Source organism: Calliphora vicina, chromosome 2, assembly GCF_958450345.1.
Source record: "Calliphora vicina chromosome 2, idCalVici1.1, whole genome shotgun sequence".
Taxonomy (NCBI): Eukaryota; Metazoa; Arthropoda; class Insecta; order Diptera; family Calliphoridae; genus Calliphora; species Calliphora vicina.
The window spans coordinates 77,703,710-77,775,798 of record NC_088781.1 but is presented as its reverse complement, the minus strand read 5'-3'; the positions used below and the strand labels follow the sequence as shown (position 1 = coordinate 77,775,798).

General features: G+C 31.4%; 3 protein-coding genes across 3 annotated transcripts; 1 reads left to right on the top strand and 2 right to left on the bottom strand.

Moving 5' to 3' along the window:
• Positions 1–38,631: 38,631 nt before the first annotated feature.
• On the bottom strand, positions 38,632–39,669 carry LOC135950581 (uncharacterized). Its single transcript, XM_065500116.1, has one exon. The coding sequence runs from the start codon at positions 39,667–39,669 to the stop codon at positions 38,632–38,634; it is 1,038 nt and encodes a 345-aa protein (XP_065356188.1).
• Positions 39,670–51,482: 11,813 nt separating this feature from the next.
• On the bottom strand, positions 51,483–52,439 carry LOC135950580 (uncharacterized). The gene has a single exon (XM_065500115.1). The coding sequence runs from the start codon at positions 52,437–52,439 to the stop codon at positions 51,483–51,485; it is 957 nt and encodes a 318-aa protein (XP_065356187.1).
• A 13,525-nt stretch (positions 52,440–65,964) lies between these two features.
• LOC135950579 (uncharacterized) lies at positions 65,965–67,632 on the top strand. The gene is made up of 2 exons (XM_065500114.1): positions 65,965–66,430; positions 67,091–67,632. The coding sequence occupies exons 1-2, from the start codon at positions 65,965–65,967 to the stop codon at positions 67,630–67,632; spliced, it is 1,008 nt and encodes a 335-aa protein (XP_065356186.1).
• Positions 67,633–72,089: the final 4,457 nt, after the last annotated feature.

Below are 72,089 nucleotides of genomic sequence, written 5' to 3'. Positions count from 1 at the left end.
GTGCATGGGAGCGACTAGTGCGCTCTGTTAAGAATGTACTAAATAATGTCCTTGCATCGCGATCACCAACCGATAATCTTCTTCGCGCGGCCCTTATGGAAGTTGAACTTACAGTAAATTCTCGTCCACTAACATATATACCTGTCGACCATGATGTATGTGAAGCACTTACTCCTAACCATTTCCTATTGGGTAGTTCTGATGGTGTGAAACCATTAGTTGCAGGCGTATTGGATGGAGTACTTTTACGTAAATCGTGGCAAACTAACTCATTAGTTAGCTAGCTAACTTATTTTGGAAGAGATGGGTAAAAGAATACCTTCCAGTCATTACACGACGAAGTAAATGGTTCAATAATGTAAAACCATGAGCAAGATGCTAGCGAGGATATTCCTGGGGGGAGTGTTAAGTAGTGAACCAATCGTGTCCTCGCTTTCCCCATATGTAACAAGAAACAGCTGATATATGCTCCTGCATTCTGGTTGGCTAATAAATTAAAACGGGAGCAGTACAACACAAAATATTTATTTTATTGTCAATTTATGCCAATAGATATTGTTGCATTTGATTGTAAGTTGTGCAGAAGCTGCAGTATTCGAGCTGGTTGAGCAGTAAGTTTATAAATTTATATATAATTTGTAATTAATATTATTAAAAAAGCTTTTGTATTTGTAGAAATTTAAGCATCAAATAAATATTGAATTTAAATTATTTGTATTTATTGGCGCTGTTGAATTCTCAACACTTCACTTTTATCCATTATATTTATTAAAATGTTTTAATGTAAATAAAATTAAAACTCACTTATAAAAACAAAGCAGAGCAATTCATGTTGAGATGCGTTAGTGAATAATTTAACAACATTGCGTTGTCGATTCGTACCCGTTTGTGTACAAATTGTAAACGTACGGTGTCAAAAAAAAGTATGGTGTCAAAATGACACCAACCGTTGTCGATTTTCGCTCAGTGTAGTGGCATAGATTTAAAAATATTACACTTTTGGTTTGTTGAACATTTTTCTTTTTAATTATCTTATTTACGTTACTGGCTACAGCAAGACAACTAATTTATCATTTTATAAAATAAATTATTAATGAAATTTTTAATAAAAAAAAAGAATTGAATTTAAATATCTAATGTAAATATAGTTTTATACAGATGTCTTTTATGCATACGACATTGGTAGTTTTTATTAGAGTATTTATAATAAAATCTAAACCAATAGCAAAGGTTGAACCTAGCTAAATATTAAAAATAAACATTCTTGTTTAGAATTTTCGGAATACAACATTCTATTTATCCTCAATAAAGCTAAAAGAAACATCCACCAGAAATATTATACTCAAAATAATCATATGTTTACGTAGACCAGTTTAATGGTAAGAAAATGTCATATTCTATGCTGTATTACCCAAAATTTAGAGAAAAACACCATACAATAGGGTATGTAATGTGAATATAAAAACAGCGATATTTTGAAACCGCGAACTGACTGAAAAAAAAACAAGTTTAACATAGTACTGAGAGTTCATGAACACGTACAAAATGTAGTTGAAATTTCCGGCACCAAAATGTCTGTTCCGCTGGTGTTATTAAACCAATATGGGAACTCATTTACATCCCTAAATCTCAAAAATCGTAAATATCTTTTGAAAGAATTAATATTTCTCTAATCTTTTGGCTTCAATTACCAATCACGATAGACATAATGGCCCATATCTAAAGAAAGAAAGTTGTTTGTTGTGGAAAAGATAAGATTAATTAATAATAATTAGGATATTTTGGTACTAATTTTATTGATAAATGTTCAATAATTGCAAAATCTATACCAATATCTTGTAACTTAAACATTTTTTACTTTGTGACGAACTTTTTTACTCGGCGAAGAACAGCTGATGCTGTTGTTAAACGAGTTAAAAACAACTTCAGCTAGTTTTATATTTAGAGTCGACTTCAGCGTCAGAAGTATACTTTAACTTGTCTATGATAGACCTAAAGTCCACTCTTAAGTAAAGTCGAGTTTAATTCTCTTAAAATATACTTTATTTTTGACTATGATTATGGGCCAATTTGTTTAAGAAAACTCTCATGTTCAATTATAGGTGTATAATGATTAACACAAACCGATTGACACAAACCGATGTCGAAACATTTTTTAGAGTACACCACCATTAGTCTTAAATATACGTATATTTAAGTATTGAAAAATCTGTCTATAACAAAATGTTTTGAAAAAAGTAACCAAAATGAAAAATAAATAAGGGTTTAAAATTAGTTAAACGTTTTTTACATTTGACTACCGACAGCGCAATAAATATGAATCGTTTTCATATTAATGTGCACAAATACTCAAAATATACAAACTATAAACCAATGCCATATATGCACAAGCTTCATGGTAGAAATAGTTGTCGCAGTTTTTCCAAAAATATTTTGCCTTACAAAATATTTTACGTTGCAGCTAGAAGACAAAATGAAAATTTTTCATTTTTAAAACATTTGCTGCCTAAATATATGTATATTTTTGGTTAACAAAAACAAATGAAATTGCTTGTGTATAATATACAGAAAATTTACTACTTTACATTTATTAAATACACATCTACACATCAGGAAAAAAAATAACCAATTTTGGTTATAAATAACCAAAACGGCAACACTGGTTGGAATACCATTTCACGATTTGTGCGTAACTGAATGCGGAAACGTAATCGAAATTCAGAATAAGGGTGAATAACACGATGCAGATTGGAGAAAACCAAGCAAATAATAGAATATTCGGATAGTTTAAAGTACATATAATAATTTGCCAGAAAGTTTAAAAAACTTGTAAAAGATATTCACGTTACTTTTAAAAATTTATAACCGATTATAAATTTTTAAAAGTAACGTGAATATCTTTTAGAACGAATAGAAATGCATTTTGAATATTTTTTTATAAAGTATTTAAATATAATCTATGTAATATTATAAAACTTATTGTTGCTTAATTCTAAGATAAATTAATTTTGTCACTAAACCATTTGTGGCGTGAGAAAACTGTTATTATGAATTATATTATGAATTATATTGTGAAATAAAATTTTTTTACAAAAAAAAAATCAAGCCGAGTTTGGTATTTAAATACAGGCATCTAATGCGTACCAGTATGCCTCTAAAATTGTACTGTTGTGGCACTCTTACCATCAATGATGTTAGTAAACAAGAAATAAATACACTAAGCTTAACTAAAAGATACGATACGTTGGTAGCTAGTAAGTTTTTATCTGTTTATTCGAAAGGTTGACAAGCAAGTTGGACGCACGATTATCATTTCTGAAACGTAAGCGTATTATACATACATATACATATGTATATGTATGTATGCATGTAGATATTAAGAGAAATCATTTCGTGTGTTTAGATGCAGATAACACAAAAAATAAACTTGTAATTTTGTGAAAAATAAATAAAGAAAATAAGAATTAAAAATGTTTAGTTAAGTTAGAAATTATGTAATTTAAAGCGATTAAAAATTTAAAATATACATTAATAAATACATATGTATATATGGATATGTAAGTGTATATTGTGAAGTAAATTATTCATATGTATGTCACTGTTTCATGAATCCATTCATGTTTTAATACAACACCCACATACTATGTATATTTCTTGCATGACCTCGCTAGTTGCCATATACCTACCTATATATAGTATGTTTCATATTTATAGGAATATTTAATATATATTTTTTTTAAATTACTCATTAATCTTTGCTTCAGGTAGACAGACTTATTCATCATTCCATTCAATTCTCATCGGTATTGCATTTGTTGGTATTGTTATTGAAATTGTTTTATGAAGAATTTATAAGAACATTTTATTTTTTTTACAATAAAGCTGTATTTATGCCATTTTGTATTAAATGAAATATTCTAAAACACCAGCTTCCTAGTCAATTTTCAGTTACTGCATCTCTCTATCACTTCAAAGTAATTATGTGTATATTTTTAATGACAGTAACTTAATTCCAAGGCATATGCCAACAGAAAAAGCAGCCCACACAATCAACTAACAAAATTACGAGTAATTTTGAGTATATGGAAAATTTTACTATTTATATGGAATAAATAGGTGAAACACGTTAACTTTCTGCATTATTTTCTAGAAATATGTAGATTTATTTATATTAATGAATATTACATTAAAAAAACATTTTTGAAAATGAACCAAAATTTCATTAGAAATACCAAATATTGAAAAATTTGACATTTGACCTTCACCATTTAAAGGTTAACGTTTTCCGATTTTAGTAAAATTTTCAGACCATATTTAAAGTTACCAGGGCTATAATGTTATGAATAGGTTTTACTTAAAATTTGTAACAGTAAGGAAATTGGGCTCATTCGCCAAAATATGTACAAAAAATTTTTCTTGAAAATCGCAAAATTTAAATCGCAGGTACGTAAAAATTGTAAGAGGTATTGACATCATTTTTCATATTTTTATTCCCTATTATGATCTTAATAAATTCCAATGCAATGAACAAGAAATTCTGAAATTAGTTTAACAAAAATTTTAAAAATTTGAAAATGGATATTCGGTATTTGGAGGTATTGCCAAATAAATAAAATATTTTTTTGGCCATACCTGTGAATAGGTTAATGGTATCCTACGAAGATAAAATCTCATAGACAAGTAAATACGTATATATTTTAAATAAAATTTTTTTTTATTTTAATTTTTCTCGAAATATATTATTTTTTTCCCAAAATTTTTTGTTCAAGTGGCCTGAAACACTTTAATGGTCTGGCGAATTTGTAATAACTTTAAAATTTTTTAACCAAATTTTGTCATTTATATCTCATTACAACGATAATTACGTACACATTTCGATTATTTTGCATTCAATTGCAAAAGTATTTATTTAGTAGGAAAATTATTACATAAACTGAAAAATTTGCATTTTTTTCCGAATTTTGGCGATAATACAGTTTTTGGGTCATTTTGACCCAACTTTGCACGATATTTTGTGCAGGTAAGTTAAAAGTGCAGTTAACATCAGTTAACTTACCTGCTCATTGATGCTGGTAAGTGCATTTAAGTTTACTGCCCAAAAATGCAGCTAACGGCAAATAATTTACATGTAGTTTTGTGATGTTTCCCTTTAAAAATAACGACAAATTTGGTATTTTAGCTACTTTTAAAATTATTAAGAAGTTTACAACACAATTTTTTATTCAAAATCGTATTTTTCTTATTTTGTTTTGATTTAATTTTATATTAAGCAGCTAAATGAAATTTTTTTCACGAAAACGAGTTATAGCTTCCAAAAGTATTATGCACTTATCTTAAATGTGCAGGTATGAGCAATGCACTTAAATTAACGAATTTATATGGAGTTTGGTAAATAAATATACAAAACACAAATATACAAACACAAAATACTTGCATGAGTACATTATTTAAGAAGAAATAACAATAAAGTATGTACATTAGGCCGGGTCGATTTGTATGGACGATCAAAACGTAAAAAATCGTATAGCAGAAACGCGATCTACGCAAAATTCTATGAAATTATCCCCAAGAAACCATAGGTCTAAAATCAAATCCTATCTTGCACATTAAAAAAAATATATATACTGAAATATCATTGGATAAAAGACGAAATGCGATAGGATTTGATTTTAGACCTCTGGTTTCTTCTTAGAATTTTCCGTAGAATGATTTTCTACATACGATTTTTCGTGAAAAAAATCGACATACTGGTGAAAAACCGTACTTTAGTATAAAAAAGTGTTTATTTTAAATAGCTTCTTATGAATACTATTGCATCTATGGTTTCATCTGCCATTCTGGAACGAATTTTGTTTTCGACATATGCTGCTGCCAAAAAACATCTTTCACATTGGCAAACCCGTTTGCAAATAATTATAACAAATCTGCAAGTATTTTCCTCTTGTTCCTTCAGAAATAAAATGATGTATTTCTTTTGCAAGTTGAAAATCTACATTATAATTTGGTTTCGTTATTGTTATTTGGGGTTTTTACATTTATTAATAATATCTTTCAGCCTTTTAGCAATCGAAATATTTTCATTTTGTTCGAGCTCCTCATCTGAGATAAAATCAATTTCATTTGAAGAGGATTTAAATTGAGTTTTGTTAGATAACTTACAAAAAAAGTTGAAGAATTGATTTTCTAGAGCCCCACTCAAGGAAAACCAAAAATACCGTTTTCCTTTATTAACTATATTGTAGCAGGAGTTGAGCTTAACAACTTTGCTGAACATCACTTTGTGATATGCATGTAGAATGTCAAAATGAATGAAAAAGTTACACAAAAATGACAATTTCCCCTATTTATTTATGAAAAGCGGGATTTGGAAAATCCCGAAAACCTCGGGATTTAAAATTAAAAATTTTCGGGAACGGGATTCCCCGTTTAGCATCTCTAGTCACAATATTCAACCTTCCACTCTTCAAAATTTTAATAAAAATTTTTTTCCATGTAACTGATTGTCACTCTAATGTACATATGGGGCATTTCATGTCAAATGAACCAACTTTTGAAATCGATTTGCACCAAGGTTAGTTCTATTGGATAGTAACTCAGACACAATTTTTCAACAAGATCGGTCGAGAACTCTCTGAGTTAGAGGGGGCCAAAATTTGACATTTTGTCCAATCAGGTGTTTTTTCTTATCCATGTATCTTATTACCTATTGTTCTTAGCAAAATGTTTCCCAAATAGCTTCGATAGCTCTTTCCTCAATATTATTTAAAAAAAAAAAATTAATAATTTTTTCCAAAATCAAAAACTTTTTTGACTTTTTTTAATGGACCCTTTTTTTCTTAAAATAAAACTTACATATTTTCCTTGAAGACTTATTTGGTCGCTTAGTGGGATGCGAGTGGGATATCTATCAAAATCAAGGACATAAAAGTTGTAAGTTTTATGTTATATTTCTTAAAAATAACTATTAAATTTCAACTTTTATTTTTTTTCTTAACCATAACTATATGATTCCAATTAATATTTTTTCCTTGTTTAATAACAGTTATAGACAACGAAAAAAAATATTTCTTATAGATAATTATTACATTTCAATAAATAAAAAAAGTTAGGTCATAACAGTTATCATTTAAGAAATATTTTTATTTGTTATAATATAAAAATTGTATGTATAAGATTCATAAATTTAACTGAATGAAACAATAAAAGAGACAAATTTGATATGTATAAATTATTTTATTAATTCATGGTTTATTTTTAATTAATAACAACTTTAAAAGAATCAACATTTGTCCAAATATAAACATAAATTAAATGAACTTTGGTTTAACTTCACAAACATTATTGATCTTAATTTTTCAGTTGGTTATCCAAGATAAGTCGCAGAGCTGAAAATACCCACTCTATAGTTACTTGTGCAGCAGGGAAAGGGCGGATAATATACGCTTAGTGTTTTTGAAAATGCGTATTGTACTTTTGTGCATGCCAGTAATTCAGTAAATTTATATCCACATCCTCCTTTGGGGGTCTGTAATTTTCTATTTGAGCATATGCTGTCACTTTCTGTATCGTAATCCGAAGACGAATAAACTTCGAACATCGATATTGTTGTTCTTAATTTTTTATTCTGATCTTGCTCCAATTCTTCCTGGTATACATCAAAATGTGAATATATCATATGTCTTCTTAAATTAGTAATATTTGAACCCATGAATTTTACTTAAAATTAAAAAATTTTAATAATTCTTTATTAAAATTGTTCGACAACGTTTTTAAATGATATAAAAAAATATTTGTTACTACATAATTTTTATTGACAAGAAAAAAAATATTTCTCAAATATAAATTGAATAACAACAGTTATGACCTACTTTTATTTTTTATGTTGCCTATAACAGTTACTGTGACACTTTTTAAAATATTTCATAAAAAAGGTCAAATTTTTCGATTCCTAAAATTTTGATAACAGTTATTTTAGGTCCTTGATCAAAATAAATATTTTGTAACTTAAAACATAAAATTTTTGACTTTTTTTGCAAAATCAAAAACTTTGTTGACTTTTTTTCAAAATGGCCTTTTTTATTTTTTTTAGCTCAAAAGAAAGCTTGGGTCTATTCCTTTAAGATCTATTTGGTCGCTTAGTGGGATACGAGTGGGATATCTATCAAAATAAATATTTTGTAGCTCAAGACATAAAATTTTTGACTTTTTTTTTTTGCAAAATCGAACTTTTTTTCCAATATAGGCCCTTTTTTCCAAATTTTTTTTTTGCTCAAAAGAAAGCTTAGGTACATTTAAGATAATTTTGGTCCTTTAGTGGGATGCGAGTGGGATATCTATCAAAATAAATATTTTGTAACTCAAGAAATAAAATTTTTGAAATTTTTATGCAAAATCGAAATTTTTTTCCAATATGTGCCCTTTTTTTAAAAATTTTTTTGCTCAAAAGAAAGCTTAGGTCCATTTCTTTAAGATATTTTTGGTCGCTTAGTGGGAAAATTCTAAGAAATTTTCCCCAAGAAACCATAGGTCTAAAATCAAATCCTATCTTGGGCATTTCGTCTTTTATCCAATGATATTTCAGTATTAATTTTTATTTAATAGTTTTATTTTATTGGATAAAAGACGAAATGCGCAAGATAGGATTTGATTTTAGACCTATGGTTTCTTGGGGAAAATTTCTTAGAATTTTCCGTAGAATGCGTTTCTCTATACGATTTTTTACTTTTTGATCGTCCATACAATGTATATACTTTAATTAGGACAAATATAAAAAATAAAGCATTTTAAATTTGTAAACAATTTTATTAAATATATCGGTATATTGCCAAAAAAATTTTTCTTTTAATTTTGAAACACTGACAAACATTCTATTAACAAAAATTACAATAATAACGATAAAATAATCAAATAAAAAGTAGTTAACTGTAAGGACGGGGTTGTATCAAAAATAAATGAGTAATTTTAATGCATTTAACACATTGAAGACAGCAGGCTACACGAACACAAATTCTGCTGGCTGGAGTTGTAGTCGTGTGTCAGCTACTGAATTATTTTAAAGACGACAGCTACAAAGTAAACAGCTGATTTATAATTCAGTGGTGCCACTTCAATAAAAAATAACCGTACAAAATTCCAAAGTAATTAAGATTTAAACAATTATTTTGAGTAATCATATATATATGGTTATAATTAATTATGTACCTGTTATTAATTTATATCAATATGGTTATCAAAAACTTCTCTTAATTAAGTAATAAAAATATATCTTTTTTAAGCACTCATTTGATTTATATTTTTTATTATATTAGCAACACTATTTCTTCTTTGTAGTTGACAGAAATATAAATTAGTTTAATTAGGCAAAAGCAATCGTGTGGTCGTGTAGCTGTGCTGTCGTCAAAAGAATCGTCTTCATATAAACGTGTGTATTCTAATTTTGACAGATTGTAGTTGGTAGCCTGCTGTCTTCAATGTGTTCCATGCATAATGCTAATAGAGAAAAATGTACATATTTAATGCCTTTAAATAAATAATTGAAATATAGATAAAGTGGATGATGTTGACGACAAGACATCTTTTGAATGGTGTGAGAAAAGAATTCTAGTGTTATATGCTAAAATTTTTTAGAATTATTAATATTATTGTTTGCGTTCAAAAAAAATTTAGCGGTTTTACTAATAAAATATTTTAGATAATTGTTCTAATATTTTTATCAAAACAATTGTTTTTTGTTTTAGAATGGCGGATATAAAAAGGATATTAACAATCACTATCTTTATTGGAATTGCAGCAATAATAGAAGCCAAATTTGGAGATAAATTAAGCATAAAAGAAAAGGATTTAATGCAGAAGGCTATTGTTTTTGATAAGAAAACACCTGATTTGTTTTATTGTCCCACGCAAAAACCATCTGCAATGAACAAACTTATCGTTCGGTAATTATAATTTATATGAAATACTTAATACTTCTGTGAAAGTAGAAGAAAACAAATATATTTTGAAAATGCAGCTTTAAATTGACCAATATAAACCTCTCTTTAAAGTTTGATCACGCCTAAAATGTTGTTACCATTTTTTAAACAAAAATTCACTTTAAAAAATCACAATTTAAATCATTTAATTTAAATTTAATTTAATCACAGTTTAACAAAAAAACCTAAAAAACTTCTGGTACGTACATACATACAGTGGTGGCCAGTTATTTAAGACAAATACTTGAATTTTTTTTCATCAACTGAATTTTAAGTGCGATAGAGCCAAAACAAAAGGAATAAGGGTATGAAATTTATTATTAATATTTCTAGTTTCTCAAAAATGTTTAGAAAATCGGTACAATATATATGGACAAAGATATGAGGAAATACGTTGACCCACCTCAGCCAACATCTGCTGTTAATAACATGATATGACCGAAATTAATGGAACTAAAAATACGAAATTTGGTCCGTATATTTTATAATAATAAAAATATAATGATATAAATGTTAGAAAATATGTTTACTTAAAAAAAAATTTTGTTGCTCAAGTTGTAGAAAAATCTTATGTGTTCGTGGTGAATATGTATGAATTGACACTATTGAATAAAACACACTTGTGTGTTAAAACCAGGGTTTAAAATTAGTTAAACGTTTTTTACATTTGACTACCGACTGCGCAATAAATATGAATCGTTTTCATATTAATGTGCACAAATACTCAAAATATACAAACTATAAACCAATGCCATATATGCACAAGCTTCATGGTATAAATATTTGTCGCAGTTTTTCCAAAAATATTTTGCCTTACACAATATTTTACGTTGCAGCTAGAAGACAAAATGAAAATTTTTCATTTTTAAAACATTTGTTGCCTAAATATATGTATATTTTTGGTTAGCAAAAACAAATGAAATTGCTTCTGTATAATATACAAAAAAATTACTACAAAAACATCATACATGCAAACAAATTGCAGCGTGAAACCCATAAACTGCAAACGATATGCGCAGTGAAAAATTCAAACAATGAAAATATGGAAGATGCTAAAAGTACCATACGAAGTTGAAAAATGTAAAATACGAAATTGTGCGAAGATCAAAATGTTTAAAGCGAAAATGTTTATTTTTTAAATATTTCCGCCGCATATATGGTTTTGTTTTGCCGCATATAGTCATTGAGTAGAAAAATGTGAAAAAAACTATGAAGTTATTTGGGTGTACAAAATAAAAAATTGTATTGAAATGTGTGTTAATAAAGAATTTTAGTGCAATAAAATAGAAGTTTTATTTTACACAGCAATTTCAGCAGCAAATGTTTTAAAAATGAAAAATTTTCATTTTGTCTTCTAGCTGCAACGTAAAATATTGTGTAAGGCAAAATATTTTTGGAAAAACTGCGACAAATATTTATACCATGAAGCTTGTGCATATATGGAATTCGTAAATAGTATTTATATTTTTAGTATGTATACAATGAAATATTTTCTTGTTAAATATTTGTTGCAGTTTTCATGTAAAATTATGAATTTTTTTTGCAATTTTTTGACTAATATAGTAGTAATTTTAAACTCTGGTTAAAACAGTCCTCATGCATTCATATTTGTGGAAATATTTGAAAAAATAATTGAGAATCACATGGAATTTAGCAAACTATTTTTGTCTTAATTACCTGACCACCACTTAGGGTTGCCAGCCGAGCTGGACTTGGTCCAGCTTTTTTGATGCCTGCCCAGTTTCATGCTAAAATAGAATTTGTCCAGCTAAATAGAAATTTTCGACAATAATATCCATAAATGAAAATTTACTTGCTCTAATTAGTACACAGCAATAACTTATGCAAAAATGTGTATGTATTTTTTGAAGAAACCCTGCGGGAAATTTGTGTCAATTGTTCTAAGAGCACTTGTCCTGTGACCAGTTAATACAAAATTATTACCAAAAGGAACGAATTATGATATGTGAAAACAAGACATATCACTTAACTAGTGTTAAAGTGTTTGAAGTGTAGTTACTACTGAGGAAAGGTAACTGACACAAAATTAGTCCTGTGACTGGGTTTTGTGGGTGTTATGTTCAATCTCTTTATATGGCAATGATGTTGGTCTAGAAAGTGGTGAAATCACATCTTTTCGGCTCATTGTGATAGGTCACATAATGAACGCAAATGAACTGGTTCAGTTTATTATGAAACTTGTCACCAAATAGGATTAAAATAGTTTGATCTTTTTTTTACCAAATATTATTAAAATACGTTGAACCGACATTGAATAAGTTCGCTTAGGTTAGTTCAGCGACTTGTTCACTTGGGACAATATATGAGACAGGTCTTGTATTAGCCGAAATTGAATAGTCCATTTAGGTAAGTTCAGAGACCTGTCACAAAGTGTCAAAAAGGTGTCAATTAACCCCCTGTAAAGTGTTAGAACTGGAACCAGTCCCTACCACTTTGGAACTGTCACGTGATAAGTTTGGTGTTAGTTCCTTTTCCCCTAGGGAAGGAACAAAATAAATGACAAAAAGTTTTACCGTGTTCCCATATCATTTAGATAGTGAAGCAGAAATGGATTCGGCCTCGAAAGAAGAGCGTGACGAATACTCAGAATTTACAGCTTCCATCAACATCAAAAAGACTTCGAACCATATAGTTTAAATTTTAAACTTTAAAATATTTATATTGGTTCCAGTGAACAAAATGGCAACTGAGTTCGTTATAGAAAAATAAAACTTTTTAAACACACTTTTTTAATAAAACAGAAAAAAATTTTAAAAAATGTTTTTTATCAAAATATTCAGATCACATTCTGAAAATAAATTGTAGTATTCAATAGAATCAGATTCATTTGATAAAATTTTTTTAAAAAAAGACAACGAATGTCATGTAGTGTATTTTAATCCAAAATTTTTAATTTATTTATATCCGCCCACCATAAAGGAAATAAAAGAAAAAATATATTTTTCCACATTGGATTCAAGGCAACAATAAGTACGCACAATTAAAGTCCATTAAATATTTTTATATATTTATAAGTTTTTTCACTCATAGTGTAAAAATTATCAAAAATGGCCCAACTTCAAGAGGCCATAAAAATGAAATTCGAGGTAACTTTTTAAAACCCGTTGGCAGTTTTGTTAAGTTAATGGTGAACTTTCATTTCCCATTAGAGTTGTTGAGGCTGGCGGCGATGACCCGAAAATTTGTTGCATAGCGTTATCAGAAGCATATTTATATTTTATGCAAAACATAATGCAGTAGCCTTAAATGTAGAATACATAACACATTTTTTGGCATCAAAGTTAACACTATTTTGAAAAAATTATTCGCCTAATGAACATAAAACTTTTAAGACTGAATTAGAAGATTTTGTAAAAACATCGGTTAACTATTTAGAAAATCGTTACGATTTTTGTGATGACTCTTTTTTAAAAAATACCATTTTTAAATTTATAAAGTGTCCTATTTTCTTGGAGGATTTACAAAATCTTGAAATATCTGAAGAAATAGATAACGATGAACTATGTATCGATTACTGCTGTCTTCGTGAAGCTTATAAACAATACCAAGAGATTTGTCAAATGATATGGTTCTATTTTGTTTACCAAAGGTGAAAGGAATGAATTCGAGAATTTTAGAAAAGTTGTATGTTTATGTGAAAGAGTTTTTCCTATTTTAAACAACCTCTATACTAAATAAAAAACCGATTGTAATTTTAAAGCGTAATAAGTTTCTTTCTAAACACCTTAAAAATTAAAATCGGACGAAAACTACTGGTCGTTAAGTTGATGAACATCACTAAAAACGTTTTTTTGTTTACACAATTTTAATGTACTCAACAAGACCTATACCCACGCTAGGCCGTGTTCTAAGTATTTAAAAAAATATTTACACAAATTAACATTTTCTTGGTCATATTTTTAATGTCCAGTTTTTTTATGATTTGTCCAGCTTTTTAAAACCCAATGTCAAGCTTTTTGCGATTCTGAATCTGGCATCCCTGCCACCACTGTATATTATTAAGGCCTTATTCATAATCAATTTTTAAATTTATTACAGGTTTATAAAACAAATTTTGTATGGAAATTCTGTTTTATAAACCTTTTATAAAATTAAAAGTTGATTATGAATAAGGAGGTTAGTTTTTAGAAATGAGAATATCGTCGCTGCTCATACATAAACAGCTATGTGTATTTTAAGAACATTTTATGTGATCAAAAATAATTTTATTTTCATCAATTTGCTATCAATTTACAATGAACAAAATTTTAAATTTTAGTTCGTCTTAGAGTTGCAAGGACATTTGCACAAAATATACACATAACTCTTTTTTGCAAAATCATTTATTACAATGTATAGCATATAATTTCCTACATTAAGGGCCTTGTGTTCTAAATCCCGGCGAACAGTGTGCTTATTTTGAAATAGCGGCCAAAACGTCTTTTTTCGCCTCCAATTTTTAATACTCATATTAAAGTTACAACCTGAAAACCTCAGGCATAGGGTAACATAGAGACGAGACGTAATTGTCAAAAACCTAAGTCTGTTGTCAAAAACCTATCACTTGCAACAACAAAATACATGCTAGTCAATGTATTTTGTTGTTGTATAAGACATATGATTTGTTGTATTTTTGTTTGACAATTCGGAGTGTCTCGTCTCTATGTATAATTCTCTATGACTTCATGTCTCTATGTAAACACTTTCCCTATTTGACTGAAAAGTAGGATTTTGTAATAAATTTTGAAAATTAAATCGCTTATAACTTTTTACTTACAAAGGGATTTTTATGAAGTAAACTGTTTATGTTAAAATGATTTCATAGACTTTATTTGAATGCAGATACATGTTTCCACCACTTTTGAAATCGCTTCTATATTTTTTTTAAAAATGTGTTAAATTTTACATAAATTTTAGGTTTGATGCAATAGAACCTTAAGGAATTCCTAATATTTCGTAAACAGCCTAGTACCATTTTAAAGTACGTACTCTCTCCTTTATTTACACACTCATTTCGTTTTGCTCGTTTTGAGCTTGGTCAATTTTTCTGACTCAAGTTATGATCTTTATACTCTATACCACCATAAATATTGTATCGCATTCTTGTAAACAAAGTACAGGTCGCAATTTTGAAGATATTTTGATAACATAGAATTTTTTCGGCCCAAGGGCGAAGCTTATTGAAACTGGCTGAAATCGGTCCATTTTTTGACATAGCCCCCATACAAATGTCCTCCCGAAATTGGACTTTATCCGTCACAAATGTTTTTTAATAAAGGTATGTATACGGAAGTCATGTCACCTAATTTTATGATGATCGGTTCATAATTAGTCATACACGCAGAGAAAAAACATGGTTCGACATGGTTACGACAACTTACTATGTTCTTTGTAACAATATATTGTTGTCGTTAACATATAATTGTTGTTTTAATTCAATTTCAACCATATTTTAGTTACTGTAAACGTTTATATTTTCATCACAATTATAAATATTGTTACGTTTTAACCTTTTCAAAACGTTTCATGTCACCTAATTTTATGATGATCGGTTCATAATTAGTCATACACGCAGAGAAAAAACATGGTTCGACATGGTTACGACAACTTACTATGTTCTTTGTAACAATATATTGTTGTCGTTAACATATAATTGTTGTTTTAATTCAATTTCAACCATATTTTAGTTACTGTAAACGTTTATATTATCATCGCAATTATAAATATTGTTACGTTTTAACCTTTTCATTTAAATAAACCGGATACTTTTGATTGCAAATAAAAGCCGTTTAGTAGTTTAAAAATTGTAACAACTCTTTATTTATTTAAAATGTACAACAACAGAATTAAATAGTCACTCAATGTTTTTTATACACGTTTATAAATTCGCAGAAATGCAGACACACTTTATAATGAACACGAATTCACTTGAAAAACACAGCACACTTAAGCACTCATTTGATTTTTATTCGAAAAGCGTCTCTGATAAAGTCACTCACGACTGCAACCTCTGCCACTATTTATAACACTGCCATCTGCAATCTAGATTGCTCTTTAACTGTCAAAGTTCGTATTTTCTAGAGCTTTATAATACATACGCCATCTGTGGTGTACTTTCTGCAATGTTCTTAACCTGAATATTCGAATATACGGTCGCAGCAAACAGCGTTGCCAACTTACGATCAATGGTCAACTGAAAGCTTTTATTTAATGTTAATAATGCCCACAGATATGTTACAGTTTGCTATTACAGCACTGTTATTTGAAAGCATTATGTTACTTTTAAATCAGCCGTTAAAATAGTTATATTTGAATTCAAGTACAATTTCATAACACTGCACCTCGCTTAAGCCTGTTCGTCCCGAATAGGCATAGATTCACTTCTCCCATGGGCAGCTAGTCGTTCTAGATGTACGACCTTCATTTTAGATCTCGGGCTCTTTTCTTTCTGTATTCTGTACACCACGTCGTTTAATTTCTTAATCACCTTGTATGGTCCATCCCAATGGGTTTGTAGTTTGGGAGACAGTCCTTTCTTGCATTGTGGGTTATAAAGCAGTACAAGTTGGCCTTCATTAAATCCCTCAGAATTCGCTGGTCATTTTTATTCGTCTGCGTAAGAATTCGTGAAGTTCGTTAAGTCATCTTGCTCTTGGGAAGTGTTTTCATTATTTTATGAGGGCTTAATACCGAATTCTAAATCACCAGGCAACTTGAGTTCTGTCCCGAAGACAATTTTTGCAGGTGTTCGAGAGGTCGAGTCATGAACAGCTGACCTGTATGCCAATAGAAATTTTGGTATGTGTTCATCCCAGTCCTTCTGGTGTGCACTGACCACTTTTCTTAAATATTCCTCCAGGGACCATGCCATCAGATTGAGGATGCAGTGGCGTTGTTCTGGTTTTTTTATTCCGTATAAAGCGCACATTTCCTTGAATACGGCGGGTTCAAAATTTCTACCCTGATCCGAGTGCAACTCCAGTGGAACACCATTATCAATAATATTTTAATTGGGAATTTAGTACCTTAAAACTAAAAGCTATTAAAATAAAATTTTGTATTTTTAAAAATAAATTTTAATAATAATATAATACTTTGGATCATAATATGATTTCATTGGATCATAATATGATTTAATTGGGTCATAAATATGATTACTTTGTGTCAAATTATGAATGATTTATATCATGATATGATTATTTCAGAACATGTTATGATTATTTGGTATCATAATTTTATTATTTTAGAACATATGATATTTAATGACACTAATAATAATCATATATTTTGGACTACAAGCATAAATTTGATCATAATATGTTGCTCTTAGTTTATGGTTACCACAACCATGTTTTTTCTCTGCGTGTAGCTTCCATATAAAACTCGATTCCGAAAATCACTTTAACGAGCATAATAGTGCATTTACACTTGTAATTTTCAAACCAGTTTATGATTATAAGCTACTTTCATAAACAATACCGTTTACATCAGCATTTTATACAGTTAAGTGGTTAATTTTTGACAAGTCATAAAACAGCTGACTTCAATATAAAAAAATTTAATAAAAATATGGACGTTGTTAAGAAAAAAACGTTGCTGCACATACTTATATATGTACATTAGAGTGACAATCAGTTGTATGGAAAAAAATTTTTGTTAAAATTTTAAAGAGTGCCAGGTGGAATATTGTGACACTAGGCCTAAATGTTAAGTGCTGAAAATTTGAGCCAAATCGGGCAACAATTTCTGGACGCGCATCGAGGTCAAAGTTCAGATATATGCAAAATTTTACTGTTAATATGGAATAAATAGGTGAAACTCGTTAACTTTCTGCATTGTTTTCTAGAAATGTGTAGATTTATTTATATTAATGAATATTACATTAAAAAAAATGTTTGGAAATTAACCCTGTATCTCCTTTGGTTCAAAATGACCCAAAAACTGTATTATCGCCAAAATTAGAGAAAAATGCAAATTTTTCAGTTTTTGAAAAAATTTTGCTACTAAATAAATACTTTTGCAATTGAATGCAAAATAATCGAAATATGTACGTAAATATCGTTGTAATGAGATATAAATGACAAAATTTGATTAAAAAATTTTAAAGTTATTACAAATTCGCCAGACCATTAACGTGTTTCAGGCCACATGAACAAAAAATTTAGGAAAAAAATTAAGATATTTCGAGGAAAATTAAAATAAAAGCTAATTTTTACTTAAAATATGTCCATATTTACTTGTATATGAGTTTTTGTCTTCGTAGGGTACCGTTAACCTATTCGGAGGGATTGCCAAAAAAAATAATGTTTATTAACGGCTGTTTCAAAACTCCATTTTCAAATTTTTAAAAATTTTGTTAAACAAATTTCAGATTTTTTCGATCATCACATTGGGGTTTATTGAGATCAAAATAGGGAATAAAAATATGAAAAAATTATGTCAATACCTCTTACAGTTTTTCCGTACCTGCGATTTAAATTTTGCGTTTTTCAAGAAAAACTAATTTTTTGTCCATATTTAGGCGAATGAGTCCAATTTCCTTACTGTAATAAATTTTAAGTAAAACCTATTCATAATATTATAGTCCTTGTAATTTTAAATATCTTCTGAAAGTTTTACTAAAATCAGAAAACAATAACCTTTGAATCGTGAAGGTCAAAGGTCAAATTTTTCAATATTTGGAATTTCTAATGAAAATATAGCGAAATGTTATAAATTTTTGGGCCGATTTTCATGAAACTTGAGGAAAATATAACATAAAGTCCAGAATTTAAAATCACAGCACAAAAATGGAAATTAACCCTTAGCAGCACTTGGGGTCCAAATTACCCTCAACTTTTAAAATCACGAAAAACACAACAATTTTGACCCCAAGTACTCTTAAAGGTTAAAATCCATTTTTGTACTGTTGTTGTAAATGCTAGACACCATTATATATTTTCCTCAAGTTTCATGAAAATCAGCCCAAAAATATATAACATTTCGCTATATTTTCATTAGAAATTCCAAATATTGAAAAATTTGACCTTTGACCTTCACGATTCAAAGGTTATCGTTTTCCGATTTTAGTAAAACTTTCAGAAGATATTTAAAATAACAAGGACTATAATATTATGAATAGGTTTTACTTAAAATTTATAACAGTAAGGAAATTGGACTCATTCGCCTAAATATGGACAAAAAATTAGTTTTTCTTGAAAAACGCAAAATTTAAATCGCAGGTACGGAAAAACTGTAAGAGGTATTGACATAATTTTTTCATATTTTTATTCCCTATTTTGATCTCAATAAACCCCAATGTGATGATCGAAAAAATCTGAAATTTGTTTAACAAAATTTTTAAAAATTTGAAAATGGAGTTTTGAAACAGCCGTTAATAAAAATTATTTTTTTTGGCCATCCCTCCGAATAGGTTAACGGTACCCTACGAAGACAAAAACTCATATACAAGTAAATATGGACATATTTTAAGTAAAAATGAGCTTTTATTTTAATTTTCCTCGAAATATCTTAATTTTTTTCCAAAATTTTTTGTTCATGTGGCCTGAAACACGTTAATGGTCTGACGAATTTGTAATAACTTTAAAATTTTTTAATCAAATTTTGTCATTTATATCTCATTACAACGATAATTACGTACATATTTCGATTCTTTTGCATTCAATTGCAAAAGTATTTATTTAGTAGCAAAATTTTTTCAAAAACTGAAAAATTTGCATTTTTCTCTAATTTTGGCGATAATACAGTTTTTGGGTCATTTTGAACCAAAGGAGATACAGGGTTAATTTCCAAAAATTTTTTTTAATGTAATATTCATTAATATAAATAAATCTACACATTTCTAGAAAACAATGCAGAAAGTTAACGAGTTTCACAATTATAGTGTTGCTGTTTTGAGAGTAAGTATAATACTAAACTTTATTTAATTTTCTTGAATCTTAAATCTAAAAAAGTGCTTATTTGATAATTACATTATTTTGAAATCAATGTTTAAAATAAATGCTTATTTGGTAATTTCATTGTTTTGAAATCGATCTTAGGTTTATTGTTCTACTTTTTAAAACAAAGCTTGACCACCCGCAATTGTTGATAACAATATTGTGTTTTGGTTTGTATGTATGCATGTTTGTACACAATGCTGTGGACAAACATGCAAGTTTTTATTTTAATGGATACGTATGTTTGTTTTAGTTTTTGCGAGCAAGCGTTTTTATTATGTTGCAACATTGTTTTCATTTTAATGGAAAGCAATTGATTTTATGTTGAACTTAAGTTTTTGTGGGCAAGCGTTTTTATTGATCGATTTCATGTGAATTATAATATGATTAATATACTTAAATTATTATTCTATTAGGGGTGATTATAACTCCCCCATCGTTAGAGTGAGGCTCCGACGAAGTTACAATAAAGGTTCTTGTCTTTAAAGTTTTTATATAAATTACAATTACAATAGCAACAAGAATAGTGAAAATAGTCAAACTACTGCCCGTATTAATTAAAGTATTCTTAAATAATTTATGTTTAACAATTTTCATAGTCTCGTTAAAGTGTATATCTTTTATAGTTAGATCAGGAAATGACATATTATCCTTCCCGATTTTTAAAATAAATTTTTCCAAAACAAACATTTCTTTTACATTCATTTTATAATTTTCATAAGTTTTTGATTTTGTTTTAATAACACAATTTTCAAATTTTACGAGATATGTTCTAAAATCCTCCAATTTGTGTGGACTTTTACAGTTCGTAATGATTTCGTCCCGATAGTGCTTAAATATTAGTAATCCAGGGTAAATTTCCTTTTCCTCTTGGTCCCTTGTCACATTCATATTACACCTAGGTTCCAGGTTTTTTACAATGTTCGTCAGGCAGTCATCCTTTATTTGTTCTAACCTTCCGTACTCCAAGGTATTTGATCTGTATACGTTATCCCGATGGACGAAAACAGTATCTTCCCTAACAATCAGGGTTCTATTCTCGTCATCAGGCAGGGGTTCAAAAGCAACCTCCGAAAATGATTCGTTAAGAAACCTTGGAATACTTAATGTCAAAATTATAATGTCTTCTCTATAAGTCACAGAAACCTTAGTTTGAAGATAAGATTCCATTCTGTCCATAAACTCATATTCGTCCTTTGTCAGTATGTCTGATGGGACATACTGACATGTAATCTTCAATCTAGAATTGAAGATTACATGTCCGATCTCGTTCACATGGTCCATTAACAAATTCACGTCGTTATTAACTCGAAAAACGTTTTGCAAAAACAAAGTTTCGTCCTCTAAGTCAAGGATCCTGTTCTGAACTTCCGTCCTGAATTTATTTACGTAAGTTTCAACGACTTTCTGCTGGTTATTTATATGATTGGTGATGTTCGAAATCTTGTTTGACATTGCAGTGTTCAAATAGTAAATATTATCTAAAGTCATCATTGTGTCTTCCTTATCCTTCTCAAGTCCCCTAATCTTGTCAAATATTTCCCTTTCGTCATCGCTATCCATTGTCCCCGTAACGTATTTTAGTCCTTTTCCTAACGCATTTATCAGTCCACGTTTTTGTCTGAATTTGGGAGTGAGATTTTCAATTTTTTTCCTACATATGTCCATACTCTTATTCACACTGTCTAGCAGTGGACTTATGTTCGTGTATGTGTTTGTGAGTTTATGAATATTAGTTTGCAATATACTAACCGTTTCCAAATATTGCGTTGTATTAATAACGTGAATTATTTTTATGTATTTGTCGATAATATCCACATCCCTTATTTTGATTGGTATATACCCATGATTATTCGATAAATCCTGAATGTCAAGGAACTGTGCATTGGCAATTGCAAAAATGATTGTCAGAAACACCCAAAACGTCATCTAAAAAAGAAATGACATCAGATACATGCATTTAAAAATTATTGTCCAGCTTTTATCTTGGGGTTATTTTTGTCTTGATATTTTTTATTTTGTCTTACATGTGTCTTATAATACTTGTGTCCTGTCCTAGCGGTTACAACGTGTTCCTCGTCAATTTTCCTACTATCTATTTTTCTGTACCTTCTATGATTTTTGCCTCCTCTAACTTCCCTAATATAGTTTACACCTTCTTCTAATGTTACATCGGATCTATCCCTATTTAATCTATTTATATACTCTTCTTTCTTTTTAATCATCAAATTGCGTATCTCGTCATATTTCTCCTCATTAATTTTTCCACTCAAAAAATCTATCGGTTTGATCCTGGTTGTACTGTGTATTGTATTATTGTAAAATCCCATTATTCTCAAAATTTTCTCTTCTGTAGTTTCATTCTCATTTCTATCATCGTGCCTCAGAAGTCTTAAGTGTTCATTTATAGTGTTGTGTAGTCTTTCAATGTCCGAATTAGAAGTGTGGTTACTATTGGACGTAAAATGTATATTTATTTTCTCTTCTTTAAGAAATTCCTGCATCGGAATGGCCTTAAAACCCAACTCGTTATCCACAACTATTCTGTCTATTCTACCATATGTATTAATGTACTGCAGGAGTTTAGCTTTAAATTCTGTCCAACTTCTACTGTTTATCTTATATGCGACTGCATGTTTCGTAAACTTGTCAATTATAGTCATGAAAAGTTCTTTTTTCAGAGTATAGAACACATCTATATGTGCAATTTCTCGAGGTTTAAAAGGGGTTTCAGTTATCTTAAATGGTATCTTCGGTGGTTTCCTATCATATTTTTCAATGGTGCAGACTTCACAATTATTGATGAATTGTGTTATTCTCAATTTTAGGTGAGGATTGTATATTTCAGTCCTCAATTCCTCGTAGACGGCCTGTATTCCGCGATGATTTTTACTCAAATGTTCCCTTTCTATAATCTCCGTTAATTCATTCTCATCCCTAACATCCCTGAGCAACCTAGTGCACCTTATTATTCTAAATTTATCATTGTTCGAAAAGAGTTCTTCGTAAGTATTCTTTATCATGTCAAAAAATATGTCTTCCACAATAACCGCGTTCAGTCCATTTGAATCGAAATGATTCTTCAACAAGGAGATTGAGGTCTCTCTATCGAGTTCTCTGACTCCTATTGTCTTCCTGGTACTCTTAAATATTCTCTCATTTTTAATTCTAGCCGCACCTGAAGTGACCTTCTTAATAATAATCTGATTCTTGAATATATTTATGGGTGATTCTGTTTCCTTTATACCAAACCCGGACTCCAGAGCATTAATATCAACGGATTCGGGTTCTATTCTTGACAATGTTTCCATTTTTTGTTCCTTTCTTATATTTGATTTCATAGTCATATTCGGAGAGTTTGAGTCTCCATCTCACCAATTTGGAACCTGGTTCTTTAACCGAAAACAGCCATGTGAGAGGTTTATGGTCGGTCTCAATTATGAACTTTCGTCCAAAAAGATATGGACGGAAATATTTAGTGGCCCAGACGATAGCCAGTAATTCTTTTTCAATGGTGCTGTAATTACACTCGTGTTCATTAAGGGTACGACTTGCATAGCAAATTGGGTGATTATCTTGTGAGAGTATTGCTCCCAAAGCGAAATTACTCGCGTCTGTTGTAAGAGTAAACTTTTTTGAAAAATCTGGGTATGTAAGAATTGGATCATGCGTAAGCAGAGTCCTGAGGGTATTAAAACTATCCAAGTATTGTGGGTCTGAAATGTTAATCTTGGCATCTTTTTTCAAGTACTTGGTCATTGGTTTAGCGATCAAGGAGTAATCCTTGATGAATTTTCTATAATATCCTGTTAATCCAAGAAATTGTTTTATTTGTTTGGGGGTCTTTGGAAGTGGGAAATTCTTTACACATTCTATTTTCCCAGGATTCGCTTTTATTCCAAAGGGAGTAACAATATGGCCAAGGAATTCAGTTTCTCTTTTGAGAAATTCTGATTTATCCAATTGCACCTTAAGGTTTGCTTCTTGTAAGCGGCGAAAAATCAGGTTGATTGAGTTAATGTGTTCTTGAAGAGAGGTAGAAAAGATGATAATATCATCCAAATAAACTAAGCAGATCTTGTTTATGTAGTCCCTAAGAACATTGTTCATAAGTCTCTGAAACGTTGCCGGGGCTGTCTTCAACCCAAACGGCATTCGTAAGAACTCATAATGACCTCCTTCCACAGTGAAGGCGGTCTTATGGACATCTTCCTCTCTAATTTCTATCTGATGAAATCCTTTTGCTAAGTCCAAAGTACTAAAATACTGGCATCTACCCAGTTTATCTAGGATTTCGTCTATGTTTGGTATTGGGTATCTGTCATCTATGGTTACCTCATTAAGTTTCCTATAATCGATGACAAGTCTCCATTTATTCTTTCCACTCGCGTCGGCCTTCTTCGCCACGATCCAAATGGGTGCCGAATATGGAGAGTTACTATGCCTAATTATATTATTGTCAAGCATTTCCCGAATTTGTGCTTGAACTTCATTTTTATGTATGTATGGATAACGGTATGATTTAGTATGTATGGGTATATTATTAGTAGTCCTAATCTCATGCTTTATAGCAGATGTGAAAGTCAATCTTGAATTCTCTTGATAGAAAATGTCCGAATACCTCCTTACCAGTTTCAAAATTTTCGATTTCTCCTCGACGTTAAGATGCTCTGTCCGAATCTGCTCCATGATTGGTTTGATTTCTTTTCCCTCAATTACATTGAAATTCTCGTGATCTACCTTCTGCGTAGTCAGACGATTGTCATCAGACAACAAATTTATTTCCAATTCTCCATTTTCCGTTTCTAATATTCCTTCCCTTAAAACTCCACCCCGGTTTTCTTCCCTAAAATAAGCCAAATCTGAATCAAGTGGAACTTTCATCATTCTTCCTTCCGGCACTTCGCTCTCAAACAACATCGGCAATGTTTTATTACCGATAGTTATCTGCTTATTCTTATAATCTATACAGGCGTTCAACGGTCGCAATATATCATTACCTATCAGACCATCATAAAAATCATGGAACTTCACTATATAAAACTCAAGTGTTTTCCTCACATCACCACCATCAAACTCCTCAAAAATGGGCACTATGGCCTTTTCGCTAACATAAACCCGATGTTGTAGTGTCTTTATCAAAAGAGGATTCGTCGAATGAATCCTTTCCGGGTTACAAATACCTGGATTCAAAATTGAATTTGTCGCGCCCGTGTCTATAATTAATCTTACAAATCCTAACCTTTGCGATTGTGATTGATGCACATTATCACCATGAAATCTCTGCAATTGTGGTTGCCGTGCACCACCATCATAGAGTCTTCGCGATTGTGGTTGATCTTGACCACCACTTCTATAATAACTCTGATTCCGTGCAGTTTGGTTAGAGCCGTTATTCTGTCCTTGGTATTGGTAATTATTTCGTCTATCAGTTTGGTAGTCACGTTGACTACTGAAATGTCTTTGTCGATAGTCATTGTTCGGTCCGTGATAGTTATTTGTTCTATTATCATTATATCGATAATCCTGTTTCCTATTCACACCACTATATTCTTTAACCTTGTCTTTATTTTGATTCTTCGTAAACTGTCCATCTTTGCCTATTTTATCGTAACCACCTTCAAACAATATATCCATAGCTTCCTCCAAGGAAGCAGGATTTCTACACGACAATACCGTCCTCATTGGTTCTGGCATTTTATTCTTAAAAATATGTAACGCAGATCTCTGGTTATTAATACTCACTTGATTAAGACCTTCGCCCTCGCCCATTATCATCGATGCCTTATTATTCAAACGTCTTAAATGAAATTTTATGTCATTATAAAAGTCAATCGTTGTCGTATCAAAGGTAACTGCCCTTAAGTCATCGTAAAGTTCTTCACACGACTTTTTCTCCCCAAAATTATTTTTCAATACGGTCTTTATGCCCTGCCAGGATTGGGCTTGTGTATTAATTTCAATGCATTCCTTTGCCTTACCGATGATTTTGCTCCTAACAATGTCCAAAAATAGTAGCTGTGAGTTCTCATCATAATTTGTAAGTAATGGATAGATTCTATCCACTAATCTAGTGAAAGTGTTCAAATCGTCCTTATTTCCGTCATAGAGTGGCAAGGTATTTAAATATTTGATTGGGTCTATCTGAGGGTTCGCCATTTTCTTACTTTGTGTCTTTCAATTGTCAATTTATTAGTCCACACAAACAAAAAACTTCACAATAAAATTCCCTTATGTATATTAAACTTTCTATGTATATTAAACTTTTAGTCTTACGATTATATATATAATATTAAACTCAAGACTTATGATTATATATGATATTAAACTTAAGGCTTACGATTACTGCTTGATTACTAGTTGGTTGTGATTTCAGTTCTTCCTTCAGTAGTTTCTTGGCTGTGATTTTGATTCTTCCTTCAGTGAATTCTTGGCTATGATTATGATTCTTCTTTCTGTGCTTTCTTGGCTGTGATTTTGATTCTTCATTAAGTGCTTCCTTGGTTGTGATTTTGATTCTTCCTTCACATAATTTTAGTAATTTATTTTATTTATTATTATTATATATTTTTCTCACAGTTCAATTATTCTTTCATAGTTCAGCAGTGTAGTTGTTTTTTTTTTCTCTTTTTTTTATTTGATGTTTAGTATATTTTCATAGTTTAATACAGTTTAAGTTATTTAAAACATCACAGTCTAATTATATATTCGTAGTTTAATATAGCTTTAGTTATTATATTGTCACTTTATTTAAAATATTTTTTCTTTTTTTCGTGTTTTTTTTTTTTTTTGTTAACTGGATCTTTAAAATACGATCTTTCGTATTATTATTTTATTCTTTGTATACATATTTTTGGGATTAACTGTATATAAAAAAAAAAATTTTTTTTTTTTTTTTTCACTGAAATTAATCCTTAATAAGATCTTTCTTATTAGTATTTTTTTTCACTTTAATTAATAAGATCTTTCTTATTAGTATTTTTTCACTGAACAATTAATAAGATCTTTCTTATTATTATTCGTTTCACTGAATCCTTAATACGATCTTTCGTATTATTTTTAGGATCCTTTCACCGACTGCGCCAATTATAGTGTTGCTGTTTTGAGAGTAAGTATAATACTAAACTTTATTTAATTTTCTTGAATCTTAAATCTAAAAAAGTGCTTATTTGATAATTACATTATTTTGAAATCAATGTTTAAAATAAATGCTTATTTGGTAATTTCATTGTTTTGAAATCGATCTTAGGTTTATTGTTCTACTTTTTAAAACAAAGCTTGACCACCCGCAATTGTTGATAACAATATTGTGTTTTGGTTTGTATGTATGCATGTTTGTACACAATGCTGTGGACAAACATGCAAGTTTTTATTTTAATGGATACGTATGTTTGTTTTAGTTTTTGCGAGCAAGCGTTTTTATTATGTTGCAACATTGTTTTCATTTTAATGGAAAGCAATTGATTTTATGTTGAACTTAAGTTTTTGTGGGCAAGCGTTTTTATTGATCGATTTCATGTGAATTATAATATGATTAATATACTTAAATTATTATTCTATTAGGGGTGATTATAACTTTTCACCTATTTATTCCATATTAACAGTAAAATTTTGCATATATCTGAACTTTGACCTCGATGCGCGTCCAGAAATCGTTGCCCGATTTGGCTCAAATTTTCAGCACTTAACATTTAGGCCTAGTGTCACAATATTCCACCCGGCACTCTTTGAAATCTAAAAAAAAAATCGGCTGTCACTCTAATGTACATATCAAGGCGAATTTACTACAGGTGACGTTAATAAGCCAGCTGACTATTTTTTGCTCGATATGTTTTTTGACTTCTCTCTGTCAAAGTTTGTTTACATTTCGTTATTAATTTAAATTAACGTTTTTGTTTCTTTTAATAAAAAATATAAAATAGTAGAAAAGTGAATAATTGATAATAAAAAAGTGAATGAAGTACTTATTGAAAGTAAATTTCACGTATTTATTTATTTTCACCCCTGTATTTGATTTTTGCAGTCTGCTGTTGTTTAGCTGTTTGACAGTTAGCAAATAATTTTACAAAAGCAAAGTACATGTTGTTTTTGGTAAAGTTGTATTTGTTGTAGAATTGGGTATACCTGTGTAGTGTTCTACTACATACTTATGTACCTTTTATATACATACTTGTGTTATTTAATGTATATTACAATTTTCAAAATCTAGTTTCATGTTTTTATGTTTTCAAACTTGTCTTCAAAAATTTTCATTATAAATAAAAATTTTATTTAAAGAAGTTCATATTATTAAATTTAAATAAATAATTAAATAAAACAACTTCATTGGCGATCCTGCCAATTAAAACAATTATATAAAATATCATTAACGAACCAATATTATTAAAAAAAATGTTCGCAAAAAGACATTAAAATCATCATATGGTTTAAAGCATCATCAAAACTCATAATCAAAACTTTAAGAGATATTTATAAATAATCCAGTCTTGCATTGTATTTGGATCAATAAATTCAAAAGAAATAAAGCGAAAAATAGAAAATCTTTAATATTGAAAACCAGCTATCATCAATAATTCCATCCAACTATATATCAATAATTCAATCAATATCTTACAAAAAAGATACATATCTCCAAAATAAAAAAGATATTGGCTATCATCAATAATTCCATCCAGCTATGTACCAATAATTCCATCAACATTGTAATAGTTGTTGACTTCTTGTAATAGTAGTTGATTTCTTGGTTTCAGATTAATAATCAATTCTTTATTTTCAAAATTCTTTTCTTAAGCCTAAAATTCTTAAGTACTACTTTTGAGTGATTCCTAAATCTACTCAATATCTTATTTTCTATTGGTTCTTTGATTCTAGTCAATGTAACAATTTGCATTATTTACATTCTACACATTGGTTTATTGACTCATGCCTGTCTGTGTTTTTGAGTGTGCTTGGAACAAAGCATATTGACAAATATGCTGACTGTTCAATAAATGTTTTGAGTGATTAAACCCTTTGTTCAATACACAATTCTATTTTAACGCCAAACAGTTGATCTAATACTTGATCAGCCGCGCTACTCTATTTCCCAACAAGCAAAATGGGACCACACACACAACACGCATGTTCAAGTGTTGCACCATGAACATTTGTATTTCAAGTACTTCATGTACACATTGCACCCTCACCCTTCAGAAAAAATTTTACAATTTTTGTTTACTGAAATTGGATAATTTTTAAGTGTTTTTTTGTTTTCATATTGTTTACAAATTATTTATTGAAATTTAATATTCTTAAAATAACATTACTGTTGCATATTTTTGGTTTTGTTTTTCTTAATCTAATTGACCAAATGTTTACTTAAAGTTAAATTGTTTATTAATTATTTTGAAATTTGGGTAAGACTTATTTATAGCTTATATAGTGATAGTTTCTTTATTAAATTTTTGTTTTCTTTCGTTTACAAATTTCATAAGTGGATTATTATTTGGTATAGGTCAGTTATAAATTAGCTGACGTTTAAATTTCATATAATGACAATATTTTATTACTCATTTGGTTCATTTTTGTATTTTTTTTAACAAATTTTTATGAAAAGTTTTTGTTTTATTACTTATCTTTATAGTTACATTTAAATCATCAATATTAATTATTTCATATGGACCTTTATATGGTGGTTCATTCTTTTTCCTATTTTCTACTTTAACTAACACTAAGTCTCCTATATCGAATTCTATTTATTTTCTTATATGAATCTAATTGTCTTTTGTTTTTGATTTTTTCTATCATTTTCTTTGCGTTTTCCAAGGAATGTCTTAGTCTTGTCTTTAGTTCATTTGCATAATTTTCAAAATTGTAAACCTTTGGATGATTCATGACTTCATCCCCTGGTAAACTTAGTAATTTTCCGAAAATCAGTTCAAATGGTGAGTACTCAGTATCCACATGAGGAGTTATATTGTATGCAAATGTATAATAAGGAATCCATTGTTCCCAATTATCATCCTCCACAAAAGATAGAAAATACTCATTAAGTACCATGTGATTTCTTTCAACAGTTCCCAATGTCTCATGGTGGTACGGAGTTGAAAATTTTTGTTTTATTTTCAATAACTTGCATATCTCTCTCATCAATTCATTTGTAAATTCCGTCCCTCTGTCCGATTTGAGTACGCTAAATAGTCCATATTTTAAAATTGCGTTTTCTACTAATGCTTTTGCTATTGATTTTGCCTCTTTTATCTCCATTGGATAGGCAACTACATACTTTGTCAACTCGCATTGCATTGTTAGTATATATCTGAAGTCATTTGTTGGACGTAATGGACCAACAGTGTCAATCACTATAGTATTAAAACTATTTGTCGGTGTATCTGTCACCTTTAGTGGTTCTTTTGTGTGTCTGATTTGTTTATTCTTTTGACACAATTCACATTTCGATACATAATTTTTTACAGTTTTGTTCATGCCTTTCCACATGTATTTTTGTTTTTATTTTAACAGAGTTTTTCTTACTCCAAAATGTCCTCCTTGGGGTGTATCATGGTATAATTTTACCAATTCTAATTTTCTCACATCGTCTAGTATATTTTGAGGTTTTCTATATAACAATATTATTACATCATCTTTATTTATTTTACAATTTCTATTGCATTTGGCCTTAAATTCATCTGCAGGAATTATATCAAATATTGCATCACTAATGTCGATTGCAAATTTCTTATTACTCATATTCTTTAAACTCTTCAAATAAGATGATAGCTTCTCCATAAGAGTACCTAAGTGTCTTGGATTATCGCTACATCTAACACGTGTATCATTTTTATCTTTATAATTTTCTATTATATATTCATATAACTTTTCTTTATTTTCTATAGGCCTTTTCTCTAATATAAATTTTAATTTAGTTGTGCGCTTTATATCATTGATCGACGTGCAGTCCCATAGAGTTGATCAGCCTCCTTTTGGGTTCCGCTTATGATATTATTTTCTGATGACTTTTTGCTCATACCTCTTGTTACTACTAGCGTTTTCTTTATTTTATCATCATTCTCTGATGGTATCATATTTTTTAACATCTCAGAATCAATTTGTATTCTGGATAATGCATCTGCATTTGTGTTATTTACCCCTTTTTTGTATATTATTTCAAAATCATACTCTGAAAGTTCTAATCTTATTCTTGTTAACTTTGAACTAGGATTTTTATGTGAAAATAACGAGACTAATGGTCTGTGGTCAGTGACAACTGTAAATTTTCTTCCATATAAATATGGTCCGAAAAATTGTATACCCCAATAAATTCCTAGTAATTCTTTTTCTATTACTGGTTTGTTACTTTCATGTTTATTTAGAGATCTACTTGCATAGGATATTGGTAAATCCTCACCTATCGTACCTTGAGAATAAATTGCACCTAGTGCAAAATCTGATGCATCTGTTGTCAGAACGAAAGTTTCGTCATAATTTGGGTATTGCAAAATTGGTGGACTAATTAATTTGTTCTTTAAAGTTTCGAATGCTATTTGGCATTCTTGTGGCCATTCGAATTTTGTGCCCTTTTTTAATAATCTGTTTAAACAATTTGCAATATCTGCAAAATTTTTGATAAATCGTCTATAATAGTTACAAAATGCTACGAATCTTCTCACATCATCAGCGTTCTTGGGAATTGGATATTTCAAAATTGCTTCATGCTTACTCGGGTCTGGTTTGATACCATTTGATGTTATCAAGTGTCCCAAATATATAACTTCTGGTTTTAAGAAACAACATTTGCTTGCATTCAGTTTTAGATTATATCTAGACAATCTGTCGAAAACACTAATCAAGTTGCTGTTGTGATGTTTTAAGCTACATCCATAAACTATTATGTCATCCACATACTCAAATGCTTCAGACTCTAGTCCCGATAATGCTATGGTTAACATTCTCTGGAAACTATTTGAAGATATCTTTAATCCAAAAGGTAACCTGGTGTATTGGTAATGACATTTGGAGTTGAAAAAGCTGTGAAAGGTCTTGATTCTTGGTCAAGCTCAATTTGATGGAATGAACTTGTCATATCCAATGTAGAAAAATATTTTGCTCTACTCAGTCTATCCAAAACATCGTCTAATCTCGTCAAAGGAAATTTATCATTTACTATTTTATCATTTAACTTCCTGAAATCAACGACTAGTCTCCATTTTTTTAGATCGTTCTGTCCCTTTATAGGAACTAACATTGGGAGCAATAGTGGAGCATTGTATGGGCTTATAGATGGTTCTATTATCTTTTGTTTTAATAGTCCTTTTACTTTGTTGTTAATTTCTTCGGTATGCGTTTGCGGTAAACGATAGTTCTTTATGTAAACTGGATTTGCGTCATTCAAGTGAATGGTTTGATTATAGAAATTTTTTGTTGTCAAATTCTCGCCGTCTAAATGAAATATTGACTGATATTTCTCAAGTATTTTTAATAATTCCCTTTTCGCCACATCATCATTGTTGTCTACGTTTAGTTTTTTCAATAATCTATTGAATCGTTCTCTGTCACACTTAGTTTTCACATCGCTAGTTCTGAATATTTCATAGTTTTTTAGTGGAGTAGTTTCCACTTTCAAATTCTCTATTATTATAGTTCTATCTGTTACATTCAATAGTTTTATATGTTTATTTCCTGTTATTGGGATTATGGCATTAACCAGAAACACACCTTCTGCAATTTCTCGATTGCATATTACTCCATCTTCTTCAATGTTTAATTTAAATGGTACTATAATTTCACTTCTTGGTGGTATCTTTAATGTTGTTATGTTGAATGTGTTATTATGTATTGGTAATGTCAAAATGTCTTTTCCAACATTAATAGTTAGTATAAATGTTTCATAGTCTATTACTACGTTTATACGTAGCCTATTCGCAAATAAAAATTATTTGCAATTAACTAACTCACTGTTTATAAGTCGGAAAATTTATGTTTTTATGTGATGCCGGATGGTAAACTTTAATAAATTGGTAGTAATGTTTTTGAACAAAATATGATAAATTTTTTATTTTTTAAATGCAAAAATGATAGAATCTAAAATTCATATTTGTCTCGCAATCCAATTAATGCAAAAACACAATGAAATATTTAAAAAAAGTCTTAGTAAACTAAAAATGTTAAAACATATGACAATGCTTAAAATCTTATTTGCAAATAGTGTCGTTAATCAGGAATTGTTTTCGTGAGTTAGCTATTCGCAAATAAAAAATTAATTCACTGTTTATGCGGCAAATTTTTCTGCATGCAATATTTTATTTGCGAATAAGCCGTGCGTATAAACGTAGTATATGTTACAATTATATTTTAACAGAAAATCTCGTCCTAGTATACCGTCAGTGTAAATGGGAAAGTCTTCTTTTACCATATGTATTTTATGCTTGAATATTGTTTCATCAATTTGTATTGATATTTCTGAGGAACCTAATGATCTTATTTCTTCCCTTGTGATTCCTGTTAAGCAGCAATAATCATCTGGATCTTCATCGTATTTTGGTAATAAATCCTCTTTGCACAAAGAGACTTCGGATCCCGTGTCAATTAGAAAAGTTAGTGTACGATGCGTGTTTAGCACATTTAATTTGACATAGCTTTTAAGATCAGATGAAATGGTAAATACATTGTTTGAATTTATTCGATCTGCTCCGGAGATCCGTGTTGTCGTATGGTCTCCGGATCTTGCGAGTTTCCCTGTTCTTGTACATGATATGCATTTCGACCTCTGTATTGGTTATTACGATAGTTATTATTGTTTCTGTTATTATTGTAGTTGTTGTTATTGTTTCTGTTATTGTTCTCATTTCTTCTATAATTATTTCTATTGATGTTATTCATTCCACCACGGTTTACTCTTTCACTGTATCCGCTTCTATTTTGATTGTTATTGTTAAATCTGTTGTTATTATTATTAGTGTTCCTATTCATGTTGTTATTATTATTATTGTAGTTACTTCCATTTCGGGAATAATTTGAGTTAAAATTGTTTCTGTTTTTATTATTGAAATTTTTAAAATTGTTCCTTGGTTGCATAGACTGGAACATTACTTGGGTCTGTCTTATATCAGTTGAAGCTTCTATTGCTATTTCGATAGCCTCGCTAAGCTTCTTCACCCTGCTTGCTTCTATGGTTCTAATAATGTCATTGTTTTTTAATCCGTTTTTGAATGTGTTAAATGCTATAACTGCATTCGTTTCACTTATTACGTTTCTGTTTTCTTCTCCCAAAGTACTTATTTGAATTTCATTCAATTCCATTGTTAATTGCTCTATTCTATCCGAGAATCTTGTCAATTCATTTAGAATTATATTTGGTGACTCTTTTGGTTTATAAGCTTCCTTTAATGTTGAAATTTAAGTGTCTATAGAGGTTGGTACCTCTGTCTGTCTGAGCCTATTTTGTACTTGAAGTGTTATCTTTGTTTTGTATACAAAGTTGAAAAATGAGTTTCTTTTACTTTGTGGGAACGTGTCTCTCAGAATCTCCAAATTTGCTATAAATGGATTTAATTCTTCCTTTGTTCCACTAAAAGTTGTTATGAGTTTAGAAATAGATGCCAATTCGGCAACGTTAAGACCCTCTTCTGACATTTTGTCTATAGTTTATTTTTTTTTCTGTCAATACTGCAGTACTACTGGATTGCATGGATTTATCTTCATGCAATTTTAAAATATTTAATGCGTCTTTCCGCAATTGACTAAACTTGTTAATATGTATTTTGTATCTATTCTATTGTTATATCTTATTTACTTCCTAACTTTTCTTCTTTCGTCCACTATGAAATGTAGGTACAATTTGTAAATTAATATTAGTTTAAATTTATATTGTTATTTCATTATTCTTAAATATATAATATAATTCATGATTTCGAATATTTATTAAAATACGTTTACATAATAATGGCTTTTCTTTTACTAATTATTTTTTTTGTTATTGTGTAATACGCCAGCTCCAACGGTTTGACGTCTAATTTTTTTTTATATACTTCTTCAGATATTTCATTATTACAATCAATGTCATTGCTGTGCTCATCAGTATGATCACTTCCATGCTAACGCTTACGGCTTTTGGTGAACTTGTAGAAGCTGCTACAACTTCATTAATCTTTTTTTTAAAAAAAAAAAAAATTATTTATAATTTTTTTTTTAAAGTTATTTTTGGAATTTCCGCATTTAAAAAAAAATAATTTTCCCTTTTTGTTTTTACTTAAATTTAGTTTATTTTCTTAATTCATCATTTGCCAGACATGCCAATACATTTTCTAGTCAAACATATATAAATTAACTATAGTTTGAATATTTTTATTATTTTAGTATTTGCCAAACATGCCAATGCATTTTCTGGTCAAATACCACAATTATTACTGGTTTTATCTTATTAAACATTTTTTGTTTTTCACTTATTTTATTATTTTCTTACATCTTGTTTTTGTTTTTATTCCGGAGGTAGTCATTTCTTCTAGCTTCCTTCCATATCTAGGGTTTTCAATTTGGCAGGATCTTTAGATTTCCCCCATCCAGGAATCGGTGTCGGCAGGATCGCCATGTAATAGCTGTTGACTTCTTGTAATAGTAGTTGACTTCTTGGTTTCAGATTAATAATCAATTCTGTTGGGGCGAGGTGACTCCTCTTCCCGTGAGGTTTGTTGGTGTTGAAATAAAAAACACTTAAGAATTTTGACTGAATTCAAATGCTTGAGTTTATTGTTCAAGCTACAAACATCAATTTAATACTAACTTAAAAAGAAAAAATAAAGAACCGTATGGGCTAATAATACAAAAAAAATGTTTCGTTAAAAAAAAAGAATATAACAAAATTTAGACTTCTTGTCTTATGTACAAAAAAAATAATAGAACAGAGATGGCAAAGCCATGGTACTATAAAACTAAAAACAAAAAATAATATATACAGTGGTGGCCACGAATTTAAGACACGACTTATAACGAACTTAGATATGATAATTTTTACAACCCTGCAATATTAAATTAGATCATGTTTATTTTTCAGTGTACCCTGTAATGTTAAGAAGAAGTACCGCTATTTTGTTTTGTTTGTTTTTACATTTTGTTGCTATTTTTATTATACTTTCGTAAAAACGTGCTTTTAAAGCTGGACACGAATTTAAAACATATAACAAATATTTGGTTTTTAAGTGACTATTTGGTGTTTTTTGAAGCTAAAGGGTAAGTAATGAATGTTTCATTCCATTTTATGTTGGAATACATCAAATTATTTAGTTAGAAATGGCCAGAGGTACTTGGAGTTCGGATGCCGAGCGAAAACTGATCCAACAAATGAATACTGATGGAAAAACAATAATGGAGATTTCCAAGCTACTTAAATGTTCCAGATCCAAGATATACAACGCACTTGAACACATCAAGCAACATGGTACCACCAAAAATGTCAAACAGCACCCTAGAGCCCGAAAAACTACACCTAGGGAGGATAGCTTAATTTATAAATTAGCTGTTAAAGATCCTTTCAAGAGCTCAGGTAAAATTAAAAGCGAGATTTCATCGGATTTTGGTATTAATATATCGTCCAGGACAATAAGAAGACGTCTGAACGAGTAAAACTTACGTGGGTGTATAGTCCAGCGTAAACCACTTGTGTCAAAAAAAAATATTAAATCCCGACTAGCGTTTTCAAGAGAACATCTCAATAAGCCGATGACATTTTGGAAAAATATACTTTGGAGCGACGAGTAGAAGTTTTGCCGCTTCGGTTCTGATGGAAAACAGTACGTATGGCGTCCTCCAAACCTGCAGCATCACCCAAAGTACACCCTTAAAACGGTTAAGCATGGTGGTGGCAATGTCATGGTGTGGGCAGCATTTTCCTGGCATGGTGTAGGTCCTATTCACAAGATTATGAGTAAAATGGACCAGCACATTTACAAAAACATACTGACAAGCGTCATGATACCATTCGCTGAAGACAGCATGCCTCTAATGTGGAAATTTATGCATGATAATGACCCTAAGCCCACTTCACGCCTAGTGAAGAGTTGCTTAGAGGATAATAATATAACAGTTCTGAAGTGGCCAGCTCAATCCCCGGACCTCAATCCAATTGAGAACTTGTGGAATGATGTTGAGGAGCATGTACGAGCAGTAAAGCCAAAAAATTTGGGCGATTTATGGGAAGAAATTCAAAAGGCTTGGTATGCCATTCCTAAGAAACGCTGTATGGCCTTAGTTGAAAGTTTACCCAGAAGATGCGCTGCTGTGATCCAAAATAAAGGATTTCCTACCAAATACTAGGATTGTTTTATGAAACTGAGTCTTAATTTAGAGAATTAACTTTTATTTTGCCTATGTCCTAAATTCATGACCAGGCTAAAACTTGTATTAATCTGTATAATATGTAAATAAATATTCGAAACAAAATATAGGTAACAAACTATTGTTAATTTTTTTTCATAGCATTACTAGGATCTTTAAAAAAATAACATAAATCTAAAATTTGTTCGATAAGATGTAAAAATTATCAGAAATATATAAGTGACATGTCGTGTCTTAAATTCGTGGCCACCACTGTATATATATATGATTTGTTGAACTCGATTCAACATATTCCGGCCTCTAAACTGTGGCAAATGCAGCCGCTCCATTTTCCAGAAATTATATAGCCAAATGTGGACTTGTGTGCAACAGCAAAACTAGTGATTGGTGGAACATAATGTGGCTTAAATATTTGTGAAGCAACGTCTTCGCCCAATACACCGTCAATTTCTTTACAGCTGGTAAAGTCAGGGTGAGCTTGGGGCTCATAGGATTTAAAATGTTTTGCAATGGTGGTAGCTTAACTCGGCTCTGGTGGAGAGAAAGGTATGTGGTCTACTAGACGCAAGTCAATTCCGATTTTGTTGTGCTCTGGATGTGAGAACGCCGGCTCGAGTTCAAATCGTCCGAATCGCTCTCCGATAGTACTAGGATTTGGTCTAAATTCTGGGAGCATTCGAGCAACATCGTGTAATAGAAAAGATTGCGACACATTACGGTCTAATATGAAGGATGTATACATCTTTTGTCCCCGATAGTTGAGGTTAACCCGGACTAGGGGGTCAATTACCACTGAATGGTGTAACGCTGTATGAGGAAGTTGGGTTATCATCTTATCCTTTTCCTCATGAGGAGGCATATTATCTTCGACTGGGATTGGAAATTCAATTAATCGGTCTTCTTCTTCCTCATGTGGAGGGGTAGTAACATCCACTGGATCAAGATTTATTGAGATTTCCTAATCCGGCGTTTCGCTTAAAGAATATGGATAGTCCTCGTTTTCATCTTCAAAGCTCGAAGAAAGTGGGTCATATATCGAACGGTGGAGAAGGGTATGATGTCTAGCTTCACATATCCGATCATCTGCCATGCGGACGGTACATCGGCCTCTAGAATAGCAAAACTCCCGGGTATGAAAGTGCGCTAAACAGTTTAGACAGTATCCCTTATTTTGTATAGACAGCCGTCTCAGCGTAACACTCCATTCCCTGAACTGCTTACAATATTTTATAGGATGGTTTTGACGGCATATGTGACATCGGGGGCGTCTCTCTTCCATCTAAATACATAGAAAAGGAGACAAAAGAAATACATACAGTGCGAAAAAATAAATAAATTGTGCGGTTACTATCTAAAAGTGTTATTAGCTGCATTTCAGTTTATTTTTTTTTGAGGGTTTGAATGGATTGGATTAATCAAATTTTCTTTGGGTTTTGAGAGGTGACTTTTGATGAATTAGGGGTTATATTTCTGCCTACATTTTTCTGGTGGTCACTCTCAGTTGGAAGTATGCAGAGTTTCACGATGGATCTTCGTATAATTCCATTCTGCGGTAAAACGACAGCGACGCGAACTTTGTTGTCCTTTCCATAAACTACGTTCGTGACGCGACCAAGCCGCCAATCGGTGGACGGTAATGAATCGTCTTTTACAATGACAATATCATTTGGCTTAAGATTATCTCTTTCTTTTTTCCATTTATAGCGACGTTGTAACTCGGTGATGTATTCATTTTTCCATCTTTGAGCAAAAATATGTTGTAGGGATTTTAAACGCTCCCAGCGTTTCAAGAAAGGCAAGTTTTTAGCATTCGGGTCAGATGGAGTTTCAGGTGGAGCCACAAGAGGTGCGCCGCGTAACAGATGTCCCGGAGTCAAAGGTAAAATCTCGTTGGGATTTTCAGTTATCGAGGATAGTGGCCTTGAATTCAATACTGCCTCGATTTTAATAAGTAATGTGGTGAATTCCTCGAACGTAAATGAGAAGGAGTTGGTTACCTTTTTTCGATGCATTTTCATGCTTTTCACGGCAGCCTCCCATATACCACCCATGTGGGGTGCATAAGGTGGGATAAATGACCAAGTAAATCCTAATATGCTGTATTTATTTATTAACGCTTGTTCTGCTGTTATTAGAAAATTGTTGTGGGCTTTGAGGAGGGCCAGATTTGCTCCAATGAAATTTCTTCCATTATCGGAAAACAACGTCTTAGGTAGACCTCTACGTCCAGTAAATCTGCTAAAACAAGCAAGGAAGGCATCAGTGGATAGGTCAGAGCAAGGCTCTAGATGAACTGCACGTGTTGAAAAACAAACGAAAACTGCGGTGTAGGCTTTCAAAATTTTTGCATTTCTTAAATTAGAGGACTTAACGCCAAAGGGGCCGGCAAAGTCGACACCCGTGTAGGTAAACGGTAGCGAAAATTTAACTCGTTCCGGGGGAAGAGCTGCCATGATCTGATGCTGCAACTTTTGTTTGTAAACTGTACACGTCTTGCAATTACGGATGCATTTTCGTACCAGAGTCTTCAGCCGGGGAATATAAACTCCTTGCCTGATTGCTCTTAGCATAGTATGATGCTCGGCATGCAGCAAGATACGATGTGTAAAATCGACAAGTAGCTTAGAGAATTGACATTTTTCAGGTATTATTATTGGATGCTGCTCCTCATAGCTTAGTTCGGAATTGTGAAGTCGCCCACCTACTCGTATAAGACCTTTATCATCCATAAATGGATTTAGAGATAAAAGTCTGCTTCCGAGACAAAGGTGTCTTTTCTTTTAAACTTTTGTATTCAGACTCAAAGTGGAGTTGTTGAGTGATGCTTAGAAGCCTGTGCTTGGTAAATGTAATTTCTTTGGCAGTTATATACTTTTCGGTTGAAGTTGGTTTCCTCATTATGCGGTGAATAAACCTCAATCGATAACTAATGATTCTTAAAGCTCGATCAAGCGATGAAAATTCTTCCAGAATATCATTTAGCTCATTGTGATGTGCCTCTGATGTATTCAATGTGGAATCTACGTGCGTAGGTTGTAAATGAAAGTTAGAACTCTGTTCTGCACATTTGTATTCGTTGGCGTTTCCCTTCGTTTCTAAATCAATGGGATCAAATGTCCTGGGTGTTGGCCAGCTAGATACGGATTGTTTGAGCCAAGGGGGCCCGTTCCACCAGAGTGTACTCTGCAAGAGTTCTTGTGGAGAGCAGCCGCGACTACCTAAATCTGCGGGATTTTCTAAAGTTTTTACATGTTTCCATTGCTTGGCACTTGCAACGCTGAGAATTTCCGATACTCGGTTTCCAACGAAAGTCTTAAGTGTATGGGGATCCTTCTGTAACCAACCGAGCACAATTGACAAATCCGTCCACAATAACAATTCGTAAGATAATTTTGAGTAATTTATAACCCTTTTTATCAATTTTGTCAGCAACAAAGCTCCACACAATTCGAGTTTTGGAACAGTAGTTTTCTTTATAGGAGCGACTTTTGTTTTTGCATTAGTAGGCTGATATTTATGTTACCCGTGGTGCTTTCAGTCCTTATATAAATCATAGCGCAATACGCTTTCTCCAAGGCGTCACAAAATCCATGAATTTGGACATGGTAATTTGGTGCAAAACTTAACCAGCGAGGTATTTTAATATTTTCTACATGAGGTAGATTTTCGGCAAACACCTTCCATTGATTATATTTTTCTGGTGAGATATCCTCATCCCACCCAGACTTTTCCTTCCATAAGTCTTGCATCAAAATTTTGGCAACTACTATAACTGGGCTTATCCATCCTAGTGGGTCGAACAATTTCGCAATTGCCGATAAAATTTTTCTTTTTGTAGTGGACGGTAAAATTTCTATAGACCCTAAGATGTAGTAAAAATAGTCGTCTTTAGCGTTCCAGTAGATCCCTAAGAATTCTTCATCTAGAAGATGCTCCCGCGGCAAATGTTGCAGCAGAACCCGATCATTTGATGTTACTTTTCTCAATGGGAATCCGGCGGATTGCAGGGCTTGAATCAGTTGTTGCTGTTTTTCGCTGGCTTCTTTTAGCGTATGGCCTCCGGACAGAACATCGTCGACATAAATTTCTTTTTCTAAAATATTCGACGCTTCCGGGTACAAATGTCGACAGTCTTTACTAAGCTCTTGTAGAGTCCGTATTGCCAAAAAGGGGGCACAGTTGACTCCAAAAGTCACCGTTTTTAGTCGAAAGGTTTTTGCGGAACCCTGCCCGTTTTCACGAAACAAAATATGCTGATATGACCGATCAGCTTCGTTCACCAAAATTTGCCGATACATCTTTTGGACATCCCCGGTAAATACGTATTTATAATGTCGCCAACATAGCACGACTTGCATCAAATCAGCTTGAAGTGTTGGACCCTGGTGTAAGACGTCATTTAAAGAAAACCCGCTGTTGGTCTTCTTTGACGCATTGAATACCACTCGTACTTTAGTGGTTTTGCTTTCAGGTCGGAGGACCGCATGGTGGGGGAGATAAAACGAAGATTGTTTTTCTGTTTGGGGTTCAAAGTGGACCACCGGTTCCATGTGATCGAGGTCTAAATATTCTTGTATAACCTTTGAATATTCTTCTTTCAGCTCTAGATTTTTTTCAAGGGTTTTCTCCATACGGTAATACTGAGCTAGTGCCATATTTCGGGAGGGTCCAAGAAATATATCCTTTGGAAATTCTTCCTTAAAGGGAAGTCTAACAACATATTTACCATCAGGTTGCCGAAGAGTTGTATTTTGATAGAATTGTTCGCAGTAGATATCGCTCTCTGATTCTGCATATGTCTTTTCTGCCTCTTCTAATTCCCAAAACTTTTTTAGCTGTTCTTGAAGGCTGATGTCATCGGATGAGTGGACCATTGTTGAAAATAAGTTCAGTTTGTTAATTGGCTCGGGGCCTGACAGGTACCATCCGAAGTGGGATTCTCTAGCTTCGAGACAGTCCGCTACATTTGTTTTTACACCTGATAGATTTATAGAGGGTAAGTAATCACTGCCAATTATCATGTCTATAGTTGCAGGCTGGAAAAAGTATGGGTCCGCAAGATTTAAATGGTCCATATCTTTCAAGCTTTTAAATTTTAACGGCTTTGAAGGCAGAAAATGTGATAATTTGGGTACCACAATTGCCTTTACTTTTATTCTGAAATCAGAAAATCTTGATTTGAGGGTTATATGACATCTTCCTTTTGAATTTCCCACTATGGTTCCCCCCAGTCCAGATATTTCTGAATTATGTTTTTCGACCGGTAAGGAAAGATTTTGTTGAAGTCTGGAGGAAATAAACGTTTTTTCGGACCCTGCATCTAGTAGAGCTCGAATCATGAATTTTTGACCACATTCTTCAATATTTACCAATGCAGTGGGTAGAATAGTGGTTCCTTCATTTCGAGAAAAATGAGTCAAAACACTGCTAGCTCCTGTATCTGAACGTCCACTTGGGCCTGCTGCTTGTGATACTTGGGGATTAAAAGAAACATTCGAACTTTGGGTCCCAGATGTCGTTGGCTTATCGTCATCTTGTGGAAAATTTTGTGACTTGCTTCGAATTTCTGAATTATTATTCAATTTGTCCCTTTGCTCTATATGTAGCATTGTGTGATGCTTTTTATTACATTTAATGCACAGATTAGTACTTTGGCACTTGGATTTAAAATGATTCGGCGAAAGGCAATTTACACAGTATTTATTAGAAAATACGAATTTACTTCTATCGCTTACTGACAACGCTTTAAATTGTTGGCAAAATCATAGTGGGTGATTTTGTTTACACATTTTGCAACTACCTCTTACTTTATTATGCTCTACCTGAGAATGAAATGATTGGTTTTTACCTCCAAAATTTTCTTTACTACCGGGCTTTCTCATGTCCGAAACCGTTTCCAACATTTCTACTCTATTGGAGAGATATTCCGACAGATCTTGCCAAGTGGGCCAATTCTTGTGATCAGCTAAAGAGTTTTCCCATGCCCTCATAGTTTCCTCCGGAAGCTTGGAAACACATAAATATATTAATATGGCATCCCACGTTTTTGTGAGATGTAGTGACTCGAAAATAGCCAAACTCTCATTTATCATGCTTTGAACATTTCTTATAGCTTTAGCGCATTCGTTGTGGATAGCTTGTATGCTAAACATCTGCTTCATTTGTTGATGAGCTAAGATTCTCGGATTTTCAAATCTTGTTTTTAAGGCTTCCCAAGCTAAAGCATAATTTTCATCAACCAAATCAAAACGTTTCACAATTTGGTTGGCCTCCCCCCGCGTTTTGCTACGCAAATGATACAGTTTTTGAGCTTGAGATAAATGAGGATGATTTCCGACCACGGCATGGAACATGTCCCTGAAGGCTGGCCACTGTGCATAACCTCCTTCAAAATTTTCTATCTCACATGGTGGTAACTTGAGTGTCGCGGAAGACTGTTGTGCAAATGTAGTGTCGCTTCTTTGGGATTCATTTACTAAAGTAGCTGAAGTAATTAACCCTAATATTTTTGCTTTGGTTTTGTGAGCCTTATCGCATGTTCTTTCATAGATTAGCGCTAATTCGTCTTTGAAGTCTGGTTCGCCCTCTTTGTCGCTTTCCATCATATAATTTTATGGATATATCTAAGTATGGAACAGTTCGGTCTTCTGGTGCTGTTGCCTCATAATTATTGCAAAACTTTTCCACCATATTGATGTCAAGCTTACATCTCCTTCTTGCTGCCATTTTTTATTTACGTTGATAAGTGAAAGTAGCAGATTACTTTTATATTGTTGTAAAAGCGAAATTCTTATTTCCACAATGAAAATGATTTTAACTTGTGTAACGGTACCAAATCGTAAAATATATTCTCCAAAATAAATTTTATAAAATTATTACGCACCTCTCGTTGTAGTTTTACTCATCATTGTTGACAATGGAATAAATTTCTTCTATAAGATTTTATTAAAATTCAACAACCTTTTACCACTTTTGTGCACCACTGTAGTTTCCAAAAACTATTAATTTTTATTTAATCCACCCTCAATTTATTTAACTGATTTTAATTAAAAATTTTTCAAATTACCACTCACCTTTATTTTCCCCTGCTTTTCTTCTTATCGGAAACCCTTGTTTGTGACAATTCAAGTTGTTTTTGTTTTATTCTTGTGGAATTTGCAGTTGAATTTGATTTTGTGTTATTCTTGTGGAATTTGCTGTTTTTGTTGTATTTTGGTGGAATTTGCTGTTTTTGTTGTATTCTGGTGGAATTTGCTGTTTTTGTTGTATTCTGGTGGAATTTGCTGTTTTTGTGCACCTTTAATTTATGTGTGTGTATGTTAATTTTCACTGTAGAACATTCGTTTTAATTTGTTTTATTTTATAACTTATTTTCCTTTTGTATCCACAGAAATCAAATGATTGTTTTATTTTGTAGCACAGATTTATTCTTTAATAATTGTATTTATCACTTTGAATTTGTTTTAATATTTATTCCGGCATTTATCTGCACTTGTTAACACACCACTTTAATTATTGCTGCTTTGTTGTTGGTTGTTTAATAGGAACATGTAGAAATTGGAACATTTGTGTGCGTAAGAAGAGTGTGACTTATAGTTTTATGTACTATTGCGCATGTTTAACTTCTTCTATTTCGTTGAATTCTTAACAGTGATGGTACTTTGTAATGGAGATGGTATTTTATTAATCTGTGATGGACTAATCTATTAATCTGTGATGGACTAATCTTTATGTAATATTTACATTTAATATTGCATGTGTTGTTGTTTTTATTTATTATACATATGTATACCGCTTTGCTTACAACGTTTTTTCCTCTTTTTGTTTTTCTTTGAATTTTAACACTTTTGTTAAATAGCTAATAAAGTAATCGCACAAAATTTAATTTTAGCACTGTACATACCCTTTTAATTTTCCTTTGAAGTTGTTTGTCCTCTGGCTACGACTGGAGCTTAAGACGCAATCCTTACAAGCATGGGGCTTTCTTAAATGTATTTTCCTTATAGATTCTGCTTCTGAAACGTTGGAAAGATATTGATGTACTTCTCTGCGCACGGTAAGGGCCTTTTCTGTTTTCGACTTCAACAGAATTTTTGGTAGTTGTTTTTGCCTTTGTTGTTGCGTGGAACTACAAATAAGTGGACAAGTTCACCTAGTTTTTTTTTCCAGCCCTAGTTCCTCTAGGACTTTTCGAAGGACCATATGTTGGGGCGAGGTGACTCCTCTTCCCGTGAGGTTTGTTGGTGTTGAAATAAAAAACACTTAAGAATTTTGACTGAATTCAAATGCTTGAGTTTATTGTTCAAGCTACAAACATCAATTTAATACTAACTTAAAAAGAAAAAATAAAGAACCGTATGGGCTAATAATACAAAAAAAATGTTTCGTTAAAAAAAAGAATATAACAAAATTTAGACTTCTTGTCTTATGTACAAAAAAAATAATACAACAGAGATGGCAAAGCTATGGTACTATAAAACTAAAAACAAAAAATAATATATATATATGATTTGTTGAACTCGATTCAACAAATTTATTATTTTCAAAATTCTTTTCTTAAGCCTAAAATTCTTAAACACTACTTTTGAGTGATTCCTAAATCTACTCAATATCTTATTTTCTATTGGTTCTTAGATTCTACTCAATGTAACAATTTGCATTGTTTACATTCTACACATTGGTGTATTGACTCATGCCTGTCTGTTTTTTTGAATGTGCTTGGAACAAAGCTATTGTCAAATATGCTGACTGTTCAATAAATGTTTTGAGTGATTAAACCCTTTGTTCAATACACAATTCTATTTTAACGCCAAACAGTTGATCTAATTCTTGATCAGCAGCGCTAATCAATTTCCCAACAAGCAAAATGGGACCACACACACAACACGCATGTTCAAGTGTTGCACCATGAACATTTGTATTTCAAGTACTTCATGTGCACACTACAACATCTTACAAAGAGGATATCTTCAAAATAAAAGATATTGGGTATATATTAACAAATAAATACGTTTATATAGTTATTATTTAATACTATTTAAATAGTTATTGTATTAAACAACTATTACCATTAATTTTACAATAAGTTTTTATTTGTAAATCCTTTACCAGTAATTTTCTATTTACAAAATGGTTATAACACGTTCAATGAACGAACAAGATACGCAACAAAACAACAATACAAATAATTCAGACTTTCAAGATGCACAATCAACACCATTTTCTAATAACAACTCAAATACAAACACACAAATTAACAATCCAGTACAAGTTTCTATAAAATTACCACAATTTTGGATTTCTTGTCCTGAAACTTGGTTCATACAAACAGAACTAACATTTACCTTTAATGGCATCATAGATGATACAACTAAATATCAACTTGTTGTTATTTCTCTATCTGAAGATGTTCTAAATAAATTAGTAGATGTTATTCACAATCCACCTTTAGAATATTGTTACGAAATTGTACTTGAATTCAAATATAACGATTTTAACGGCTGATTTAAAAGTAGCATAATGCTTTCAAGTAACAGTGCTGTAAAACTGTAACATATCTATGGGCATTGTTAAATAAAAGCTTTCAGTTGATTTGATTGTAAGTTGGTAACACTGTATTCGAGTTCGAATAATCAGTTAAAGAACATTGTAGAAAGTACACCACAGATGGCGTATGATCTAGAATATTCGAACTTTGACAGTTAAAGAGCTTTCTAGATGGTAATGCAGTGTTGTAAATAGTGGCAGAGGTTGCAGTTGAGTTGATCAGAGACGCTTTTCGAAGAAACATCATCTAAGTGCCTTAAAGTGTGTTGTGTTTTTCAAGTAAATTCGTGTACATTATAAATTGTGTCTGTAATTCTGAGAATTTATAAACGTGTATAAAAACCATTGAGTGGCTATTTAATTCTGTTGTTGTTGTACATTTTAAAGAAATAAAGAGTTGTTACAATTTTCAAACTACTAAACGGCTTTTATTTGCAATCAAAAGTATCCGGCTTATTTAAAGGAAATAAACCAGCGTTTTGAAAAGGTTAAAACGTAACAATTGGTGTCAGAAGTGGGATTGCAAATTAATAAGCATGAAGTTTGAGGAACTAAAAGTTGAACAACTCAAGAAAGAACTGAGTAAGTTGGAGTTACCAACAGCAGGTAATAAGGCGGAATTGCAGAAGAGGCTGATAGACGAATTCAAGCGGCGTGATATTGACATCGGTGCTTACGAATTCGAGTATAAGGAAGAAATGGAAGTTTCTACACGTTCAGCAACAAGCAGCATGGATTTAAGCACAATGTTTGCGGCTATGATGGAAAAGATGGAGGGAATGCAAATGAAACTTCAAGAAACTTCTAAAGTAAACAACGAGAACCTGGAAGCGAAAATGAACGAAAATTCGAAACAGCTTGCGGAGGTTAAAACTGAACTTCTAGCTGAAGTCAAAGAAGAATTTCAAGAAACTTCTAGAGTCAACAATGAAAAATTATTAGCTGAAGTTCAAGTCAACAACGAGAAACTCCTAGCGAGTCACAGACGAGAAAATTCAGGAAATGTCTGAAGCTTTTAACAGCAGAGTGGATGGTATTGACCAGAAGGTGTCAGATTTAGAAAATGGTGTTGATCAAAAACTGCATGACCTAGAAACAAAGGTTAATAATCTTCAATGCCAAGATGGACCGGTACGAATTATTCCAGAATCATCTAGCAGAATAAAGGCCCCTAGTTTTGATGGCAGCACACCATTTAATGTTTTCAAGTTCCAGTTCGATACAGTTGCCATTAGAAACATGTGGAACAATGAAGATAAAGCTATAGAATTGATATTGGCCTTGAAAGGGAACGCAGCAATAGTTCTTGAAAGCGTACCAGTAAGTAACAGAAATAGCTATGATGACATAAAGGATGCTCTACAACGTAAGTATGGTGGAGAACACATGAAAGAAATATACCGAATGGAATTGCGTGGTAGAGTACAAAAACCTAATGAGACGCTACAAGACTTTGTGGCGGAAATCGACCGTTTGCTACAGCTTATTTATCCTGGGGAGAACCATCCGATTTTGGAGCATTTGAAGATAGAGGCATTTGTGAATGGTATTCGCGATCCAGAGATAAAATATGCGGTGTGTGCCACACCAAAGTCATCATTCTTTGAAACCGTCTTATTCGCGCTGGTACAAGAAACAGCAAAGATAATTTCAAAACCCCAGGTGTGTAATGTGCGGAAAATCGAGGTTGTCGCTGAAAATGATAGAAGTATGGTCAACGAATTAAAGGAATTAACAGATGCAGTTTTAGAGGCATTAAGTAAGAGACAAACTAAAGCCAAAGTTAAATGTTATAACTGTGGAAAAATGGGTCACATTCAGCGAAACTGCAGAGCACCAATAAAGCGAATCAGATATGTTTCAGCATCAAGAAATAACCAGCTGGCGAATCATCAAGCATTACAGGAGCCACCTTTAAAGCGAGCTTGCACAGAGGGACAGGATCTGACACCCACACCTGATGGCCCTACCATCTCCATATCAGTACTGCAGCAGGAAAATAACAATCTTACTGCTAGTGGGTACATCAACGGTCGGAAGCACATCCTTACTATGGACACGGGAGCGCCGCAGTCTATCATCAGAACAGATTTAGTAAAGAAATCGATGGAACCAATTTGCAATGTAAGTCTACGCACCGCTACTGGAGAGCCTGCCACTGTCCATGGTAAAGTTAATGTGAAACTAACTATTGGTGGTATTAGCGTAAATCATGTCTTTGTTGTTGCCGATATTGTGGACGAAGTAATCATTGGTGCAGACTTCATGATTAATCACAGCATTACTTTGGATATGGGACAAAAAGTCATGAATTGGTGAAATGTTAAAATACCCCTTGACGTCGGATATGAGAGCAAGTCTCAAGTAAGAAAGTTAGTTTTCGTTGAGCACAAAAGGTTGCCACCGCAACCTTTGGTGTGGGCCCGTGAGAAAGTGGAAGATTGTATAGACAATGGTTTGTTGGTGTTGGAACCAGCGGATGTGAGAAGTGGCCATGTAACAATGGAGGCCCTCGTTGAACAGTGCAACGTCTGAATGGTTCATGTTGGAGAGATAGGTCTGTCCCGCAGAGAAAAGATCATCAGGCCGGGTTCCAAGATGGGTGAAGGTGCTTCAGCAGAAAAAGAAATGCATGAACTCGTTCGGAGCCGAATTAAAATGATAAATGACCAAATGAAAACCAGATATAGCTCACAAAGTAATAAGGGTTTGTCATCCAAATTAAGGAATCACTGCAAAGGACCACATAGTGCAGTTAAGAAATTGGACGACATGGTTTATAGAATACGGGAATGTGGAAGACTGATATCGGGAATTAAGGTCGTACATCTAGAACGACTAGCTGCATATGGGAGAAGTGAATCTATGACTATTCGGGACGAACAGGCTTAAGCGGGGGGCAGTGTTACGAAATTGTACTTGAATTCAAATATAACGATTTTAACGGCTGATTTAAAAGTAGCATAATGCTTTCAAGTAACAGTGCTGTAAAACTGTAACATATCTGTGGGCATTGTTAAATAAAAGCTTTCAGTTGATTTGATTGTAAGTTGGCAACACTGTATTCGAGTTCGAATAATCAGTTAAAGAACATTGTAGAAAGTACACCACAGATGGCATATGATCTAGAATATTCGAACTTTGACAGTTAAAGAGCTTTCTAGATGGTAATGCAGTGTTATAAATAGTGGCAGAGGTTGCAGTTGAGTTGATCAGAGACGCTTTTCGAAGAAACATTATCTAAGTGCCTTAAAGTGTGTTGTGTTTTTCAAGTAAATGCGTGTACATTATAAATTGTGTCTGTAATTCTGAGAATTTATAAACGTGTATAAAAAACATTGAGTGGCTATTTAATTCTGTTGTTGTTGTACATTTTAAAGAAATAAAGAGTTGTTACAATTTTCAAACTACTAAACGGCTTTTATTTGCAATCAAAAGTATCCGGTTTATTTAAAGGAAATAAACCAGCGTTTTGAAAAGGTTAAAACGTAACAATATAAATATCCACATTATACTTGAGCGATTTTCTATGAGTGAGGATCTTCGTTTTGAAAAACTTCTCAACAAATCAGAAATTGAAGATAGAAAACCATCTGAGTTTTTCCATGATTTAAAGAAACTTGCTATAAATAATTCTATGATAAATAATGAACTCTGAATAAAATTGTGTATCCGAAAGCTTCCATCTACTATTCAGATGCATCTAACAGCATCGACTTTAACATATTTTAGTGACAAATTAATCTTAGCTGACAAAATGTATGAATTGTCAAATAAACCCCAAATATCTTCCATTTGTTTACCTAATCCTACCTTACCTTCAGATCTTTTAGAAAATTTAATCAAAGTTACTTCAAGTTTAGCAGAAAATATGGAGAAATTATTTCTTAAGTATTGGAAATAAAAAATCGTCCATAAAACAAAATTAATCCTCACCAAAGAAATTAAAAAAGCCGTAATTTTTGTTGGTATCATCAGAAATTTGGCATTAAAGCTTCAAAATGCATTTCCCCTTGCGATTTCATTTCGCAATACCAAACATTTACACTAAATTATCCCAATGCAGCGACGATTAAAAGAACCATCATGTCGCTTATTTATTTTTGATTATAAAAATAATTTAAAAATTTTAATTGATACAGGTACAGCAGTGTCAGTAATCCCTGCATCTAAATATTATAAATTCAAAAATAATTTAGATATAGTATTGTCTGCAGCTAATGGTTCTTGGAGAAGACAGGAGCTTTTTCCTGTCCACAATGCTATTTAAAATGACAACGAAAAATGTACTTATGTCAGATGCAAAATCAAACACTTTATTTGTTAATTAGTTCTTGAAAATTCACTTTATTTATTTTAATTCAATGATTTGTTTGGACTGTATATTAGTTTACACTTTGATATATGTTAGCCGACTGACTTTTGGGAAAAAATTGTATCAATATGTTTCAATATTAAAACGCAGAAAAATAACTGATTGTCAAAACTACATATGAATTTACTAAATACTTGTTGTTTGTCGCAATCAATAATTACAACAACCACATAGAGAAAGATTACATTATAGCAAACAATGTATAGTGTATTAATACAATGATTTGTTGGTAGCACAAAATATGCGTTTTGACAAACAACTAGTTCCCTGTAGGAAATTTTCAATATAACGACAAATTCTTAACATCCTGCCCCCTCTTGAAAGTTAAGCTTTCAAAATAAATTACTACTGTTCAAGTGGTAGTTTACATAATTTTGTAATTGCTCTTTTAAATACGCCCTCATTTGATTTAACGGTTGCAACACGTACAAAACCATCGTCACCAGGATTGACTGCAATAACTCTTGCGAGTGGCCATCTAAGTGGAGGAATGTTGCCGTCCTTCAACAATACCAAATCATTAACTTGGATGTTAGGTGATGTTACGGTCCATTTTGTTTTTTGTTGCAAGCAATTTAAATATTCTTTGCGCCAACGCTCCCAAAATTGTTGTTGGATCCATTGAATTAATTTGTAGCTCTTCAATGAAGCGGGATTAATTGTGCACAAATTTGGTTCAGGCAATGCGGCCAAAGGACGACCAATTAAGAAATGTGCTGGAGTTAAGGGTCGTAAATCATTTGGATCACTCGAGAGGGGCGTCAGGGGTCGACTGTTCAATATAGCTTCAGTTTGGCAAATTACTGTATTCAGTTCATCATAGGTTAATATATACTTTCCAATGGCACGTCGGAGATAATGCTTAGCTTGTTTTACCCCACTTTCCCACAAACCGCCAAAGTGGGGTGATCGGGGTGGAATAAATGCCCAAGTAATGCCTTCTTGCTGACAAGCTTCTCGTAGAGCTGAACTGTGCTCCTCAGACAAAAAGTCTTGTAACATGACCTTTAATTCCTTGTTAGCCCCAATAAAATTTGTTGCGTTGTCTGAATAAATCGTTGAACATCTACCTCTTCTTGAAATGAATCTTCTTAGGGCGGCAATAAATGCATTTGTTGTCAGATCTGGTACCAATTCCATGTGAATGGCCTTTGTTGAAAAGCATATAAATAACGAAATATATCCCTTAATAGGCGCCCGGTCACGAACTTTTTGAGTTAAGTAGAATGGTCCACAATAATCAACACCACTGACTTGGAACGGAAATGCCGCTTGTACCCGATCTGCTGGTAGTGCTGCCATAATTTGCTGTTGTATTTTTGGACGATATCTGAAGCACAAAATGCATGAATGTATGATTTGCTTTATAACCCTTCTGGCATTTATTATCCAAAACTGCTCTCTTAATATATTATGAAGTGAGAGCACTCCTGCATGAAAATATTTTCTATGGTAGTGTATAATTAAAGTTTTTACAAATGGATGATTGTTAGGCAATAATACTGGATGTTTTGCAGAAAAATAAAGCGAAGAATTTTTCAATCTTCCTCCTACGCGAATAAGGCCGTCCTTTAAAAATGGTGACAATTGAATAATCTTATGATTCTTAATTAGCTTTCCATCTCTAAGCTGTTTAAACTCATCGGCAAACTGTGATCTTTGTACAATTCCACAACAGGTTAGCAAAGCATCGGTCATTTCTTCTACAGTTATTGATGCAGAAAAATTTTTCGAAGTTTTGCAAACATTAATAAAACGTTTAACATATACCATCATACGCAATAATTTTTCATAAGAGGTTATAAATTTATGGGCTTTTAGAATGTCTTCATACATTACGCCTGTGCTACAATATTTTGCAATTAAAGATGTTTGTTTAAGTTCTACACATTCATCTATATATGCTGGTGGTTGTTGTGGCCATTTAGATTCAATTTCCCTTAAAAACGGTGGGCCCTTAAACCAGAATTCATTCTGGTTAAACCTTTAACTCTAGTACCTCTGGAAAGTAAGTCGGCTGGATTTTGTTCTGAGGCTACGTGTTTCCATTCAACTTCTTTAGAAAGTTGTTGAATTTTAGTTATTCTATTAGCCACTAATATTGGACGTACATGTGACTCGCTAATGCAATAGTTGAGTCTGACCAACAGAAGATTTTACATGGTTGCTGAGGAAAACAATTCCTAATCGAGTCCAAAAGTTTTACACACAATAGAGCTGCACATAGTTCTAGTCTGGGGAGTGAAATTTCCTTTACCGGTGCGACTCTAGATTTGGCGCAGGCTAATGATGATACAAACCATTTTCACATTTGGTGACTACATAAATGCATGCTCCATAAGCTTTTTTGCTGGCATCTGCAAATGCATGAATATTAGTAAATGAATTAAAAGGCACAAACCTGGGAATTTTAATTTTGTTTAAGCATTTAAGTTGACTTCGGATTCGATCCCATTCAGCAAAAACATCTTGTGGAACACTTTCGTCCCAATGAAGCGTTAGCTTCCATAGACTCTGCAACAAAATTTTGGCTTTCACAATGATTGGATTAATCAGTCCCAAGGGGTCAAAGAAAGCTGCAGTGTGAGCGAGTATAGATCTTTTTGTAGTTTTTGAGTTGTTCTCTTGTGGTGTGTAGCAAAAACTAAAGAAGTCTTCCTTCGGCGACCATTTCAGCCCTAGAGTTTTAATATAATTCATGTTGTCAAGGTTTACAATTTCTTCTCTGTCATCATCAGCAACACCGGATAATATTTTTTCAGAATTAGATGCAAATTTTCGCAGAGGGAAACCACCATGCTTTAACAGATTTATCACTTGACGTTTGATTTCGATAACTTCGTTTTCACTTTTCCCACCCGTCATTAAGTTATCTACGTAAAAATCATTGAGGGTTACCTTGGCACCGATAGGAAATATTTCGGACATTTCACGAGCTAGATGCTGCAAACATTTAACTGCTAAGTAAGGTGCGCTGCTTGTCACGTATGTTGAAGTTTTTAGTTTATAAGCAATAAGTGGTGACGATGATTTTGTTCGCCATAAAATACATTGCCATTGAGTATCTTCATTATGTACTAGCACCTGCCTGTACATTTTTGCTATGTCTGCTACAAGTACGTATTTGTGATGTCTAAACCGATTCAACATTGAAAAAATATCATCTTGTAACATTGGCCCCACACATAGGATGTCATTAAGAGATTTTCCGTTTGTTGTACAGCAGGAAGCATCAAACACTACCCTTAAGCGTGTGGTTGACCTATCGGGTTTAATAACACAATGGTGCGGAATAAAGTAGCTTACTTCTTTAAATGAACTGGCCTTTTGCATATGATTCAAATTCGAATATTCATTCAGAAATTATGTGTATTCGTTATAAATATTGTTGTCACGTGAAAATTTAGATTCAAAATATGAAAATCTTATACGAGCTGTATTAAAAGACTCACCTAGTACCGACGGATCCAATTTGAAAGGCAAACGTACAACAAATTTGTTTGTTTGTGGACATCTTTTTGTAGTCTCATAGAAGTATTTTTCACACTGCATTTCCTCAGAAGACAATTTGTCTTTGGTTGTGACTGGAAAATCATGTATTAACCAAAATTTGTCCAGTAGACTTTCTAATAATGGTTCATTTGATATTGTTATAAACGACTTATAGTTTGATTTGTTCATATCACAATTTATTTTAAAATTATCAGCTGGCACCATTTGTAAACAAGACTTATTTTTATTTTGTAACGTCATATTAGTGAGAGACAACGTACCTGATGTTGTTGAACAAATGTCAACTATTGTGCTTTGCGGCGAATTTGAAGTTGTACTCATTGATGCACTCTGTACATTATTTGACTTTAACAATGGAGCTTTTAAATGTGTTGGCGAGACGGGTGAGGATGTGTTAATATGAGTAACAGCTGAGTAATGTGGCGAATTAGGTGGTATTGTAATAAGAGCTTTTTTATTTGCTGTGACAGGCAATGTAGATGAAACATTAGATGTAGACAATTGCGGCGAATTAAAAGCAACAGCTGATCCTGTAACAACCCATCCTAATTTAGTGTTAATAAAGTTTGGTTGATTATCTATTTTTATTCTTCCAACCATTAGTAAATCCCAAAAGAAATCAGCGCCGATAAGAAGATCTACTGGACCTGGACAATTGAATTGTTTGTCAGCCAATTTTATATTTGATGGAATTTGCCAATTTGAAATATCAATATGCTGTTGTGGATGACTTGTTGATATACAAGGGATGACGACGACATCGATTGGTGCAACAAAATTGGTGGTTGTAGATTTTACCGTAATGGAACATACATAGTTTGCGGACATGGAATTATTACCAAGACCAGTAATTTCCATATTAACTTTTTTAGCTGAAGGTTTAAAAAATTGTGCGATTCGTTTGGTTATAAAATTTAATTGCGAGCATGAAACTAATAAAGCACGTGCCACTATATACATGCCTTTTTCATTATATACTTCCACCAAAGCTGTTGCTAAAATTACTTGGCTTTTCTCTTTTACAACCTGTAGTGTTATGTTTTGTGCAGTTTCCATAGGACGATTTAGATTATTTTCAGACGGTGTTGAGCTAGTCTGCTGATGAGTAGATGCTAAATTATCAATACTTGAGGGGGTTGATTCTGCTCTGTGTAGCAGTGAATGATGCAAAGCATTACAATATCGGCAGCGATTTGATGAAGGACAAGATGTGGTGGTCGTTTTATGCGGTTTTTTTATGCGGATTCAAATTTATGCGATTTTTAAATTAAATTTTTTTTAGAATTTTAAAAGATTTTGAAATTTTAGATTTTTTTTAAAGCTTTTTTTACCATTTTTAAATTACACCAAGTTTCCATAACTGATACAATGGTTATAATTTGTTTTTCAAATTCAAATTCTTAATATGGATTCAGATACGGAAAGAGCATTAAAGATTCATCGCGGACTGACTGATCTGTGTTCCGGATATCAAGAGTTGCATAAGCAACTTAAAAATTCAGAATTGCAAAGTTTAATGACAAATTATTTAGCAAGAAAAGAAGCAATTGAAGCTCCTAAAAATTCTTTGATTTCCTCCCCTATTCACTAGATTAATTCTAGTGATGAAAATGATATTTTACCATATGATGACAATATGATTATATCATATAGTGATGAAAGTGACGTTAAACCAATTCCAAACCGATGCAGACAACTATTCAGTGATTCAGATTAATCATACATATTTACAGAATTTCCTTAAAAATGTGTTAGCTCATTTTTTGGATCATTTTCACCTTTTCTGTAATTAATGAATTAATTTTATATTTTTGTTTATTTTTAACGTATTTTGTTTTTATTGTTTAAGTAAATTAAATAAATATATTTTTGTTGATTTTTTTTATGCAATTTTGTTCTGATTTTTTAATTAAAATCTGAATTTATGCGGGTTTTCAGAATTTTGGAACGAATCAATAGTTTTTATATGAAGCTAGAGTATCGTTTTATGCGATTTTTTTTGGAACGCATCTATCGCATAAAACGAGACCTGAGTGTATACCCTTCACCAAATTAATCTTCAAAATAAAAAATTTAAATATTTTTAGGTGAACAAACATTTTTTTCAGTTTTTTTAATTTTTTGGAAAAAAAATATTCGAATTGATTTTTTAAATTTTTTCATTTTATAAATTTGTTTTTGATAAAGTCAAACTATGCTATTAAACAGTTAAATATGCTCTAAAAACGAAAAAATATGACATAAATATGCTCTTAAAACAAATATATGCAAAAATATGAATTTAAGGGTAAAACATGCAAAAATATGCACTAACAAATCGATTCCAAAATTCTTAAATAGTTCTGAAACGTGTAAATATCTTATCCATGTGCTCATTAGACTCACCAGAAAAAACATGCATTTGCATATTTAGGTTTCCCTGGTGATGAGTTACAAATTATACACGTAGATTGTTGATTTGATGCAATTAGAGGAGAAGATAATCGATTTTTTTGAACGAATGTGCGGCTTGATTGGAATTTGCTTGAATGTGACGAGTTGCTGTTGATAATATTTAAGGCCTTACAGCGCCTTTCCAGGAAGTTTGAAAGATTCTCCCACGTTGGGAGTTTGAGTGTAGTTGTTGATGTTCCGACTAAATTTGTTGACGATTCATCCTCCCATTTTGCTTGTGTGTCGGTATCCAATTTTGATACAACCATATGTAAAATTATACCGTCTGCAATTTGGGATTTATTTGCAATATATTCTAATGCTCGTAGGTCAGCTGTAATACTATCAATAAAATCACGAAGTGCCGATACACTAGGTTGTTTTATGTGTTGAATTTCAAAAATGTATTGCAAGTGCGATTGAAATATTTCAAATTTGTTCTCATACCTTGAGATGAGAATATTTAATGCCTTTTCATAATTTTCTTCAGTAACTTCTAGAGATTGTATGAGTTTCGAAGCTGAATCTGTTAAACAGGATCGTAAGTACTGAAGTTTCGAGATGGCGAAATGTCGGTATTATTATGTACAAGGACACAAAACATATTATAGAAATCCAGCCACTCTGTCCTATTTCCGTTGAATTTCGTTAACTGCAAAGTAGGTAAATGAATTTTGTGGGATTGTACTGCAGTTTGATTCACGCGAGTGCTGGAAAGGAGCGTCTCCGACTGGTTGAAACTTGATCGCAAGTTTGCCATGCGCTCCAACAACAGCGACTTTACTGAAAAATATGCGTCTTCAAATGTGGTGCGGTGATTTTGTTCAAACTGCGATACATCCAACACTTCTAATTGCATTTGAATTTTTTCGAAAGAGTCGCAAACGCGTTCCACCATAGTTAACTTTACCTCCAGTTGATGAAAATTCATTAAATCAAATTGGGAAGGATTGCGTTTATCAGATAACATTCGCGATAGTATTTGATTACGTTGCAATTCTTTTAGTCGTATACTACCCGTACTATTGACTGGAGGAGTTTGCACCTCCAGTATAGATATATCGTCTTGGGACATTTGTCTTTATCCGGTTCGAAGGACCTTGGAGAAGACAGGCGCTTTTTCCTGTCCACAATGCTATTTAAAATGACAACGAAAAATGTACTTATGTCAGATGCAAAATCAAACACTTTATTTGTTAATTAGTTCTTGAAAATTCACTTTATTTATTTTAATTCAATGATTTGTTTGGACTGTATATTAGTTTACACTTTGATATAAGTTAGACGACTGACTTTTGGGAAACATTTTATCAATATGTTTCAATATTAAAACGCTGAAAAATAACTGTTTTGTCAGAACTACATATGAATTTACTAAATACTTGTTGTTTGTCGCAATCAATAATTACAACAACCACATAGAGAAAGATTACATTATAGCAAACAATGTATAGTGTATTAATACAATGATTTGTTGGTAGCACAAAATATGCGTTTTGACAAACAACTAGTTCCCTGTAGGAAATTTTCAATATAACGACAAATTCTTAACAGTTCTATTATTAATACATATGGAACAAAATCATTGACACTTGATTTAGGTCTTAATCGAACTTTCGAATTTATTTTTATTTTAGCTGATATTTCTCACCCAATTTTAGGGGCTGATTTTTTTTGAAAAATTCGGTATTATCATCGATATGAAGAATAAACTTATTAAAGATTCAAATACAAATATTTCTGTTATTGCTTCATTAGGAATTTCACAAATACATTCACTTAAAATTTTATCGATTAATGATAAATATTCGAAACTTTTAGCAGAATTTCCTTCAATAACTGCTGAACCAAACTACTGTAAACCTATTAATACAGTTCACAGAATTGAAATAAAAGGAAAACCTTCGTTCTCAAAGCCTCGAAGATTAGATCCTTTGAAATTAAAAATAGCAAAATCTGAATTCAAATTTTTGGTAGACTCTGGTATTTGTAGACCATCTCATTCTTATATATCATCTCCCCTTCATCTTGTTCCAAAAAAGGAACTTAACGATTGGAGACCATGTGGAGATTACCGTAGATTGAACTGCATTACAATACCAGATAGATATCCTTTACCTCATATTCAGGATCTTACAACAGATTTTAGAGGTAAGAAATTTTTTTAAAAAATTGATTTGATCATCAAATTCCCATGGCTGAGGATGATATTCATAAAACAACCATTACACCTTTTGGGATGTTTGAATTCACTCGAATGCCTTTCGGTCTTAGAAACAGTGTACAAACCTTCCAAAGATTTATTAATGAAGTTTTCTTTGATATAGATTTCGTTTTCACTTATATCGACGATGTATTAATTGCAAGCGAAAATGAAGAACAGCGCTTAAAATATCTCAAAGAAGTTTACCAACGACTTGACGAATATGGTCTTAATATCAAATCATCAAAGTGTATTTTTGGAGTATCTAGTTTAGAATTTTTAGATTATCAGGTTTCGGCTGAAGGTATCAAACCTTCAACTGAAAGAATTAATGCAATCCTTTCCTATCAGAAACCTAACTCGATAACAAAACTACAAAAATTTATTGGAATGATAAATTATTATCATTGATACGTACCCATGGTTGCTAAGTTTCTTTCACCACTTTACTAGATAATTACAAAAGCCTTTAAGGCAAACAGCAAGGAACTTGTATGAAATATTGATAAAGCTTGTGATACACTAAAAGTTAAATTCTCTGAGAAAACTTTACTAACTCATTTTGATAAAAAAGCTTACCTTACTTTAGCAGTAGATGCTTCAAACCATAGCTATTAATTTTGGATTACGATTAGTAATCAATTAGATTATTTTTTAAAAATAATTTAATTGATTATATAATTCTCTTCAGAACAATTTCTGATTACTAATTGATTATGATTACAAATAATCAAAAAATAATCAAGATTACTTGCGATTACTAGAAAATAATCAAAAGTAATCAAAAAATAATCCGACTATTTTCAAAGATTACTTTTGATTATTTTAGATTATTTTCAAAAATTTGCATTTACTACATGAAAAAATTCTAAACAAATAAAACTAAATTAGATGTTTTTTCATAAAAAAATATACGTATATTAAATTTAATAACACTATGCGACAAATAGTAGGGTCAGTGATTGGCGGGGGTTCTGTCCACCGGGAAATATTAGATCGGTAAAAAAAAGTTATACGTGTCCCGGCGTTTCGTTGAAATTAGTATGTATCGTATAGGAAAAATTTTTTTTTTGTATTTTTCATGTATTTTGACTAAATGTCCGAATACCGCAAAGTTATGTTAAAAATCGCAGTACCAAATTTTATGATGATCGGCCCATAATTGGTCGTAGCCTCCATATAAGAACCACTTCCAGAAAACACATTAACCTACACAAATATCCAAAAAAAAATATGTACTGCACCAAAATGTTACACCGACAGTTACTTATATACTACAAGCTTTTTAAATATCGATCCATAATTCCATAACTCCCATATATGGTCCACTCTTGATAATAGCGTTGTTTAAATGAAATTCTACAAAATTAGCCCTCAAATCCTTAGAAATCACGTTCCACTTGCGATAATAACTAGAATACTCATAAAATTATTGTTAAAATGAAATTCGATTAAAATGCATAGACTCCACGTAAAAATATTTTCTGAGAATCGAATCACAATTGGTCATAACTCTCATATAAGTCCCACAATCCAAAAATACATTAACGCATATAAACATTAATATCGATAAAAATTACACAGAAATTAGTTTCAAGTAGACAGAAATCATACTGCTTGATTTTGTGACTATGGGTTCATAATTATATATAAGGCTCATATCAGGAAAATTCATTAAACGCGATTATATATTCAAATTTTGTGATATAACACATTTCCATATGCATAATTTTGAACTTTGTCTAAATATATTTGTATACACTTTTTATACAATGTTTCTTTACTTGAGGTTAATAAAGAAAAATTTTGAGCCTAACGTGTAATGTTAACAATAATTGGTTAAAATTACGCGATTGGCTCAAATGGTAAGAATCTGTATTTATTTCAATCATAAATTGCTGAATTAGATACAATTTTTGGCGAGCCTATGAAGGGCCAAATTTATTTTAAAAAATATCAGCTATTTTTGCTATAAAATTCTGAATATAAACAAAACAACTTGCTAACAGAGGAGATAGAGGAAATGTATTTATCTTATACAAAAATGATCCTCATAAAATATAACTCTGACAATTCGAATTCTTTCGATAGGACAGGTGTATGTGTCTTGCTCTTGATCCCGGTTCGAGTCCGGATGTTGGCGACCCGTTCTTTGTTTATTTTTTCACATTGTAAATGCAAATTTTTTAAAATAAAATGATATAAATGCAAAATTTTTGGAAAATAATCTAAAATAATCCTTGAAAATAGTCGGATTATTTTTTGATTACTTTTGGAGCTGTTTTACAACAACGTAAAACAATATAGTTAAACCTCTTGCCTATTTTTCTAAAAAATTAACTCCAACAGAGTGCAAATATTCAACATTTGACAGAGAACTTTTAGCTATATATTCATCCGTAAAACATTTTAGACATTTTTTGGAAGGAAGAGAATTTTCAATTTTAACTGATCATAAACCTCTCACATATGTTTTAGATTCTAAAGTTGAAAGATTTCCACGACAAACTCGGCATTTAGAATACATAGCTCAATTTACTTCTAATATATGTTATATAAATGGAAAAGAAAATATTGTAGCAGATACACTTTCAAGACCACCTGAAATTTTCGCTTTTTCTAATCAAAATATTAATCTTGAGCTACTGTATAAAGAACAACAAGATGATGTGGAATTAAAAAATCTTATAAATGATAAAAAGACAAAAAATAATTTAAAAGAAGTTAATATTCCATCACTTAACTTTAAAATATGGTGTGACATTTTAGATAAAACTAATCGTCCCTTTGTTCCACTCTCTTTAAGAAAACCCGTTTTTCATAATTTACATTCTATGTCACATCCAGGAATACGTGCCACTCGTAAACTAATACAAAGTAAATATTTTTGGCCATCAATGCGAAAAGATATAAATTTAATGGCTTCTAATTGCATTGATTGTCAAAAATCAAAAATTCAACGGCATACTAAATCTGATATTGAGAAAATAACTATTCCACAAGTAAGGTTCGAACACATACACATGGACTTCGTTGGACCTTTTCCGGTTTCAAATGGAAATAAATATATTTTGACAATTATTGAACGATTCACTAGGTGGCCCGAAGCATATCCAATTAAAGATATTTTTGCTCAAACAATAGTAAAAACTTTTTTTTTTTACAATTATATTCCTCGTTTTGGCGTTCTACTTCAAATTAATGTTGATCAAGGAACACAATTTACATCGAAATTATTTAGTGATTTAACAAAACTTTTAGGAACCCATAAAATTCATACATCTTGTTATCACCCACAAGCGAATGGTATGGTTGAACGCTTTCATCGACAATTAAAAACTGCTCTTAAATCTATTTTATTGGGAATTCGATCAAGTATAAAGGAAGAACTCAAATGTTGTCCTTCTGAATTAGTTTACGGTCAAACGTTGAGACTTCCTGGTGATTTAGTAGTTAAAAATAATAGTTCCGCAACTTTTGATGAACTACTTTTAAGATTAAGAAACCATTTTAATACAGTACAAAGTGAAGTTATTCATCATAACAATAACGCTCATTATTTTATACCTAAAGATTTATTGAATTGTGAATATGTTTTTGTTAAAATACTTAGACCAAAGGGTTTAGAATGCCCTTATGAAGGACCTTTTGAAGTTGTTCAAAGAAATCGAAATACTTTTAAAATACAATGTGGTAATGTTACTAAAACTCATTCGATTGATCTGCTTAAACCAGCACATATTGAAAAATCAACACAACTATCAAATACATCTCAAAAACCAAATACAACTTTTCATATACATTAATAATTTAAATTACATTTCTTTTACTGGTGAGGGAGTAATGTAGTGTTCTACTACATACTTATGTACCTTTTATGTACTTGTGTTATTTAATGTATATTACAATTTTCAAAATCTAGTTTCATGTTTTTATGTTTTCAAACTTGTCTTCAAAAACATTATAAATAAAATTTTTATTTAAAGAAGTTTATATTATTAAATTTAAATAAATAATTAAATAAAACAACTTCAACCTGTAAATAAATTTGCCTTGTGGACATATAAACATACCTTTTATTTTCGTTGTCCATATTATATAAAAAATACTTTTTAATACATTTTTTAAACTTTTTCTTACAGTTTGGCTATTTTTCAAATGTGAAATGTTACCAGCGTTGCCAGAAAAATTTTTAAAAACAGAGTTGCATTAGCAAAAACTCATTGTTTGTAACTAGTTTATCTCAAAAGCTAGTTACAAACCTGTTTTTGTTTTGTATGGATAAACAAGTTTCTCAAACTAGTTTATCACCATAAACAACTTATAACTTATATATGGCGCATGGCGCGCCATAAACATGTTACATTACATTATTAAAACGATCCAATTTCTTCGTTTGGGTTCCGATTTCCAAAAAATTACATATAAAGAGTACTATAAAAAAACTCGTCGTAGCTACCAATTATCTCTTATAGCTTAGGAGATATTAGTTTTAAAATTAAATTTTAAAAATTTTACCCACCATACTCCAGTTTTTTATCGGGACTAAATATTTCCCGATTTTCTCCATTTTTATTTTATTGGACTAACAATAAATGTATTTGTTAAACAGAAAAAGAATTGTTAAAAAATCATGACCGACTTCAATGTTATATGCATTTTAATTTAAAAAATTTAAAATACTAATTCCGTAAAATTCTGTATGTTCACAAACTACATATGTATACACACAAATGTCAACGAATGGTGTGAATGTTTTTAGTTTCTTTCATATAGCAATCAGAAAAACAAATGAGTTTACGCATAGCACATGGCGTAATGATTATAAGTTGTATGCGTTACGGCAACAAATACAACAATACAAAAACAAATAACTTTTATAGTGTCAAAAACAACTGACATAATGTATACAAACTACAGCAAAAAAAAATTTTGACAAGATTGAAGTTGTAAACAAACTCGAGCAAAAAAATAATCAGCTGTTTGATTAATGTCACCTTGTATATCATTACACCATGGCATAGCATATTTTTGTTATTGTCGATTAAAAGCAATGCAATAGCAATGAATTTATGAATGGGCAGTAAACGTGAATGTTTTCAATGCGTTCTCTGTTGCGTATGTATTTATAAATACAGATAACACAAACAATTAACGTGAAGAAAATATCAAAAATAAATAAAATTTGCAGAAAAACATTAACAAAACATCATACAAAAATATTTTTAATACTGTCGTGTAAACATGAAATATATTTATCAAAATGATTTCTTGACAAACTGGATGATTTTAATAATATTCTAAATTTGAAAAGTATTAATACTCAGTATTGCCGTCTATAAAAGCCTTATGCATTAAACACATTAAAGACAACAGGCTACACGACTACACGAACACAAATTCAGCTGGTTACAGTTGTAGTCGTGTGGCAGCTACTGAATTATTTTAAAGGCGACAGCTACAAAGTAAACAGCTGATTTATAATTCAGTGGTGCCACTTTAATAAAAAATAACCGTACAAAATTCCAAAGTAATTAAGATTGAAACAATTATTTTGAGTAAAAATATATATATGGTTATAATTAATTATGTTCCTGTTATTAATTTATTTCAATATGGTTATCAGAAACTTCTCTTAATTAAGTAAAAAAAAATATATTTTTTTAAGCACTAATTTGATCTACATTTTATTATTATATTAGCAACACTATTTCTGTTTTGTAGTTGACAAAAATTGAAATTAGCCTAATTCGGCTACATCGGCATGAGAAGTCGTGTGGCCGTGTAGCTGTGCTGTCGTCAAAATAATCGTCTTCATATAAACGTGTGCATTTTATTTTTGACAGCTTGAAGTTGGTAGCCTGCTGTCTTGAATGTGTTTAATGCATTAATAAACATTTCTAAAAAATTCAACTTTAATTTTTTTATTATTCGACAAAAGGCTTTTATGTTATACAATACAATAAATATTAATTTTTTTTTATATAAATTTCATATGCAAATTGCCCAAAAAAATTTCTTACTTAAATTATGGCTAATAATTCTTAAGAAAATAACCATAAATTTTCCAGATATCATATCTGCATTCCGCCACAACCTAATATACACATTAATATACCAAACTAAAGGTAAAATAGTCAACTATCAAAAAAATGCCGCCTGTGTCAAAAGTTAGAGTTTTGGCCGCTATTTTTAAATTTGCCACACTGTGCGGCATCAAGTGATAGTGTATATAGGAGCATATTCATAAATTATCACAAACTGATAACTCTTTTAAGTACCTATTTGCCGCACACGAACTTAAAATGTAGCTACACTCGAACATGTGTGGTTAAAGTGTGTACCGATCGAACAGTTTTTGAGAAATATAAAAATAAAAGATATTTTTACTTAAAATATATCCATAGTTACTTGAATATGAGTTTTTGTATTTGTGGGATATACGCAGGTATAATCAAAAAAAATTAAAAAAAATTTTAAAGGCAGTTTCAAAACTCTATTTTGTAATGTACTTTCCTAAAAAATACTTGTTTTATATTTTATTTATACAATCACTGTTTCTTAGTTTTAATATAAAATATTGAAAAAATAGAAAAATAAAAAAATAAACAGTTTTTTATGAAAGCAATATTATAAATCAGGTGTGGGGTAATAATTATAAAAAAAACGAAATAAGCAATGGATCTACGGCCAAATCGACAAAAAATTGTGGATGCTTTAATTGCATCGGGAATACAATTTCCTGAATCAGCAACAATGAGCCAGTTAAGAAGTTTATATGATTCCCTAAATATGAATGAAACCCGTAATAATGAGCCAATTCCATGTGATGTAATGATTGCTTCTCCTGAAACTCTTGATTTAACTTCCGATTCCAGTATTGCTGTATTAACATCTGAAAATTCAATTACGACTTCCGCAGCTGTTTATACATCTTCCGTTACAACTTCCGTTACAACTTCCGCTTCTTTCACCACTGTTACAAATTCCGCAAGACCATCTGATATAACTTCCGCTTCTTTTACTTATGCAAATCCCATTATAATTTCTGCAAGAATGCCTGATACAATATTTGGTGCAGCTTCTCCTTCAGCCGTTGCATTAACTGATGCTACATCAATTGTAAACAATGGATTACCAAGGTGTACTTCTGTTTATTCAAATTTATCGAGAACAGTCCCTCCTGTTACTAATACTACTGCATCATCTTAAGAATTAGAGCTTGAAAATCAAATTAAGATTTTAAAAATGCGATGTGAGATGATAAATCTACAAAAACAGCTTATGCATTAAACACATTCAAGACAGCAGGCTACCAACTTCAATCTGTCAAAAATAAAATGCACACGTTTATATGGAGACGATTATTTTAACGACAGCACAGCTACACGGCCACACGACTACTCATGCCGATGTAGCCGAATTAGGCTAATTTCTATTTTTGTCAACTACAAAACAGAAATAGTGTTGCTAATATAATAAAAAAATTTAAATCAAATTAGTGCTTAAAAAAATATATTTTTTTACTTCATTACAAGTACATAATTGATTATAACCATATATATATTTTTACTCAAAATAATTGTTTCAATCTTAATTACTTTGGAATTTTGTACGGTTATTTTTTATTAAAGTGGCACCACTGAATTATAAATCAGCTGTTTAATTGTAGCTGTCGTCTTTAAAATAATTCAGTAGCTGACACACGACTACAACTGTAACCAGCAGAATTTGTGTTCGTGTAGTCGTGTAGCCTGTTGTCTTGAATGTGTTTAATGCATTAACGATTTGGAACATAACACAGTTAGTAATATGCACAGGATTAATTACGATGAATTAGACAAAATGGTTCCGAAATTCGATGGTGATATTGTGAAATGGTTTAGAAAACTTGAGGAATATACCTATAATTATAATGATGAAGAAAGACTATTATGTCTTAAGTGGTTATTGCAAGGAACAGCTAGAGAATTTATGGAGAACTCAAATAACTGGACATATGGTGATTTAAAAGTGTCTCTGTTCAAAATATTTAGAAGGGATATTACTCGTGAGGATGTATATCGCAAATTACGTACACGCACTTTGAAACCTTCTGAATCCTGCATTAGTTACACCATTTCCATGCAAACCATCGCATCACTAGCTGAAATTGAAGGCCAGGAACTTGTTGACATTATTATTGATGGTATGAAAGACAATTCTAACAACATTTCCTTATTGTATGGTTGTATTTATAAAAATTGTCCTAACCGTCAACCTGTTTCAGCATCTATTTTTCCAAAAACGATCGTCAATACTAATGATGTAGTTGATCCAATGAAAGTGTTGTGGCATATAACATAAATAAATTAATTTGGTGTTACCCATTTTCTAAGTCGTTTAGCTTCTACAATTCCTTTGTAAGGAATTTTAGTAAGCTGACAATTATCAACATCCATTATAATATAACGATCATTAGATAATACCTTTTCTACAATTAAAGGCCCGCGATATTTCTCGATAAATTTTTTATTTTTACCACCAGTATTATCAGTATTCATGACTACAACATAATCTCCTACTGAATATTGTTTAGCAGGTACATGACGTTTGTAAAAATAGTTCTCGTTGTGTTTCTGAGATCGTTCAATTTCATCTAATGCTCTTAATCGCCACACCACTTTCATTTTGTTGTTGTTTTTGATTGAGGTCAATCAAATTGTCAGATTGGCCGAACTGTAATGTACTTTCCTAAAAAATACTTGTTTTATATTTTATTTATACAATCACTGTTTCTTAGTTTTAATATAAAATATTGAAAAAATAGAAAAATAAAAAAAATAAACAGTTTTTTATGAAAGCAATATTATAATTTTCAAATTTTTAAAAATTTTGTTAAACAAATTTCAGAATTTTTTAATCATCACATTGAGATTTATTTGGAACATAATAGGGAATAAAAATATGAAAAAGTATGACAATACCTCCTATAGTTCTTCCGTACCTGTGATTTAAATTTTGCGATTTTCGAGAAAAACTAATTTTTTGGCCATATTTTGGCGAATGAGCCGAATTTCCTTACTGTTATGATTTTTAAGTAAAAGCTATTCAGAATATTATAGTACATGTAACTTTAAATATAGTCTGAAAGTTTTACTAAAATTTAAATCGCAGGTACGGAAAAACTATAGGAGGTATTGACATCATTTTTTATTCCCTATTATGTTGACAATAAATCCCAATGTGATGATTAATAAATACTGAAATTTGTAAAAATAATTTTTTAAAAATATGAAAATGGAGTTTTGAAACTGCCGATAAAAAAAATAATTTTTTTGGTCATACCTGCGAATAGGTTAACGGTATCCTACGAAGACAAAAACTCATATACAAGTAAATATGGATATATTTTAAGTAAAAATAAGCTTTTATTTTAATATTTTTTAGTTTTAAATCCCGAGGGTTTCGGGATTTTCCAAATCCCGTTTTTCATAAATAAATAGTGGAAATTGTCATTTTTGTGTGCCTTTTTCATGCATTTTGACATTCTACATTTTTGAGTAAATAAAAATATATAATAGCGTCCATTTTTTTTTGGAAAATTTTCACTCCTTGTGGTGGTTCAATGCACCTAAAGACGCAGATTTTGAGCCATTTCATCGTGCATATTTAAATAAGCTAAATTTTTTTTTTATAAGATGTGTGGGTTTTTGGAATTAATTTTAAGGATTTGAAAAACAACAATTGTATTAATTTTTGATGCAGAATCGACTGGTGAAATCATATTTGCAATATATTCAACTGTTTTTGTTCTACAGAAAAATGTGTTCAAAATGAGCATCTTTAGGTGCGTTGAACCAACACATTGAGTGAAAATTTAAAAAAAGGACGCCATTATTTTTATTTACGCAAAAACCTTCAGAAAAATTATGATACCCGCAAATCAAATTTTTGAAATTAACTCTAATGTACATACTTTATTGTTATTTCTTCTAATATAATGTACTTATGCAAGTATTTTATGCTTTTTAGTGCTTATAAAAATTAATTGCTAAATAAAAAATTTACTTTCAATTGTAAAGACAGAATTATATATGTATATATATTTCTTTCTTATAATTTTCGGGATTTTAGATTTTTCGAAAATCCCGAAAACCCGGGATTTTCAAAAACCAGTCCCGATTAGCATCTCTAATCGTGATAGAAAGACAAAATTTCATATTTAACTTCAGTTTTATATATATAAAAAATTGAGGGTGTGCGTTCCAAAATTCCGAAAAAAAAATTTTATATACCGTACACTACGTTTGTGAGATGATGTTCGCAAACACTACGATATGGTACGGAACATTGTACACATTCACTACCTTGTAACGTTTATGTACTTTTCGAAATGTACAGTAAATCGGTAACAAGATGCTTATGGAGCTACCTCGGATATCAATAAAAATAATCCTTTTTATTTTTAATGCTATATTACGCCTTGAATATTATCCTCGATAATAACCATGATACCTAAGCCGGGAAAAGATCACACAAAAGTAGAATCATACAAACCCATCAACTTGTACGCACGAACAAGTTGTTAACTGAAAACAATTGTATTCCGAATCATCAATTTGGATTTAGAAGAAAACACAGTACTATCGAACAAACCCATAGACTTGTAAATATGGTGAGAAAAGCGTTTGAAGAAAAGAAATACTGTTCCGCACTCTTCATTGTTTGATAAGGTATGGCATGCTGGATTAATATACAAACTGAGTCAAAATTTACCCACAAACACACATAACCTATTGGAAAGCTATTTAACTGGTCGAACATTTAAGGTTAAAGAGGGAGACTTTTTAAGTACTGCACAACCTGGGACCTTTTTTATATTTGATATATTCGTCTGATATGCCAACTAACAATCGCACTCATACATCAACATTTGCCCCAAATGAAATCAATTCAAATTAAATTACTTATTGGCAGAAACTCTACGCTTAGTTTAGATTGCAAACTTCTACTTTATAATATGATCATAAAACCGATATGGTGTTATGGCATTCAGTTATGGGGCACGACCTCAGCGTCAAATGTAGAAAAGATCCAAAGACGCATGTTCGATTTTCATTGATTTGCATATTCAATGGCAACTTGCGTGCTGAATGAGCAGTCCGACCACATTCCAACAACGCACAGTGGGGGATTTGAAAAAAAGTGGAAATAAATCTGTAACTTCTAAACGAATAGCCCAATTTTAATAAAATTTCCCATGGATACAGAGGAGGTGTTGATAAGTTTTACTTTTGAATTTGGGCTTATAACACCAAAAATTAAAAATGATGCCAAATTTGTTTGCGGTCCGATTTGAAAGATTTATATATATGTTGAATGTACTAGACGATATCTACAAAAAACATTGCTTTAGCCATATATTATCACTTATAGTTTACGAGTTATTCGCATTTGAATAGTAAAATTTTATTTTATTTACCCACTTTGGTCTGGTTTTTGGCTAATAACGGATCAAATTCTTTCCCGATTTTCTTGAAATATAATCTTTTGAATTACCAAGACATGTATTAATAATATTAAGAATGAATTGTTTAAAAACCTCTACTGAGTCAAAAGTTATGTGCATTCAAACTTTAAAAAAATAAAAAAAGTAGCTTTTTCGCCATTTTTTTTTTCGAAAAAAGTATTTACATTAATTTTAAATTATACAGAAAATAAGAAAAAGATATATAGCGTATTTATATTTTTCTGAAAGACAACACTTCGGGAAATATTATAAAAGCAAAGTAATATCAAAATTCGTATTATTGCGTGGTCCAGAGCCTTCAGAAGTAGACCTATTTTTTATATACATTTCAACTTTAGACAACATTTTCTCAAATCGCATAGCTGATTTCATAAAATTAAGACCTGTTTTGTCTTAATTCAAAAATTTATATTTCAAGAAAATCGGGAAAGAATTGGATTCGTTATTAGCCAAAAACCAGACCAAGGTGGGTAAATAAAATAAAATTTTTCTTTTCAAATGCGAATAACTGGTAAACTATAAGGGATAATATATGGCTAAAGCCATATATATATAAATCTTTCAAATCAGATAGCAAACAAAAATTTGGCATCATTTTTAATTTTTGATATACCCGAAGTGCCCCACTTTGGAGTATTGTGGCTCGGGCCCTCCTTGGTGTTATAAGCCCAAATTCAAAACTAAAACTTATCAACACCTACTCTATAGCCATGGGTAATTTTATTAAAATCGGGCTGTTCATTTAGAAGTTACAGATTTATTTCCACTTTTTTTCAGATCTCCCACTGTGCACCGTATCTGCAATTCCTGATGAAGCAAGTGCAATATCATTCTTCGAGCGTATCGTTGCCAAAATCAACGCAATCAAAAATTTTTTCCAGTTCAACCGGGAGCATGCAAAAAAAATCAGTCATTCCTAACTCAGATAATACCTTTTTCGACATCATCAATCACATGTCCTCAAATAATATGAAAGCCTCGTTGGAAAATTTCCTCGCCCAGTTGCAAATTTGGATTTGATGATCTGATGCAAAATATCATCTGTGTACTTACTTCACAAATCAGTCGGTTTATCTAAACATGCTTCCCATATGTTGAGATGTACGTATTTGATGAGCATTTGACGAAAGTACTGCATCTCCGAGGGAGTATTTCCAATGAGTGTCATTATCTAACAGTCGCATGCGTTGACACGCTTACGTTACACAATTCAATATTTATAGTTCGTAAATCTCGGAATGATGTTGGGCCACTAACGTTGACTAATAGAAACCCTCATCGTTTCTTGGAT

Excerpts from the sequence above, each read along its gene's own strand:
- LOC135950580 (XM_065500115.1), bottom strand. The coding sequence starts at position 52,439 with ATGGCAGCACTACCAGCAGATCGGGTACAAGCGGCATTTCCGTTCCAA.
- LOC135950581 (XM_065500116.1), bottom strand. The coding sequence starts at position 39,669 with ATGGCAGCTCTTCCCCCGGAACGAGTTAAATTTTCGCTACCGTTTACC.
- LOC135950579 (XM_065500114.1), top strand. The coding sequence starts at position 65,965 with ATGGATCTACGGCCAAATCGACAAAAAATTGTGGATGCTTTAATTGCA. Across the intron at positions 66,431-67,090 it reads AAACAATGGATTACCAAGGT|TTAGTAATATGCACAGGATT; the intron begins GTACTTCTGTTT and ends AACATAACACAG.